The sequence below is a fragment of the Cyprinus carpio genome, chromosome A25 (assembly GCF_018340385.1).
Source record: "Cyprinus carpio isolate SPL01 chromosome A25, ASM1834038v1, whole genome shotgun sequence".
Lineage (NCBI taxonomy): Eukaryota > Metazoa > Chordata > Actinopteri > Cypriniformes > Cyprinidae > Cyprinus > Cyprinus carpio.
In genome coordinates, this window is record NC_056596.1 from 20,565,652 (window position 1) to 20,637,740 (window position 72,089).

General features: G+C 42.7%; 2 protein-coding genes across 3 annotated transcripts in view; both read right to left on the bottom strand.

The window, feature by feature from the left end:
• The window catches only part of aqp9a (aquaporin 9a), a 48,453-nt gene extending 21,360 nt beyond the window's left edge, over positions 1–27,093 (bottom strand). The window contains exons 1-5 of the mRNA XM_042715854.1: positions 26,959–27,093; positions 26,404–26,530; positions 18,582–18,719; positions 18,391–18,509; positions 11,341–11,558 (exon numbers count right to left, since the gene is read on the bottom strand). Of these exons, the coding sequence (XP_042571788.1) occupies positions 11,341–11,558; positions 18,391–18,509; positions 18,582–18,719; positions 26,404–26,530; positions 26,959–27,036 (680 nt within the window). The 5' untranslated portion in view covers positions 27,037–27,093. The remainder of the gene's footprint in view (positions 1–11,340; positions 11,559–18,390; positions 18,510–18,581; positions 18,720–26,403; positions 26,531–26,958) is intronic.
• Positions 27,094–37,653: 10,560 nt separating this feature from the next.
• Positions 37,654–58,580, bottom strand: LOC109071120 (cingulin-like protein 1). 2 transcript variants are annotated; one of them, XM_042715856.1, is made up of 19 exons: positions 58,434–58,580; positions 56,960–57,715; positions 56,776–56,870; positions 56,033–56,120; positions 55,378–55,485; positions 55,160–55,308; positions 54,906–55,041; positions 54,620–54,832; positions 54,294–54,500; positions 54,108–54,212; positions 46,032–46,184; positions 45,887–45,940; positions 45,541–45,684; positions 45,334–45,423; positions 44,504–44,587; positions 43,862–43,986; positions 43,677–43,785; positions 39,199–39,362; positions 37,654–38,063 (listed from the first exon to the last, which is right to left on the bottom strand). In XM_042715856.1, exons 2-19 carry the CDS (start codon positions 57,713–57,715, stop codon positions 37,970–37,972), a joined length of 2,874 nt encoding a protein of 957 aa, XP_042571790.1. In that variant the 5' UTR covers positions 58,434–58,580; the 3' UTR covers positions 37,654–37,969. The 2 variants fall into 2 exon arrangements, with proteins under 2 accessions (XP_042571790.1, XP_042571789.1); XM_042715855.1 differs by having other exon boundaries at positions 45,770–45,940.
• Positions 58,581–72,089: the final 13,509 nt, after the last annotated feature.

Sequence of the window (72,089 nt, forward strand, 5' to 3'; positions counted from 1 at the left end):
ATTTGTGAATCACCTGAAAACATATGGGACATTTTGAAGATCATCTTCCCACATGGAAAGAACCTATATGAGGCACATATATGTGCATGTACATATAAGTACATATAATATAGGAAAACGGCCAATTTTATATATGTCACATACAGGTGCTGGTCGTATTATTAGAATATCATCAAAAAGTTGATTTATTTCATTAATTCCATTCAAAAGTGAAACTTGTATATTATATTCATTCATTACACACAGACTGATATATTTCAAATGTTTATTTCTTTTAATTTAATTTTGATGACTATAACTGACAACTAAGGAAAATCCCAAATTCAGTATCTCAGAAAATTAGAATATTACTTAAGACCAATACAAAGAAAGGATTTTTAGAAATCTTGGCCAACTGAAAAGTATGAACATGAAAAGTATGAGCATGTACAGCACTCAGTACTTAGTTGGGGCTCCTTTTTGCCTGAATTACTGCAGCAATGCGGCGTGGCATGGATTCGATCAGTCTGTGGCACTGCTCAAGTGTTATGAGAGCCCAGGTTGCTCTGATAGTGGCCTTCAGGTCTTCTGTATTCTTGGGTCTGGCATATCGCATCTTCCTCTTCACAATACCCCATAGATTTTCTATGGGGTTAAGGTCAGGCGAGTTTGCTGGCCAATTAAGAACAGGGATACCATGGTCCTTAAACCAGGTACTGGAAGCGTTGGCACTGTGTGCAGGTGCCAAGTCCTGTTGGAAAATGAAATCTGCATCTCCATAAAGTCGTCAGCAGCAGGAAGCATGAAGTGCTCTAAAACTTCCTGGTATACAGCTACGTTGACCTTGGACCTCAGAAAACACATTGGACCAGCACCAGCAGATGACATGGCACCCCAAAACATCACTGACTGTGGAAACTTTACACTGGACCTCAAGCAACGTGGATTGTGTGCCTCTCCTCTCTTGCTCCAGACTCTGGGATCCTGATTTCCAAAGGAAATGCAAAATTTACTTTCATCAGAGAACATAACTTTGGACCACTCAGCAGCAGTCCAGTCCTTTATGAAGCAAGATGCTTCTGACGCTGTCTGTTGTTCAAGAGTGGCTTGACACAAGGAATGCGACAGCTGAAACCCATGTCTTGCATACGTCTGTGCTTAGTGGTTCTTGAAGCACTGACTCCAGCTGCAGTCCACTCTTTGTGAATCTCCCCCACATTTTTGAATGGGTTTTGTTTCACAATCCCGGTCGGTAGAGATGCAATTGTGTCCTAAGTCCACCTCCTCCTTGCGGGGTTGCTCCCTTCCCGGGCCTGTAGGCATTCATCTGGTCTAACTCTGAATCTCTAAATCTGGCTTGCAGGGAAGCTGCTTCTGCTTTACACTGCAGGTGCACCAGGCCAAGGCACTGAAGGACCTGCACGAGGGTGGTCACGATCCGGAAGTTCTGAAAGAGCTCTGAACTGCCACTGACCTCGCGCTCTGAGCGATGAAGGTCACCGTTAGTTCTCTGGGTCATGCGATGTCCATGATTGTGGTCCAGGAACACCATCTCTGACTGTGTGTGGCTGACATGAGGGACTCCGACAAGGTACGGTTCCTCAGTGGCGACGCAGTCAAGAGCTTTGCCCAGCAGTTCTTGGCTGCACAGAAGCAGATAGAGGCGATCTGACACATCCTGCCCTGGCGGGCAGCTGCTGCCTCCACCCGGCTGCCGGCCGCAGCGTCCCTGTCTGCTCTTTGCTGAAGGTGCTCCCCTGGAGGAGAATCTTTTGTTTTGTTTTACCCCGCCATCGGCCTCACGGTCGACGGTACCCAAATTCTCGACAAAAGAGCAGTTTTCACTATCTCTGGGTCCCAGGAGAGCATGGAGAGTTGTGGACGGCCCAACACCAGACCTCACTCATCCTCCTCCTTCGCCAGCCAGCAGCGGATGATTCGAGAGCATCAACAAAGGCCCTATTTACGCACCCTCTGCCAACCTGTGGAACCAGGTAAGCATTGCACTGCACACTCAGACTCCTCTCCGGTCCCCTCACAAGCCGCCAGAGTTGGGTCCCTGCGTTCCACCTCACTGCCCCACTGGTATGGCGGTGGTTCCACTGGTCCCGCTTGCATGGTATCTGGGTGCCTGGCTAGTGTTAGGACCATCTGCCTCGGCTATGTGATTTAGTTCGCCCTGCGTCCCCCCAAGTTCAGCAGCATCTGCTTCACAACAGTGAAGGAGGCCGATGCTCCTGTCTTGCAGGCGGAGATCGCAGTCCTACTGGTGAAGGATGCGATAGAGCCAGTCCCTCCAGCCGATATGAGGACGGGGTTTTACAGTCCTTACTTCATTGTACCCAAGAAAGGCGGTGGGTTACGGTCAATTTTGGACCTGTGAGTTTTAAACCGGGTCCTTCATCGGTTACCGTTCAAGATGTTGTTGCAGAAATGCATATTCGGGTGCATCCGTCCCTGAGATTGGTTTGCAGCGATCGACCTGAAGCACGCGTACTTTCATGTGTCTATCCTTTCGTGCCACAGACTTTTTCTGTGATTTGCGTTTGAAGGATGGGCATATCAGTACAAGGTTCTGCCCTTCGGGCCGTCCCTGTCTCTCTGTATCTTCACCAAAGTCGTGGAGGCGGCTCTTGTTCCCCTCAGAGAGCAGGGTGTTCGCATCCTCAACTATCTAGACAATTGGCTTATACTAGCACAATCTCGGGATCAGTTTTGCGAGCACAGGGACCTGGTGCTCTGGCACCTCAGCCTGTTGGGTCTTCAGGTCAACTGGGAAAAGATCAAACTCTCCCCGACGCAGAGGATCTCTTTTCTGGGTATGGAGTTGGATTCGGTCGAACAGACAGCATGCCTCACAGAGGAACGTGCACGGTCGGTGTTGACCTGCTTGAATACGTTCAAGGGCAGGATGGCGGTCCCACTGAACCTATTTCAGAGGATCCTTGGGCATATGGCAGCTTGCAGTGGCATTTACACCAATAGGGCTATTACATATAAAACCGCTTCAACACTTCATTGCCAAGTCCCAAGGTGGGTGTGGAAGTGTGGCACACACCAGGTCCAAGTTACACCAGCGACCATTATATACATCAACAGGCAAGGTAGTCTGCGCTCCCGTAGCATGTTGCAACTTGCCCGCCACCTCCTCCTTTGGAGTCAGAAGGTTCTGAGGTCACTTAATGACATTCACATTCCAGGCCTGCTCAACCGTATGGCCGACGAGCTGTCTCGAGCTATGCTCCTGGGAGAGTGGCAACTCTAACCCATACAGTCCAGCTTATTTGGAGATGTTTCAGAGCCACTCAGGTAGACCTGTTTGCCTCTCCAGAGACCTCTCACTGCCAGTTGTTCACTCGGCACGGACGCACTGGCACACAGCTGGCCGCGGGGTCTGCCCAAGTATGCAATTCCCCCAGTGAGCCTTCTCGCACAGACGCTGTGCAAGGTAAGGGAGGACGAGGAGCAGGTCTTGCTTGTGGCGCTGTATTGGCCCACTCGGAGGTGGAAGGATCTACCCCTGAGGAAGGATCTACTGACTCAGAGATGGGGCACCCTATGGAACCCAATCTATGCCTGATCAGGGTCGTGCTTTCCTTTTTGTAGCAAGGGCTTGGACGAAGGCTGTCTCCCTCCACCCTCAAAGTCCAGGTTGCTGCAATTGTTGTGTACCATGACCCCGTAGAAGAGAAGACGGTGGGTAAGCATGACCTGGTCATCAGGATCCTTAGAGGGGCCAGGAGGTTGAATCCTGGCCCACTGGATAATAGATGCCATCACCCTGGCTTACCAGGCACAGGGTGTGCCCTGCCAGTTCAGGTTGCAAGCTCACTCAACTAGAAATGTTGCATCCTCCTGGGCGCTGGCTCGTGGCACCTCACTTACAGATATTTGTTGAGCTGTGGGCTGGGCGACCCCCAACACATTCACTAGATTCTATAGCCTTCGTGTGGAGCCAGTATCCTCCTGTGTTCTCACCTCAAATGGGTAGTGGCACTGAGAGGCCCCGGTTAGTGTCAGCTTGCTAAAACCTCTTCAGAGAGTCCATATCATAGACCCTGATGAGCTCCTCCATCCCCTCAGCAGGCAGACATGGCGGAGTGTCTGGTGCCAGGCCTTCACTCTCTGAATCCTTGAGAACCGGCAGAAGGCTGGGTTCCGTATGTGAGACCTAAGTGGATCCCATTGTGTAAAGTCCACGGTATAGCCTCAGAGCCCATGTTTCCCCAGCAGACTTCTGCCATTTCCAAGAGGGCTACAATCACCTCCAATTTTCCATATGCACCTAAACGGATGTTCATATGTGTATTTGCTCCTGAGACCTCCTTCAGGAAGAATGGAGCTTCCACAGAATCCCTGTTCCAAGTGCAATAGGTACGTTTTCCCAGTGTTATCCAGTCTCACTTTGACAATGGTGAGTGGAACTTTTTGTTGCGAGCCCCGGCCTTCACCAAAAAGGGCTGCAGGTGGCTTGCACTGGGCACTGGAAGGGGCAGCACCTACCTCAGTATTTGAAAGAGCTCGTTACATTATATTCCTCCACGTCTGCTCCGTTCTCAAAACTCTGGCAATTTGATAATACCTAGAATACCAAAGTCAACTGCGGGTGGCAGATCCTTCTCCTATTTAGCTCCCAAACTCTGGAATAACCTACCTAACATTGTTCGTGAGGCTGACACACTCTTGCGGTTTAAATCTAGATTAAAGACCCATCTCTTTAACCTGGCTTACACATAACATACTAATACACTTCTAATATCCAAATCCGTTAAAGGATTTTTAGGCTGCATTAATTAGGTAAACCGGAACCGGGAAAACTTCCCTTAACATCAGATGTACTTGCTACATCGTTAGAAGAATGGCATCTACGCTCATATTAGTGGTACTTTCTATATTATTTCGAGGTCACTGTAGCCACCAGATCCAGTCTGTATCCAAGTCAGAGGGTCACTGCAGTCACCCGGATCCAGTATGTATCCAGCCCAGATGGTGGATTAGCACCTAGAAAGGACCTCTACAGCCCTGAAAGACAGCGGAGACCAGGACTAGAGCCCCAGATACAGATCCCCTGTAAAGACTTTGTCTCAGACGACCACCGGGACAAGACCACAGGAAACAGATGATTCTTCTGCACAATCTGACTTTGCTGCAGCCTGGAATTGAACTGCTGGTTTCGTCTGGTCAGAGGAGAACTGGTCCCCCGACTGAGCCTGGTTTCTCCCAAGGTTTTTTTCTCCATTCTGTCACTGATGGAGTTTTGGTTCCTTGCCGCTGTCGCCTCTGGCTTGCTTAGTTGGGGACACTTCATTTACAGCGATATCGTTGACTTGATTGCAAATTATTGCACAGATACTATTTAAACTGAACTGAGTTGCACGATGACATCACTGAATTAAATGATGAACTGCCTTTAACTGTCATTTTGTATTATTGACACACTGTTTTCCTAATTAATGTTGTTCAGTTGCTTTGACGCAATCTTTTTTGTTTAAAGCGCTATATAAATAAAGATGACTTGACTTGACTTGAGAGTCGTCTACTCTCAGCTCTACTCCTATTTAAATGCATTTAATATTTTGGATACATTTCAGTCTGGTTTCAGATGTTTGCACAGCACTGAATCTGCATTACTTAGGGTCAAAAACGATATCTTATTATCTATGGATTCAGGTTCGCCAGTGGTCCTAGTTTTGTTAGATCTCAGTGCTGCGTTTGATACAATTGATCATGATATTCTTCTGAAACGTTTAGAATGCATGTTGGGCATTCATGGGACAACCCTTCAGTGGTTTTCTTCCTATTTAAAAGAAAGGACTTTCTCTGTGAACATGGCCAATTTCTCTTCTGCTTCATCTCATTTAAAATGTGGTGTCCCTCAGGGGTCAATTTTGGGACCCCTGTTATTTTCATTGTACATGCTTCCCCTGAGTTCCATCTTTCAGAAGTATAGTATATCCTATCACTGCTATGCCGATGACTCCCAATTTTAGTTTCCCGTGAGTATAGACAAGAACCGTGCATCTAACAATGCATTAAATTGTTTTAAAGATATAAAACAGTGGCTGGCAAACTTTTTACAATTAAATGAGAGCAAAACGGAAGTCCTGATTCTTGGATCCTCCTTGTCCAGTCAACCTGAACTAGTCGTTGAACCAAGCCCGTTAGCATCGAACATACAAGACCCTGTGAGGAACCTTGGAGTAATTTTTGACTCCTCCCTTCTTTTCAACAAGCAGATTAGTGCCGTTGTAAAAAGCAGTTTTTACCAACTGAGACAAATTGCTAAAATTAAATCTTTGCTTTCCCCTTCTAACTTGGAAATTGTAATCCATTCATTTATTACATCTAGGTTAGATTATTGTAATTCATTATACAGTGGCTTGCCCCAAAATGCATTATCTCGTTTACAACTTGTTCAGAATGCTGCAGCCAGACTGTTACTTGGATTAAGGGAAAAGGGATCACATTACCCCAGCGCTGAGAAACTTACACTGGCTCCCGGTCAAATTTAGGGTGGATTTCAAAATTTTGATGTTTGTTTACAAAGCATTATCTGGCCTCGCTTCCAAGTACATCAGTGATCTTTTACATCCTTACTCTCCGACTAGAGCACTATGGTCCTCTGACCAACTGTTACTGATGGTTCCTCGCTGCCGCTATAAATCTAAAGGTGATCACGCTTTTTCGGTGAGGGGTCCGAAATTGTGGAATAGTCTTCCTCTCTATGTGAGGTCATCTTCATCTTAAGCCATTTTTTTTTTATCTTTAGCCATTTTTAAGTCATCCTTGAAGACATATCTGTTCTCTGTAGCCTTTGAATAGATTATAAATTATCTGTTGATGTTGATAGAATTATGTGTTGTTGTTTTTTTTAACTGTTTTTAAATTTTTTATTCATTTGTAAAGCACTTTGGCTCAACCTCTGTTGTTTTTAAATGTGCTATATAAATAAAGGTTGACTTGACTTGACTTGACTAAAGTGAACTGAGCTGCATTGATGACATCACTGAATTCAATGATGAACTGCCTTTAACTGTCATTTTGCATTATTGACACACTGTTTTCGTAATTAATGTTGTTCAGTTGCTTTGACGCAATCTTTTTTGTTTAAAGTGCTATATAAATAAAGGTTACTTGACTTGACTTGACTTGACTTGACTTGACCGACGTGACGTCTCCGTTCCCTCCTTCAGGGAACAAGGGTTAACATATGTAACCCGAGACGTTACTTTTTTGGTGAGTAACTTAATATTGTAATGCATTTTATTGTAATGCATTTTAAAACACTGGGTGTGACACTACTGCTGAGTAACATGGGATGTGAATCGTATGTGACATCGAACAGTACAGTATATTGAGATGGAGACGCCAAAACTGCAGCTGATAAAATGTGTGCTGAAGTACAATACCATGATAATTCTTCAAAAGCAGAACGTTTTAATCATCCACAATGAAAAATCATCATATTGCACACATATTGCACACCCCTAATATATATATAATATATTTACTCAGTGCAACTTATAACATCCAAGTGAAAGATAAAACACCAACATGTCAGAAAAAAATAAAAATAAAAACCAGAATCACTAAGTTGGAAAAAGGATCAACTCCTTGTGTCAGTATTTTGCTAAAGTACCTTTTGCTTTAATTACAGCCTTTAGTCTGCTGGGATTTGTCTCTACTAACTTTGCACATCTAGACTTTGCAATGTTTGCTTACTCTTCTTTGCAGAACTGCTTAAGTACAGTTCAATCTGATGGTGAGTGTTTGTGGACTGTAGTCTTCAAGTCACTCCACAGATTTTCAGTTGGGTTTAAGTCTAGGCTCTGACTAGGCCATGCAAGGACATTCAGCTTTTTCTCCTTCAACCGCTGTGTGCTCAGTTCTGCTGTGTGCTTTGGCTCATTGTCATGTTGGAATGTAAACCTTCTTTTCATTGACAGCTTTCTGGCAGAGGGCAGCAGATTTTCCTGAAGAATTTGACCGTATCTTGCCCCGCCCATGTTTCCTTCTATCCTAACAAGTCCTCCAGTCCCAGGATATTACCACCTCCATGCTTTACTGGAAAAATGCTGTTATCTGGACGCTGAGCTGGATTGGATTTCCTCCAGACATATCATTTGGTGTTGAGGCCAAATAATTCATTTTTAGTCTCATCTGCTTCAAGTTCTTCAGGGTTTGTTTTGGCAAAGCTCAGTGGTGACTGCATGTGGCCTTTCTTGAGGAGTGGCTTTTTCCTGCACTCCTCCCATTCAAGCCACATTTGTGGAGAGTTTGTGATATTGTTGTCACATGCATTCAATGACCACTCTTTGTCATGAATTCATGCAGCTGCTTCAGAGTTGCTTTCGGCAGGGCTGGATTAACATAAGGGCTAGGTGCTGCTGAAGCCCCAGGGCCTGTGGATTGGGGGGGAGGGGGGGGGGTATGAAAGACTGTGGAAGAATCAGGAAGAGTAGTCCTAGATTGATTGGCACCCAAACCATTCCTGTTGGGCTGGTCGCAGAAACCCCTCTACGCCGCCATATATTAATCGCTGTTATTAAAGCCCTAATATATTACGTTTTTCTACATGTACATTAGCGCTCGGCAGGCGCTGATACAAGTGCACAAGAAAGATTCGTCTTTGGCCAGTGTCTGTGCTATTTCTCTCCAAAAGGTATGATCGATAAAACTGTCTTTGTACTCGTTTACACTGTAGTTTAAGGGATATCATTTCGGGTTTACCCACATGCAAAACATCCTTAGGTTCTTTACAGGAAACAGAATTGATTAGTTCACCCATCAAGTCCTCGGGTACGAGTTCAAGTCCAGGGACAGCCCCATAGGCTATAATGCAGTCTGTAATGGATACAGAAATGATTAGTTCACCTCCCAAGTCTTCAGGTCAACACTACCTGATTAAACGCAAAGCCCGAGAGACCAGCTGACAACGGCTGTAGCTCAACACTTTCGCTGCTCTATGGAAGTCAAAATAACCAGCACTTCAATTCGACACACAACTGTAACATTAGGCTTATATATGAACAGGAAAGTCTCTGTGGTGAAGCTAATGGAATCCAGATTGAGGTAAAGTGTAAACTCTACAAAACTGTAAATAAGCAATTTACCAAACCTATTTACCATGCAGTTATTGACACTGCAATAATATAGCATTAATGATATATATTATTAACGTCACTAAAACTTATTATAGGCTACTTATATTAAATATTGGGTACAATAAAGGGAAAAAGTCACTTTTATAGATGTTTACTAATGCTATAGAGTTAACTCTGGATTCTAGAATTACATTTACATTTTACAATTAGTTTTTTATTAAGGCAACAAAGGAGAATTTAATAGTCCTAAAAAATGTAATTACAGCAAAATATGAATTCAATAATTAAGAGTTAAATGCATTTGAAGTATATTTAAAAATATTCGTTATTATTAGTTTCTGTCCTTTATTTATTAATAATGAATAATTTACTTATTCCAATTGCCCTAATGCCAGCAAAACATTTTTGGGGGAGTGTGTGGGCCAGAAGTCCAGCCTTGAAGATTCTCCTCCTCTAGGCCCAGAAAGAAGACCTGCTAATAATAAAACTATTTAAAGTAAACTCCTTAAGGTAGCTGTTTATGCTCAAAAGATGTTGATGCTTCTGGAAACCTGTTTGCTTCGACTTCATCTATCTGATGTTAATGTATTTATTATTTTAATGTGTTGTAGCCTGGAAGTGTGCACACTCATTGTATCTCTGTGTTGGAGATTTGAAATTTTTTTTTTTTTAATTTTTTTTTTTAAACACAGGCTACTATGAAGGAGGGCCCTTGGGTTTAAAATAGTCCCAAGGCCCCATGTGCTCTTAATCCAGGCCTGGCTGTAGGCTCTCGGTCACTTCTCTGATCAGTTTCCTCCAGCTCTTTCATCCAGTTTGGAGCGACGTCCTGAACCAAAAACCTTCCCCTTCTTAATGATAGACTTCACTGTGCTTCTGTAGGCACTGATAAAGCCTTTGAAATGTTTTTTGTATCTATCTCCTGACTTGTGCCTGTCCACAACTTTATCTTGGAGATCTTTTGACAGTTCCTTGCTGTTGATGGTTTGCTTCAGTTGCAATACCAAGGACTGAAATGCTCCAGGAAAGCTCTTTTCATGCTAAGCTGATCAAAATGATCACAGCCGATCACAGTAGAAAGTCAAATGGCTTTGTGTGCCATTGATAAGGTGATCAGCTACACCTGATTGAGTTTACAAGTCATTTCTAGGAGGGGGGTGATCCTTTTTCCAAATCAGTGATTCTTTTTGTTTGTTTGTTTTTTTCTGACATGTTGGTTTTATCTTTTACTTGGAAGTTATAAGTTGAGTAAATACAGCTGTAAATACAACTTACTAAAATAACTAAAACGTACTAAAATAACTAAAACTGAAATAAAAATATTTTGTAAAAAACATACAAATAAAAAAAACAAAAGTACTAAAACTTTAAATCAAAATAATGAAATATATCGGTGAAACTGGAAAATATAAAAATAAAACCAATTCAAAATATGATTAAAAACAACAATATTATATCAATGATAATAAACCGGATATATAAATGAATAAAAACTAAAACAAAATGCAAAAAAAAAAAAAAAAAAAAAATCACAACAAAATTACTAAAATAAAACGAAAACAGAAATAGAAAATAATATAAAATTATTTTAAATGATATACAAATAAAACAAATTCAAAGCATTAATACTATATACATGAGGTTAAAATAACACTGGTGAAAAACAGCTGATGATTACCATGCCATCGGGATCTTGTGTTGTTTTACAATTATACTACTGATTTATTCTGTTTCTCTGAGCATTTGTTTAGGGTTCAGAAATGGATAATATCATTAACCTAATCGAAAAATGATGGAAGTCAATTTGACGAGCTCACAAAATGCAGTCAAACAAACATAATGTGAAGCTGCACATTCATCACATTTACAGGTCTTGAGTGCATGTGATATTCTGTAATGAACTGATCAATAGAGTGTGTGTGTGTGTGTGTGTGTGTGTGTGTGTGTCTGTGTCTGTGTGCGTGCGTGCGTGGAGCACGTTAATTAGACTGTCAGAGCTCATTAACTCTAACTTAACTGATGCTGTGACTGAAACTCTGTCAACAAAAACACCTAAACATCTCAAACCGAGTGAGTCGCTCGCCTGGTTCTGATCAAATACTACTGTAAAATATGATGCTTGTTAGAGCAGGATATCAAACTGAATCAAGATTTAGTGACACTGTTGATTGTGTGCATCCAGACACTCCAGTGATGCACTTCTATCTCATGTCTAAGTCTGATGCGCTCGCACCTGAGCACCTGATCACACTCATACCTGAACACCTCCATGCCCCACCCGGCGGCAGCGGTGAAGAGGCGCGGGCCCAAGTCTCTGGCGGGGTTCAGAGGGTAACCGCAGTTCAACCCCATGGAGACGCTGATGCCCAGCAGGATCAGACCCACGGCCAGTGGCTCCATGCCTCGAGGAGCACCCATGTTCCTGCCGTCCACAACCGCCAGAATACAGAGGACCAGCATCCCCGTCCCCACCACCTGATGACCGATGGAGATCAGCTTAGTGAACTACCCTAACATAAACGAATCAACTTAAAGGGGTCATGAATTGAGAAATCAACTTTTATTTGAGCTTTTGACAACATATATAAGAGTACTAAAAGAATATCCTGTAAGTTTCAGAACTGAAAAAGTCTTGTTAATGAAATAAAAGCTTTTGTTGACACCAGGTCCAGCAAAGGCCAGATCGTGGAATGTGCCTGTAATAGATGGGTTAAACCCCGCCTCCACAGAAGAATATCAACGCCTAATTCTGTAGCCCCGCCCACTGATTTGCACATCACATAGTAGGGAACTAACATAAGTGGCGCTAAACCAGATCGAGCAACCAAGCAATAAACTTGCCATTGAAGATTATTGTGTGAGCTGTTTTTTGTGTGGTGGATTGTTGTGTGGTGACTGGTTGTGTGGGGAACCTTCCTTCAGATTCAAATATCAGAAATGCGTGGTTGAACTTCATTTTTAATGAAGTTTCAGCTCACGTGAGTGAAACATTGAGCATTTGTTCGCTTCATTTCACAGCGGATTCCTTTATAAACAAGACACAGATCGACACTGGATTTGCAGCAAGTCTGAGAATAAAAAGCAATGCTGTGCGTCTGTATCGGATCCGTCAGGAATGGCGCAGCACACTTATGTGAGTAAAAAATAATTGTACTATGTGTCACTATTGCTTTGTTAGAAATGGCTTGATATGTCCTGATTATATGTGTGTGTCTAAACAAAGTCACAGAAGGCTCCAGCTATGAAGTTAGTTTGTAGGTAGTTTACTTTGCAAAACTGTTTTCCAATCACAGCAGCGGGCATTTACTTCCAAGTCTTCAATGTGGCACGCCCATAAAAACCAGCGTTTCTCGAGCCGACGGCCTCAAAACCAGGGTAGAAAAAAGCCCATTACTTAGTGATTTTGATGTTTTTGAAGGTAAAAACCCCGTAAACATCATAAGTGCACCTCAGACAACACTATAAAATAATAAAAAAGCAAGTTCATGACCCCTTTAAAGTGATGCATATTTGTCAGTCATACATCAATGAAATGCATCAGATTTCTGCACTCAAATCATGGTATATTATTGGCAAATTATTAACTTTTTGAATATCTATTTTATTTAAATGTATAATCATACTTTGCATTGCATGCAATTGCATTTATTTAAAAGTGTTTAGCATAATTCTGTTCGTTGTGGAAAAAACGTCCCAGGTTACGTATGTAACCATGGTTCCCCGAAGGGAACGAGACGCTGCGTCCGAGAACGCTATGGGAACGCCCTTCAGCGTGACCGGCTCTGAATAACATGTGTAATCAGTCCCATGAATGGGCGAGACGTCATAGGCGGGTGACGTAGCGACCAGGAAGCTATAAAAGCACGTGAGTTGTAGCGAGCATCAGCTACTAGGAATGAAGCAAGCTCTGGCAGGGATGCCGGAAGTATGGCCTTGAGACGCAGCGTCTCGTTCCCTTCGGGGAACCATGGTTACATACGTAACCTGGGACGTTCCCCTTCAGGAACTCGAGCTGCGTCCGAGAACGCTATGGGAACGAGAATGCCCACGCCGCCAGACTTGCAAATCCCTGCCCTAGTGTGTATAGGAGGAGCACAGCTAAGGCGAGAGAACAGAAGAGCCTGGAGTGGCTCGCAGGTCTAGACCATAAAATCTGACAAACGTGAGGGGCGTGGACCATCCAGCTGCGTTGCAGATGTCCTGCATAGACACACCTGACAAGAAGGCCTTGGAGGCCACCATACTTTGGGTCGAGTGAGCCTTGACTCCCCAGTGGTGAGGGGAGATCAGAGGACTCAAGGTTTTAGGATAGCATCCTGATCAACCGCTTATCATAAGCTTCTTCTGCCCGGAGGCCTCAGCCTCAGCGCACCGCAGAGGAAACATGTAACAGAGGGTGTCTGCCCACTGAATGGCCACCAAGAGGGGCGCGGTAGGCCGCAATGGCCGCCACGTAGACCTTCAGGGTGGAGTGGGTCAACCCTGCAGAGAGAAGGGCCTGAAGGAGCTTCAGAACTTTACCAACTGGGCAATTAACTGGGTCAAGCTGGCAGTCTTCGCACTAGGAGGTGAAAGGTTTCCACCTCAAGGAGTAAAGTTTCCTCGTGGAGAGAGTTCTGGATTGGAGGATGGTCTCAGCAACCTCGGTTGAGAGACCAGAAGCTACGAGATATGCCGCCTCAGAGGCCACACCCGTAACTTCCATTGCTCCGGGCGGGGGTGGAATATCGTGCCCTCCGCCTTTGAGAGTAGATCAGTTCTGACGGGAATCTCCCATGGAGCGCCGTCGAGGAGAGAAATCAGATCCAAGAAACATACTCGGCCCGGCCAGAACGGGGCTACTATTAGAAGATGGACCCCGTCCCGGCGTACTCTCAGCAGAACTCCTGGGAGCAGAGCAATCGGGGAATAAGCGTACAGACAAAGCCTCGGCCAAGTCTGCACCATGGCATCTAGCCCCAGTGGAGCCGGATGAGTCAGAGAGAACCAAAGGGGACAGTGCAATATCATCTTTGAGTTGCAAACAGATCCACCTGACCAAATATTCTCCATATCTGCTTCACCACCTCGGGGGTGAAGCCTTCATTCCCCGGGGCCTCGGCCCCTGCCTCAACAGGAGGTCTGCTCCCATATTCAGATGCCCAGAAATGTGAACTGCTCTCAGCAAGAGGAGTTTGCCCTGGGACCACACAAGGATCTGGTACGCTAGTTTGTACAAACGGCGTGAGAACAGACCCCTTGGTGGTTGATATAAGAGACCACCGTTGTGTTGTCGGTGCGCACCAACACATGGTGACTGCTTAGGTCTGGGAGAAAAAGTGTTTTAATGCTTGAAGTATGGCCAGCATCTCCAGGCAGTTTATATGCCTCCATAAACCGCGGGCAGGGTGGCCACTCATGACCGCACCCCAGCCGGTGAGGGACGCATCCGTCGCTAGCATCACGCGGCAACAAGGAGCTCCAAGCACCGGGCCCTGAGACAAGAACCAAGATTTCCTCCACATGTCTAAGGCACGTAGGACCCCTGCGTGACCTTGAGTATGCGAAGCGGGTTTCCCCCCGGGGGGAGAACCCCTTGGTCTTGAGCCACCACTGTAGGGGTCTCATGTACAGCAGGCCAAGAGTTATCACGTTGGACACAGCTGCCATCAGACCCAGCAGTCTAGAACTGCTTGACAGTGAGTGACCGGCCTTCTCTAACTCTCGCGACGGTGGTGAAGATCGACTCGATCCGAACAGGAGACATCTGTGCCTGCACCGTGGTCGAATCCCACACCATGCCCAGATAAGTGGTTCTCTGTACTGGAGAAGCACACCTTTCTTGGCATTAAGTCTTAACCCCAGGTCTTTCGTGTGAGCGAGAACGACATCTCGATGCCGAACCGCCATCCAGTCTGATTGAGCTAATATCAACCAATCATCGCACCATGTGCTTGAGTCGTGAAAGTGTGGGGTGAGAATGCAAGGCCAAAGGATGAACCGGTATTAGTAGGCTTTTGCCCCCAAAAACCAACTTCCTACGATGGGGAAGGATGGAGTATGCATCTTTCTAGATCGATCGTGACACCAGTCCTCAGACTTGATCTGAGATACAGCCTGTTTGAGTGAGAGCATGCTGTTATTTGGTTCCATGAAACTTCAGTCCCCTGACTGAGCGGTTAAATGGTGCGCATTTATTTATGATTCATCGGTTCGTTGTTGTTCTGGATGTTGGAGTAGTGGATGTATACGCGAGGAGGGACCACCTCGATGGCCTCCGTCCTCTGAGAGTGTCTACTTCTGTTCCATTACCAGAGCCTGCTTCGGGGCCCACCAGGGTGAAAAAAGCCCCGTTGAATTGAGGCAAAGGAGAACCGAACTGGATTCTGTGGCCTCTCACTACAGTGTGCAGGACCCACTGAGACATGTTTGGCAGTAGTTTTTCACGCTGCGAAATAGTCTACTAAGGGAACCAGTCTCTCGAGACTGACCTCTGGTGTAATCACAGCTGCTGGCTCAGTGCCTTGATGCAGCGAACCAGCAGGGGGCAGCTGAACTAGCTGCTCAAAAGACCTCCGTGGAGGTCACGAGCCTCTAAGCACCGCTACGTTTCCGGGCAGTAACTGAGAGAAGCGCTCGCCGGAGACCGCTGCGCCCTGGAACACCGGCAGGGTTGGCAGATCGATCTCCTGAGGGCACTGAGGAGAGACGGGCACCGTGTAATGCGGTGTACACCGCTCTTCCCCAGAGGGGCCTGCCCTCCGAGGTCCTGAGCCACAGCATCAGGACTCTCATAGCTGAAGTCTCCTATTAAAAATGACGGTCCTCAGACCCGCGTCATCTGCTAGGAAGACTCGACCACAGGAAGACCCAATGAAGCACACTTGGCAGGATGCAGGATAGACACCATGTAATGCGGAGTACACCGCTCTTAGTCCTAGCCCTTAGGCATCAGGATGTTACGACGAAGGCTATCCAACGAAAATGACGTACCGCAGAACCGTTTTTCGCTAGAAGCCTTTGGCCTGGGAGCGCCACTCTGAATCTAGACTCTACGGAGTACGAGAAGTGACACCCCTAGAATGAGGAGCTTGAACACGATAGGTTGGGACTGCTCCGCCCAGCAGCACCTGCTGACCGCCTCAACCTCCTCGGAGGAAGAGAGGTAAACGTGTTTCTTACTCAAATATTTTATCTTGAGAGCTCCTGTATATCTAACTTCTCAAAGTGAGATAAATGTCATTATATTCCTCAGAATCAAATGCAATCAAACAATCAGACGAGTAAAGACGGTCTGGTGTGATACAATTCATATCGAAAGCCGAAAGTGACATATCTAACTTCTCATAGTCAGATAAATACTGAATTTAATTCCTCAAAATTAAATGCAGCTAAACACCCAGACGAGTATACATGGTCTGGTGTGGCAAGAGTCATTTCAAGAATCAAAAATTCTATATCTAACTTCTCATAGTCAGACAAATGCCTCATTTAATTCCTCATTATTAAATGGAGCCAAACAACCAAACGAGTAAACATGGTCTGGTGTGGTAAGATTACATCAAAACTGAAAATGATGTAATACACGCGTTGCCTCGGCAGCGCGCGAGCCGCTTAGTCACACAAACAATATTAATCTCCTCGGAAATAAATAGCTGCAGCAACGAGTTCACAGTCCGAGGGGGAAGAAACCGCTTTTTTTCTTTTTAGCGCGGGCTTCCGAGCCTCGAAAACGAGCTCTAGATTTTCTTAGGACCGGAATCGCAAGATTACAAGCAAGGACACACTCCTCGGAGCGTGCCCGGCAAGAGCGGAGAAACACAATCAGCCCCCTTATTTTTTACGAGAGCCGACCACGCCAGCAACGCTCCTCATTAATGCTGCTCGTTATAATATTAGGCATAATATGCTTGTGTAACTGATGTTTGTGCAACTGCGAGCTCATCGACGCCCTCCGTGTCAATCTCCTCGGAGAAAGACAGGCGGAGTGTCGCGCCCTCTCTAAGCGGGGGGAAGGACCGCAACACGGGCTTCTGAAACCCCGAGAGCGGGCGCCGCGAAAGCGAACCCCGCGAGCACAGCCACTCCTCCGCCTCGGCGAAAGCAGGACCGGCACCGCGAGAAACGCTAGTGAAGACTCCCTCCTCGAAGAGAGCCTTCTGAGAGTGAAACAAAGCAGTAACAGACGGTCGCATCGCGGGCCGTCATCTCCCTTTTTTTTGAGAGCTGATTCTGCGTGCTTCGCTCTCAAGCAGACAACACACTGCGTGTGTCCCTACCCCAATATATTTTCTCTCTCTAGGGCAGGGAAAACACACAGCCTGAACGCTGCCTGCTTTTGCCCAAAAAAACTTCCTTGACTGAAGTTTGATATAATGGAGCTTATCAGTGAACAAACAACACTAAATAAGACTCACAAACAAATAGCGACTGACACACACACAGAGCTTCGCTGAATGACAAAAAGCTGATGCTCGCTACAACTCACGTGCTTTTATAGCTTCCTGGTCGCTACGTCACCCGCCTATGACGTCTCGCCCATTCATGGGACTGATTACACATGTTATTCAGAGCCCGGTCATGCTGAAGGGCGTTCCCATAGCGTTCTCGGACGCAGCTCGAGTTCCTGAAGGGGAACTTATTTTTTTTAATATGACATTCATATGATATTTATTCAAATAGCTTACAATCAGGTAAAATATGTTCATTTTTTTAATTGTATGAAATTTTTTTTGGTTAATATTTTGAGCTTGTTTTTGTTTTTTTTAGATGTTCAGTTTGTTTCATTGTGCACGTTATAGACAAGAAATAACAATCTTCTTGGACTGAAATAAATAGGCCAAAATATATATTTTAAATGCTTTTATAAATATCTATTTATATTTGTAAAATATATTTTAAAAAATGTAGAAAAAAATGTCTAAATTATACAGGTAGAAAATATGTTTCCTTAATATTTTGAAACATATTTTAGCATTATGTATTTTTTTGGCCAGTTTTTTTTATACTTTTAGTAAATATATTTAAATATTTTTATTTGCATATGCTTCACATTAAGTTATAAATTTATGTTAAAACTGTGTAATTCAAATGCATTAATTTTAAATATAGTCTTTTGTCGAGTAATTCAAAGCATGACATGTTTATTTGGGACAAAAGGAGCTGAACTAGGTCACAGGTTCAGACTGAATTGGTGTGTTTCTGGGTAGAAGCGTTCAGTCGATCGATGTGAATTAGTCAAGCGCTCATCTGGTTACTGGCCTCAGTCTGCGGCTGTGAAACAGACTAAATGTGTGCTTTCTGTTCAGTGATGTACAGACAGACTGACCTGATCCACGAAACCGCCCAGGACCGTCAGGTGTCTGCCTGGGTATGAGGCGAAGATGTGTCCTGTGGCATTAATTCCTGTGACCGACAGGATCCCGCTGGTGAAGTCCATGAAGGCATCTGAACACACACACACACGTGCGCATTAATCAGATCCTAAACACGGGAAAACGCTGGATTCCTCAAACTCACCATAATACAATCCAAAGACTGCAGCCGCTCCGACAAACGCACCCAACATCTGCGCCGTCACGTAGACGGGAAACTTCCAGATCTTCAGCTTCCCCAGGATGACCATGGCCAGAGACACGGCGGGGTTCAGATGACCGCCTGAGCAAACCACAAACAAACAGATATCTCCAGGCTAGATATATGTGAAGTGTTGTAAACAGTGAAGCTCAATGAAATATATTGGGGGAGTGAATGTACAGAGCTCTCTTCCACCCTCAATACCACGACTGAGGTGAGACCCTTGAGCAAGAACCGGACCCCCAACTGCTCCCCGGCGCCACAGCAATACGCTGCCCCCTGCTCCAGATGTGTGTTCATGGTGTGTGTGTGTGTGTGTGTGTGTGTGTGTGTGTGTGTGTGTTCACTGTGTGTGTGCACTTGGATGGGTTAAATCCAGAGCACGAATTCTGAGTAGGTGACCATATTTGGCCACATGTCACTTCACTTTTGTGAAAGAGTGTCCACAATTGAATACATATTTAGTTTCACCCTTCATATACCAAAATATATTTCAAAATGTATTTCAGTGGCAAGCAAACACATTTCCAGTCTTACAGTAGCCTGCTGTGTGTTATAGACAAGAAAGTTTTTCTTCAAATGTGACAGTCGTGTCAATATTCATATCATCACCAATGTGAGTTATTTTAGTATCACTGAGACACTATTATAGTTTTTATTAATACTTTGAATTAGATTTTATTTTTATATTTTCTGTCTATATTTCATGTTAATTTTAAAGTTTTAGTCCTTTTGTTGTTTTGTCTTTAATTAGTTTTTTTATTTTTTTTTATTAATTTTTTATTTTAGTACATTGTTAAATTATATGAAAATGACAAATGCTGCCTTGAAAACTAGCTGAAATACATGAGTTTAAGTTTTTTTATATATTTGATTTTATTTCAGTTAGCATTCAAGTAATTTTTTTTTTATTATTTTATTTGTTTATTTCTATGGCTTTAGTTTAAATAAACCAAAATAACCCTGATGTGAATATATTTCAGAATATACAAAATGGGCAAAAAATATGCACACACACTTACTCACACTCTCAATCTCACACACACAGACATAGACAAACACACTCTAACACTCTCTCTTACACACACACACATACACACACACACAGTCACACTTCTTCCAATTCTCAAATAACTGCTATGAAGACTTTTGTTCTACCCACTTAAATGATAGAAGTACCTGTACATTATAGTCCTCCACGTGACTTGACCTGCGCTGTCCAATCTATTAAGACTGTGTATGTTCCCCGAATAGTGAGGTCAAAATATAAATTTAATGCAGGATCTAGAAAAAAATCTGATTGTGATTTAAAGTTTGGGCTCCTAAACATTAGATCACTCACACCCAAAGCAGTTATTGTAAATGAAATGATCACAGATAATAGTTTTGATGTACTCTGCTTGACTGAAACCTGGCTAAAACCAAATGATTATATTGGTCTAAATGAGTCTACTCCATCAAACTACTGTTATAAACATGAGCCCCGTCAGACTGGTCGTGTTACAACAATATATAGTGATATTCTTAGTGTTACCCAGAAAACAGGATACAGGTTTAAATCATTTGAAATACTTATGCTTAATGTTACACTGTCAGATATGCAAAAGAAATCTATCGTATCTCTTTCTCTGGCTACTGTGTACAGACCACCAGGGCCGTATACAGAATTCCTAAAAGAATTAGCAGATTTCCTCTCAGACCTGTTGGTTACCACTGATAAAGCACTAATCATCAGAGAATTATGCATTGGGACTTGCGTTTACTGACCTAATAAACTGTTTTGGAGTAAAGCAAAATGTCACCAGGCCCACTCATCGTTTTAATCATACGCTAGATTTAATTATATCGCATGGAATCGATCTTACTGATATAGATATCGTACCTCAAAGTGATGATGTTACTGACCATTTCCTTGTATCGTGCATGCTGTGTATTACTGATATTAACTACATGACTCTGCGTTATCGTCCAGGAAGAACTATTGTTAGGCCTTCCGGGAAAGAGTGAACGCTGTGTGTGTATATCTGCCGCTGCTCTCCGTTTTTTTATATATTTTTATATATTTTATATTTATATATTTTTACATGTATAAACCTTTTTTTTTTTTTTTTAGCTCATTAAGACCTTCCTATTTAATTTCGTTATATCTTCGTCGAGTGGCCTGTTTGTTTGCGCCTACTTGAAGTTACTTCTAGGACTAAACAACTCGGCCAGCGTTTCAAGATCATCACGGCACTTTGCTACATTGTGGATTGACAGACTGGATTTACGCTCTATGTCTGGTTATAAAATGCCTGATGGACTGTGTATGGATTAATATTGTGGTCCCAAGTCTTCTGAGATTTTGCTGTCGATTATCATTGGAATTGTTTCATGCTTGGCACCTGTTTGAGGGGATGATCGCAGCATCCTCTTTCATACTCTGTGAAGCTGGGAATAGGATGATAGTTCCTGCGCCTCCTCTATAAAATATCTGTTTATGGAATACGTATGGATTAACATCATAGACTATCAATTTGGATTTGTCTGCACCTGGTGAGTGTTCCCTGCGGGGCAACTGTATTAGGACAGTGTTGTTGTTTGGCGGCTGGACTTTAGTGACTGTGTTGGGGGTGTTTGTCAGTTGGTATAGTGTACGTTATCCTTTTGATGTCTTCACCATCGGCTTGTAGCAATGTGTTAGTCAACTACACTGCTTCAGAGCTCAAGCGTTTGAACTGTCGACCCGGGTCTCACCTGACGTCAAACACTTATTTACAGTGCACCGAGTTGGGAATCCTTCGTCGTTCGAGATATGTTCATCGGTGTTCTCGGTCAAGTTGTTTCAGCTTCCACTGAAAATTCAGGGTTGATACCTGTTATGTGGTCTACAAAACGGCATACCCCACATCGGAAACAATTGCAGTGTGGTGTAAATTTGGATTCTCTTCATTCTTTATCAAAGACTGTCTTTCATAACTCCTCTTTACTGAGAAAAAACACAATGCCACTTAAAATGGCTTTGATAAACGCCAGATCTGTTACAAACAAAACTTTTCTGTTGAATGATTTTTTCGCATCAAATAAGTTGGATTTTCTGTTCATCACTGAAACATGGCTTACACCAGAGGATCGTACTTCTCTATTCGAACTTTGCCTTACGAACTGCAATTATCTCAGTTGCCCTAGAACTTTTAGTAGGTTGCTTTGATTTTTAAGAACTTGTTTTCATGCAGGCCTCTTTCTATAGACGTTTACTCCAGTTTTAAGGCTTTAGTTTGTGAAGTGGATTTATCAAAACCTTTGCTTTGTGCCTTGATTTACAGAGCACCAAAATCCAATAAGGATTTTTTAATCTGATTTTTTATCTATCTTAGCCACAAAAGCTAATAATTTTCTGCTTCTAGGAGATTTCAATGTACATGTGTGCTGTCCGGAAAAGCCACTTGTAAGAGAATTCACTCAACTTTTAGACTCTTTTAACTTTACACAGTTTATTTCTGGTCCTACACACACTGGACCTTGTTATGTCATCAGGTTTTCCTATAACAAACAATGAGGTCGGTGATGCTGGTTTGTCTGGTCACCTGCCAATAACATTTGATTGTTCTATTGCTGTTTTAAAATCTGAAAGCAGGCCTTCTACATATCTGTCTAGAGTTATAAACTCTTCTACTGCTGTACAGTTTACAAAGGTTTTGCAGAACTCTCAGCAGGTGTCACAGTATTCTGATCTGGATGGTTTGGTCGATAGTTTTAATACATCATGTACTGGGATTTTAAATGAAATTGCCCCCCTCAAAATCTATATAGTCTTTAATAGAGAAGTTAATAATAATAGAGAATAATTAATAGAGAAGTTTGTGTTCTACGGAAGGAGTGTAGAAGGGCAGAAAGAAAATTGAGAAAGGACAAATTACAAGTTTCTTATCAGTTATTGCAAAATTCTTTGGTCAAATTTCAAGATGCTGTTGCCTTGCAAAGGTCTAAATATTTTTCCAATCTGATTTCTCAAAATCCCCATTGTCCAAAGCTTTTGTTCTCTACCATTTATTCTGTATTAAATCCTCTCTCTGGGATTGGTGTTGGTCATAGCCCAGATTTGTGTGAGAAGTTTTGCAGCTTCTTCATAAACAAAATTGCTTGTATTAAATCTCAGATTGTTATGAACGCATCACAGAAGGTTTGGTATTTACCTTCGTGTCCTGCTAAATTTTCACATTTTTATCCTATCTCGCACTCTGAGTTGTTGAATATAGCATCCACTTTAAGATCGATCACTTGCTCTCTTGACATTATACCAACTATGCTACTAAAGGAAGTGTTGGACGCAGTTGCACCAAATATTATTTCCGTTATCAACATTTCCTTACAGACAGGTTCAGTTCCATCCTGTTTTTAGGATGATGTGGTTGTTCATCTGCTGATGAAGGAAGATCTGGATCCTGCTGATTTTAACAACTATAGACCTATTTTTAAATTGCCATTCTTATCAGAAGTATTGGAGAAAGCTGTTTTAAATCAGTTACCACCTTACTTAATTGAAAATAATATATTGGATCCTTTTCTGTCTGGCTTTAGATCAAAGCACAGCTTTGTTAAGAGGGGTAAACAATTTATTATTTGTGGATTCTGGAAATTGTGCAGTTTTGGTACTGTTGGATTTAAGTGCAGTGTTCAATTCAGTAGATCACTGTATTCTTTTAAACAGGTTAAAAACTGATGTTGTTATTCGTGATTCGGCCTTAGATTGGTTTGAATCATATTTTACTGTGAGGAGTTTCTCTGTGGAGGTAGATCAGTCTCATTCATCACCTGCTTCTGTTACTGGTGGGGTGCCACAGGGCTCCATTTTAGGCCTAATTTTGATTGTTTTATATATGCTCCCTCTTCGTTACATTTCTGAGTCTCATAAGGTCCCATATCACATTTATGCGGATGATACCCAGTTGTATATGTCAATAAAACCTGGGTCAAAGTCCTTATCCGACTTGCTTGCTTGTGTAAACGACATCAAAAGCTGGATGGGTGATAATTTTCTCCAGTTGAATGAAAACAAGACTGAAGTCATTTTATTTGGCTCCCCTCATTTGGTTAATGGTATGTCCTCTAGTTCAGGACCCTTGAAATCAAATATCCGTACTCATGTAAAGAATCTGGGTGTTGTTTTTGATTCAGAGTTAAAATTTGACAAGCAAATAAATTCTGTTGTAAGAGCTAGTTTTTTCCAGCTTAGGGGTTTACGTAAACTGAAATCTCTGTTATCTTTTAATGATCTAGAGACAGTTATTCATGCCTTCATCTCAACAAGGCTTGATTATTGTAATTCTTTATATGCTGGTGTCAACCAGTTTTCCCTTTCTCGTTTGCAACTGGTTCAACTGCTTCTTAATGGGGAAGAAAAAGAGGGAGCATATGACCCCTATTTAAGCAAATTTACATTGGCTACTAGTTAAGTTTAGAATTGAGTACAAGGTTTTAACTTTTTTGTTTAAAGCCTTGCATGGGCTGGCTCCAGTCTACATCTCAGATCTGATTTGTCATATTGAATCAGGACAATGACCCAAAACCCCCTGCCAGTTCAGTCAAGGACTTTATCAGGGCAAAGAAATATAAAGTCTTAGACTGCCCAAATCAATCTCAAGATTTGAATCCGATTGAACATTAATTTCACCAGCTGAAGAGAAGACTGAAGACAGAAACTCCCCAAAACAAACAACAGTTGGAATTGGCTGCATTAAAGGCTGGAGAAAAGCATTTCAAAGCATAAGACCAAGAGTCTGGTGATGTCTATGGGTTGCAGACTCACTGCTCTGATTGCATGCAAGGGATCTGCTACTAAATATTGTCTTTTAATCTTTTACATCTGCCTTAAATTCAACTGTTCCAATACTTATGATCACATCAAATAGTGTGATGAACTCTAAAAGTGCTGTCCTTTTTATTTGGTAAAACATGTATGTGTCGAAAGACCTAATAATAAAATGTGACATTCTGTAGTTTTGTCTCATATTCATCTTTTAATCATATTTGCAAATGTCTTGACTCCACAGCAGAGAAAGCAACTTTGTCTTTACTGTTCCAATACTTATGGAGGGCACTGTATCTCAACGAGACCAGATGAAACTTCTAAATTATCTATCAATCGCTAACAGAGTGTGTTAAAAATGTAAAAGATTGGATGACCAATAATTTTCTCCTATTAAATTCAGATAAGACAGAGATATTACTTATTGGACCAAAAAACATTACACAGAATCTCGTAGATTACAATTTGCAATTAGACGGATGTACTGTTACTTCCTCTACTGTAAAAAATCTGGGTGTTATATTATACAGTAACTTGTCTTTTGAAAATCATATTTTCCCATGTTACAAAAACAGCATTCTTCCATCTTAGAAACATTACCAAGCTACGAAACATGTTACCTGTTTCTGATGCATGAAAAGCTAGTTCATGCATTCATGACCTCTAGACTGGACTATTGTAATGCACTGCTAGGTGGTTGTCCTGCATCATCAATAAACAAGCTACAGGTAGTCCAAAATGCAGCAGCTAGAGTCCTTACCAGGTCAAGAAAATATGATCATATTACCCCAATACTACAGTCTCTGCACTGGCTACCTATTAATTTCTGTATCAGTTACAAAATATTATTACTTACTTATAAGGCCCTTAATGGCTTAGCTCCTGCGTACCTAACTAGTCTTCTACCACGCTACAACCCATCACGCTCCCTAAGGTCACAAAACACTGGACTTTTGATAGTTCCTAGGATAGCAAAGTCCACTAAAGGAGGTAGAGCTTTTTCACATTTGGCTCCCAAACTCTGGAATAGCCTTCCTGATAATGTTCGGGGTTCAAACACACTCTCTCTGTTTAAATCTAGATTAAAAACACACCTCTTTGGCCAAGCATTCAAATAATGCATCTCATAATTTTGGACTGCAGTTATATCTGATCAAATGCACATTATTATTCTTTAGCTTGGGTTAATCTAATTAATTTTACTTGGTTGGAACAGCAGCTATGCTAATTATGTCTCTATTTGTTTCTCTGTTTTTGGTAACTAGGATTTACACACGCTCCAGTCTGGATACAAACCTAAGAGATGATGCCAACCCTGAAACAACATACAGAACTACCTAATTTTGCTATAAGTTTGATTGCATCATATAATAATTGCTGTTAATGGTGTTCATCATCTGTTTGATTACATCTTTAATTTATTTTTCTGAACATTTCTGCCATATGTACAGAAACTGACAGACACCACTGATAAGCTACTACTAAATATTGTAGAAACTTAATTTTCTGTAAAGCTGCTTTGCAATGATTTGTATAGTGAAAAGTGCTATACAAATAAACTTGAATTGAAAATTGACACTCACACACTACACACACACACTACACGCACACACACACTACATGCATGCATACACACACAACACACATTACACGCACACAGATCAATGGATCTGTCCTGACGCTCCAGGCTCTATATGACCTCAGAAAGCAGGCGAGAGCAGAGCTTGATCAAACCAAGGTCATTCCGAGATATTGATGGGTGAAGAAACATCTCAGACCATCTGAGAGAAGAAGACTTCATCTAGAAACCCACAGAGAACCAAAGCACAGCAAACTCCCAGGAACCACTGTGGAATGGGTTTATTGATCAGTTCTGGGAAGGGCAGTGATCAGACGCGTGTGGTTCCAGCTCACGTGTGAGTGTTGATGAGTTTCTCTGTGTGTGTGATGCTAATATAATATGAGTGTGTGTTTTACCCGACACGCCGCCGGCCACATAGACACCCATCATGAGTCCGGTGCTGAAGCCGATGTGGACAGTCAGCGGTTCACCAAGAGTGTTTCTGCTCAACACCGTCTGAGCCACCGACCCGCAGCCGAACAACTGACACAGACACACACACAACAGAGCAATGAGCAATCACTGACTGATCAACAAAATAACACAGAGAATTAATCATTATATATACGTTTACAGTAAAACCAAACATGAACTATATTTGTGAGTCTGTGCAGAATAAAGCAGGGTTTTCATTCCCTGCTGACAGATATTTGTTCCTGTTTTGATCATAAACTCACTTCATTTTGTTCAGTTTCTCAAAAATCAAGACTTGAATCTTGAAACTAAGTAAATGTATCTTGATTTAAGGACGTTTAGAAAAACATACTGGAAAACAAGAGAAAATACTGAGGAGAGATGCATTTAATGCCACAACTAATGCCACAACTTTAAAGTTTTTAAGGCCTGAGGAACAGTGAATAACGCTGCTGTCTGAGCTGAAACAGAGTGAAGGTAAGGATGCAGAAACTCACCACCAGCACAAAGGTCCCGAGGAACTCGGCCAGGAACTCTTTGAAGATGCCGTGTTTGATGGCGCAGTGATGCTTCATGATGCTGTGTGAGTGAGTGAGTGAGTGAGAGTGTGTGTGTCTGATGGGACTGAACACACGCTGGATGCTCTGCTGCATTAAAGCCTCTGATGGGACATCCAAACACACGCCATTGATCCGCCACATTATGGACGAATCTGAGCTCACTAACACTCACACACATCAGCTGAAACACTTTGCTGTAGGACTATTTTCACTCAGAAATAACTGGAAAATCTCACAAATAATTACAAAGAAACGGCAAGAAACACACTGAATTAAAGTGAAATTTTGAGTTAGAAAAACTAAAATAGTATTTTCTTTTTACTCCAATATTTTTTCTTTTAATTATTACTTTGCAAATCATTTTTACAGTGTACTGTACATCTACCACAAGCATCACTTGTATTATTTTTGGGGTTAAAACAGAAATAGTGAGGAAAGGCAAAAAAAAAATAAAAAAATGATAAAATAAAAAATCATCAAAAATATGCCATGGTATTATTACTATGCTTTCTGAACACATATCATGGTAAAACCAAATTATTCTTTGAAGCTACTTGAGAGACCATATAAATAGTACTTTCAGGTATGCACAACTGTTTTTGGTAAGATTTTAAGAAATGTATACTTTTATTAATCAGGGACACATTAAACTGATCAAAAGTGAGAGCAAAAACATTTCTAAAGTTACAAAATATTTTTCACATAAATTTCACAAAATCTTCTGAACTTTCTATTCATCCTTGAATCCTGAAAAATAAAATGTAACAGTTTCCACAAAAAATATTGGACAGCACAAAGTTTTCAACATTGATAATAATCAGAAATGTTTCTTGAGCAGCAAATCATCATATTAGAATGATTTCTGAAGATCATGTGACACTGAAGACTGGAGTAATGATGCTAATTGACAAAAAATATTTCACAATTTTACTGTATTTTTGATTAAATTAAAGCAGCTCCTTTTGATTGGTATACCATGGTAATTGTAGTGACACATCAGAAGGGTTTGGATCCATTAGCAGCTTAATTAGGGATAGTCAGACAATACAGGGGTCGAATACTGGCAAGACAACACAGCAGACTAGGCAAGGGACAGAGTCATCAGAAATCAGTGCAGACGGCTAGTAAACACAGTCCAGGAGAACAATCTGAGTAAGGGCAGGCAGAGAACAGTCAGGAGATCAGGAAACAGGTCGAGGTCAAACACAATGAAAGCAAACGTGGGTAGAACGCTCAGTAAAGACAGCCAGGGCAAATCAAGACTTCACGAGAGTCAGTGTGTGAGCGGCTTAAATTTGTGCATGTAATGAGGTGCAGGTGTGTGAGTGTGATCAGTCCCAGATATGAGGGATGATGGGAAATGGAGTCCAAATAAAAGATGTTTAATATTCAGGAGATGGTTCGCTCTGGTGGTGCAGAGGAGGTGGTACGGGAGCCTCCTCTGTAACAGAGCCCTCCTCCTTTGAGCGACTCCTGACGCGAGGAGCCAAGTGACGCCGGGGCCCCCTACGAGGTTTAGGGGCCGGTTTCTACGGATGTGTCCTGTGGAACTCCTCTGTGAGTGAGGGGTCAAGGATATCTCCAGCGATGACCCATAATCGCTGATGATCACATGACTGCAAAACAGTTTGGCTGCTTTAAAAGATGTGGGGAGTTTGGGCAAGGGGTGGTTAGGATTAGGCAGGCTTTGAAAAATCGGTCCATGATAGTGAGTATAATAGTGTTACCTTGGGAATTGGGCAGATCAGTGATAAAGTCGATGGCAATATGAGACTAAGGATGTTGTGGCGTGGGTAGTGGATTCAACAGGCCGGCTGAGAGCTGTCTCGGTGACTTGGAGGTGTTAAAAATTATGCAGTTCCGGATGAATCGGATTGTGTCATTTTGTAAGTTGGGGCGATTCCGGGATGACCTGAGTTGGGTGTAACATGAACCTGAGTAGTTGTTGTCGAAGGGGTTTAGGGACATAGGTGAGATTAGCAGGGCATTCAGGAGGCAGCTGTTTCTGAAGAGTTAGATGGTCTATCTCAGTCATGATATCCCACTGTACAGGTGCTATGAGAAGTTTTCAAGGGATGAAAGTGTCATTGACGGTGGAGCGGACAGTTCCTTTGGTTTGGCGAGAGAGAGCGTTGGCTTTGGCATTCTTGGTGCCCGGCCTGTATATTAAAGTGAACTGAAATTTAGGGAAGAACAATGCCTACCTGGCCTGTCTTGGATTTAGACATTTAGCTGAACGCAAGTATTCCAGATTTTTATGATCGGTGAGAACACTGAATGGGTATGTTGCTCCTTCCAGCCAGTGCTGCCCTTCCTCTAGTGCTAATTTCATGGCTAGAAGTTCGCGGATGCCAACATCGTAATTCCATTCGGTGGCTGCTAGTTTACGGGAGAAGAAAGCACACGGGTATATCTTTGCCAGTGAACCATGACGTTGAGAATGTATTGTGCCTACCTCAGTGTTAGAAGTGTCGACCTCTACAATGAGTGGGTGTTCTGGGTCTGGATGTCAGAGAATGGGTGCCATGGTGAACCGAGTTTTTCCCTTCGGCTGGATATTCAAAAACTTCGCGGAAATGTTGAAGGAATGCCTCAAAGGTGGGGAATGCTGATCCGTCCATCTTCTTGACAGCGGTAGCCCAATCCAGCGCTCTCCTGGTAAGTAATAAGCAAACTAAAGCAATGCAACTAGGGTCTGTGGGATACAGCAAGGGCTGTTGGTTGACAGAGCAAGCTGGAGTAGGAAGCCATGGCATCTGGCGGGTTCCCCATCAAATTTCTCTGGAAAGGCAAGTTGTGGGCTAACAGGGGGTGCCTGCATAGGCGGTGGGTTACTGAGGATGGGTGGTTGATCAGATGCAGAGGCCCTGCAGTGCTTTGACTAGCTCCTCGGTTAGTGTGGTGAGTCGGTTTAGCTGGTGTTGATGCATGGTGAGTTGCGTGGCTTGAGCAGATAATTCTGTTGATAGTTGCATAAGTGCTGCTGGATCGCTGTACGGCGAAGTCTTCTGTTGCGACACATCAGAAGGGTTTGGATCCATTAGCAGCTTTATTAGGGATAGTCAGACAATACGGGGGTTATTAGGGTTTGTATGAATTTGCGGGTTTTTTGGGGTTTGTGAGACAAATCACATAGGTGAGAAATCAGGGCAGGCGGCTAGCAAACACAGTCCTGGAGAACAATCTGAGTAAGGGCAGGCAGAGAACAGTCAGGAGATCAGGAAACAGGTCGAGGTCAAACACAATGAAAGCAAACGTGGGTAGAACGCTCAGTAAAGACAGCCAGGAGACAAATCAAGACTTCACGAGAGTCAGTGTGTGAGCGGCTTGAAAGTGTGTGTGTAATGAGGTGCAGGTGTGTGGGTGTGATCAGTCCCATGTATGAGGGATAATGGAAAATGGAGTCCAAATAAAAGATGGTTAATATTCAGGAGATGGTTCCCTCTTGTGGTGCAGAGGAGGTGGTACGGGAGCCTCCTCTGTAACAGTAATCATGCAGTACAATTGTGTTTGTGTGTGTGTATAAATATATATATATATATATATATATATATATATATATATAGTATATATATATATATATATATATATATATATATATATATAGTAATTAGTGCTGTCAAAATTAACGTGTTAACACAGGCGATAATTTTTTTTTCCAGTTTAACGCATTAAAAATAATTAACGCAACGTCTTTAACCAGACACAGGTTGCAAAGTTACACCGTCTGTGCCAAGTTCAAGAGGGGTGGAACTAAGGTTGGCCACCCTCCTCACAACAGAAGTATAATTTCATATCAAAGTGCGAAAGAAACGTCAAGCATACAATTGTGACAGTGGTGGCTGCCCTAGCATAAATAAACTCTATTAAGGAAAATTTTCTGGCGCCAGTCAGGTTTTAACCCTGACAAAATTTAAATTAACCCAAGATAGCAAAAAAAAAAAAAAAAAAAAAAAAACACCTGTTACAACATTATATCCTATAGACAGTCAAAAAAATATATACTGTTCAAAGGGAAGATTTTTTCCACTATTGTCCATGGCATAAGAAAAAAGAAAAATACAAATTTGAACAAAAAGAAACAAAACAAATAATAAAAAACAAAAAGACAATAAGCAGAATGAAAAAAAAAGAAAAAAAAACAACAACAGTTAATTAAGTTTCGGTTTGAGGTCCACGTGGGAATTGCGTCACACAAGTTTGCAGTAATGATGAAATCTGGAGCGGGATTTTCAGACACCAGAACAGGTGGATGAGCAGACAATACTTGTCTTCAAAACAACTTTAAGTGCAGCAGACGATCTGGCAGTGCCATGTTTAAAAGTCCTTTGGAACTTCATGCACCAGACATCACTCACAAGAAAAGCAAACTTTTGAACAAACAGCGATCACTCCCACACTACTGCAAACTGTTTGTGCATTTATTTGAAGATTGAATGTGAATATATTGCAATTTAAAAGTCATTCAAAAAATTTCAATGTTAGGTGGGATTAATCGTGATTAATTTCAGAAACAATGTGCGGTTAATAAGTTTTTTTTATTTTTTATTTCAGAAACAATGTGTGATTAATAAGTTATTATTTTTAAAATCAATTGACAGCACTAATATATATATCTGGATTTAAAGCTGAGTCACTCACACGAGCAGCACTCGCTCAAACCACAGCTGAAACATTAAGTCAGCTTCATTAAAACATATGTAACAGAGTTGTACATATATATTGTGTGTCTCCACTTGCTAAGAATGTTAAATAATCATACTAGAGATGACTGGACAGAATAAGGGTTAACAGGGCTTCCTATCGGCTGGCTGGTTCTTTGTGATGTGTGTGCCCTCTATTACACTTATCAGTTCATGTATGTAAGGCCAGCGGTAAGTTGTGTGATTGATAGCTCTGTAATTCTAGCTGTAATTGTCTCTCAATGAAATGTGCGATATATTAAAGGGGTCATATGATGCGATTCAAAGTTTTCCTTTCTCTTTGGAGTGTTACAAGCTCTTGGTGCATAAAGAAGATCTGTGAAGTTGCAAAGACTAAAGTCTCAAACCCAAAGATATATTCTTTATAAAAGTTAAGAGTCAACCACACCCTCCTAAATAGCCTCGTTCTAACACGCCCCCACATCTCTATGTCACTATGTGGGAAGATTTGCATAATGCCGCCCAGATGTTCACGCAAAGAAAGGAGGAGTAACTTTTTATTCTTGCTGCTGTTGCTGCCGCCATGTTGTGGAGACGCTGTTTCGTTGTGAAAGTGAAACTACTTTGTTTGGTCTTCCAAAAGAGGACACGACTAGAAATCAGTGGTTAAGTTGTATTTACAACACTGTTCCAGAACAGTTCAACCCAAATATTCAGATGTGTGCAGCACATTTTATGGAGGACTGTATCCAGATCCTGGGAGAGAAGACTACAATGTTCTGTTCTGACTCGCAGTCTGTAAGTATGTTTATATATGTAAAGGATTTGCCACTGATGATTCAAACGTGAGTTTTGAGCAGTGTAGAGCACCAGTTCTCAATTCCAGTCCTCACGCCCCCTGCAAGGACTGGAATTGAGAACTGCTGGTGTAGAGTAGTGCTTGTTGTTTGTCCGATCACAAATGCAGACATGGTTTTCTGTTTACGCAGCATAATTATGTCCCTGTGGAAATTGCAGTAATTTGCAAGGGACAACTTCTCACTTTGAGCACACAAATGCGTGTCTCGTTTATTTTTCAAAAGACCAAACAGAAAACTCCAACCATGGCGCTGACCGGTGTTTTACGTCATCACGCATTTTGAACATTTAAAGGGACCATGATCCCTGAACAGTTATGCAGAACACAGTGTACAGAACTACACTTAACCATGGTGAATTATGTCTGTCACATTCACTACACACGTCCCCCCCAGAATTCACCATATCAGAAAAACCCAACTGTCACGGGGGGGGGGGGGGTGGGCGTATCAACCGGCCACAGCGACTGCGCTGTACCAGAGGTCGAGGAAACCCCCACTGCAGCTGGTGTACCGTCCATTACCTGGGTGAGGGGCATGGGGTGTGGGAGGCTGGGTGGGGTAGGAGCACTGGGTGGGGGCAGAGCAGGAGGCCGTCCGCGTCGTGGGGGCTGGGCCAAGTCAACGGGCCTGGCCACGTCCAAATGAGCCGGTTTAAGGCGGTCAATGGAGAGTCGCTCCGGTTTGCCAATCCCTGTCCACCACAAAGTGTTTGTCCCCTGTCTCCAGAACCCGGAACGGGCCCTCGTAGGGCGGGTGTAGCGGTCCTCTGTGAGCATCGTGGCGAATGAAAACATAGTCGGCGTGTTTGAAGTCCAGCGGGGATGTGCGACTGAGGTGAGGCCGTGACAGGAAGGTAGGGACAGGTGCAAAAAACCTCGCATTATCCAGTAGAGTAGACCGCTGGAGAGTGGCAGACCAGGGAACCGTGGTGCTAGGGACAAAATCCCCTGGTACTCGCAGCGGCTGTCCGTAAACAAGCTCCGCGGATGAGGACTGAAGGTCTTCCTTTGGTGCAGTCCTGATACCCAGCATCACCCACGGGAGCTTGTCGACCCAGTTCCTGTCTTTGAGGCTGGCACGCAGGGCAGCCTTCATCGATCTATGAAAACGCTCACAGAGTCCGTTAGCCTGCGGGTGATATGCAGTCGTGCGGTGGAGTCTCACTCCGAGGCTCTGTGCGACGGCGTTCCAAAGCTCAGACGTGAACTGTGCACCTCGGTCAGAGGAAATGTCCGAAGGGGTGCCGAAACGGGCAATCCAGGTGCCAAGAAATGCCCGTGTCATCTCGGCAGACGCCACCGATGTCAGTGGCACAGCCTCAGGCCAGCGGGTGGTCCTGTCAACCATGGTTAACAAATATGTGAAACCTTGAGAGGAGGGCAGAGAACCAACCAGGTCCACGTTTACGTGGTCAAAACGCCTCTCAGGAACCGGGAATGTTTCTAACGGGGCTTTAGTGTGGTGGTGTACTTTGGCCCGTTGGCACTCAACACAGGTGTTAGCCCAGTCCCTAACGTCCTTCTTGAGGCCATGCCATACAAACTTTGCTGAAACAAGCCTCTGTGAAGCTTTCGCACCTGGGTGGGAGAGACCATGGATGGCATCAAAAACCTGCCGCCTCCACCCCGAGGGAACGATAGGCCGAGGACTACCTGTGGAGATGTCACACAGGAGCGTTGTGCCGGCATTGCCAAAAACCACGTCCTTGATCTGCAGCCCTGTAGTCGAGGTTTTCAGATGTTGCACGTCTGGGTCTGTGGTCTGAATTGCGGCCATGCGGTTGTAATCCAAACCAAGATGGACTGCCCCTGCCAGAGCCCGTGATAGGCAATCCGCCACGTGGTTGCTCTTACCGGCAATGTGCTGCAAGTCCGTGGTGAACTCTGAAATGTAAGACAGATGCCGTTTGCTGGCGGGCGGGACCACGGCTCAGCCACCTTGGCCATGGCAAAAGTCAGCGGCTTGTGATCCACAAAAGCAGTGAAGTGTCGGCCTTCCAGCAGGGAACGAAAGTGTCTAATGGCGAGGTAGATACCCAGCAGCTCCCGGTCGAAAGTGCTGTACTTCCGCTCACAAAGGCGCAGCTGACGGCTAAAGAAAGCCAGCGGCTGCCAGGCCCCACGTACCCACTGCTCGTAAACCGCACCGACAGCATAATCAGAGGCATCCGAGGTGATGGCAATGGGGGCTGTAGGAGAAGGATGCGCCAGCATGGTGGCGTTCGCTAATGCTGCTTTAGTGGCATTAAAAGCCTTGACTCTGCTCTCAGTCCAGTCCACAGCGTGTTTGGGTTTACCTTTTAAGGCCTCGTGCAAGGGCCCCATGAGCTGAGCGGCTCGAGGGGATGAAGCGGTGATAAAAATTCACCATGCCGAGGAACTCCTGCAGGGATTTGACAGTGAGTGGGCGTGGGAACTGTATGACTGCCTCCACCTTTGATGGGAGAGGAACTGCCCCGTCCTTAGTGACTCTGTGTCCTAGGAAGTCGATGGTGGAGAGACCGAACTGGCACTTGGCAGGGTTGACAATTAGACCATGGTGCTAAGGTGCTCAAAAAGGGTTCGGAGGTGCGCCAGGTGCTGAGACTTGGACGTGCTCGCTACCAGGATGTCATCCAAGTACACAAAAAGGAAAGGCAGGTCCCGCAAAACAGAGTCCATGAGGCGCTGGAAAGATTGGGCGGCGTTTTTAAGGCCGAACGGCATGCGCAGGAACTCAAACAGACCAAACGGCGTGATCACTGCTGTTTTGGGAATGTCAGTGGGTGGTACCGGCACCTGATGATATCCCCGGACGAGGTCCACCTTGGAAAAAATCACCTTGCCAGCCAGGTGTGCTGAAAAATCCTGTATGTTCGGGACTGGGTATCGGTCAGGTGCCGTTGCCTCATTAAGCCGCCGGTAGTCGCCACACGGGCGCCAGCCGCCGCCAGGTTTGGGTACGATGTGGAGGGGTGATGCCCACGGGCTGTCGGATCGGCGTACTATGCCCAGGCGTTCCATGTTTGCAAACTCAGCCTTTGCAACGGCAAGCTTGGTCGGGTCGAGGCGCCGAGCGCGGGCGTAGACGGGTGGACCAGTAGTGGCGAGATGGTGCTCCACACCGTGCTTCACAGTAGATGAAGAGAAAGTGGGCTGAGTGAGAGCTGGGAAACTGGCCAATAGACGTTGGAAATCATCGGAAGCTGAGAGCATGCTAGACAGTCGTATGGAGTCCGCTTCGCTGAGCGTGCATGTATAAGAACAAAACGTGACAGCATCAATCAGACGGCGGTTCTTTACATCCACCAACAGTCCATGTGCACACAAAAAATCAGCGCCAAGGAGGGGAATGGCAACCTTTGCAGTAACAAAGTCCCAACCGAAATGCTGTCCTCCGAAACACAATTCAACATACCTTGTGCCATATGTGCGGATGGGGCTACCGTTGGCAGCTTCCATAGGGGGGCCGTGGCTGTCGGTTACCATGTCCAAACGGGATGCAGGCAGGACGCTCCTTTGTGCCCCCGTGTCGCACAGAAAACGGCGTCCGGAGATGCTATCGCGGATGAAAAGCAGCCTGCCTACGCGGCCGACACTCATGGCTACTACTGAGCGCCGGCCCTGGCATTTCCCGAAACACTGAAAACTGCATGGTGGACGGCATTTGTTAGCCTTGGTTCCAAACTTTTCATGATAGAAACACAATCCTGAAGGCTGTTGGGTGCCAGCAGACTGCTGCCGACGAGAAGTGGTCGCAGCAATGAGTGTGGTGTCGTTCTGCATCACCGAAGAGATGTGCGCGGGAAAACGCGGCGCGGCCGCAAAATGTCCCTGACTCGCCAGGAAAAATGTATCAGCCTCTTCAGCTAGTCTACGACTGTCAGTGATTGTGGTGTTGGCTAATGCAGCTCTCACTTGGGAAGGCAGCTGACGCAAGAAAAGCTGGATGAAAAGAAAATCAGGTCTGTGTTCGCCCAAAAGATCCAGCATACGGTCCATGAGCTCGGACGGTTTGCTGTCACCCAGTCCTTGAAGTGAGAAAAGCCTGCTGGCTCTCTCAGCGTCTGACAGTTCAAACGTTTTCAACAGGTGGGCTTTAAGTGCCGTATACTTCTCTTTTTCGGGAGGATTCGTAAGAAGGCTCACCACTCTGGATGCTGTTGAATTTCCGAGAGCAGACACAACGTAGTAATATTTTGTTGTATCCGCGGTGATCTCACGCAATGCGAACTGCGCTTCAGTCTGGGCGAACCATGCCGATGCTGACGATTCCCAGAATTCGGGGAGTCTTGAGGGTGACAGCGTTCGCGGTCATGATCGCGTCGTGTCTCTGGATACGTCCAGCAGACTAATGTCGGGGTCACCAGTGTGGAAATTGCAGTAATTTGCAAGGGACAACTTCTCACTTTGAGCACACAAATGCGTGTCTCGTTTATTTTTCAAAAGACAAAACAGAAAACTCCAACCATGGCGCTGACCGGTGTTTTACGTCATCACGCATTTTGAACATTTAAAGGGACCATGATCCCTGAACAGTTATGCAGAACACAGTGTACAGAACTACACTTAACAATGGTGAATTATGTCTGTCACATTCACTACATCCCCACTGGATGCAACAAATGGCTCATTTGTTAAGGGATTTATTGTTTTTGTCTCGCCGGTGTTCTGACCGGGACACGCATCACAGTATGCCAAGGGGTGTAACATTTCCGTCACACACTTGAGGTATTCGGCCAATCACAAAGCACTTATAGCTGGCCAATCAGCGTACTGCTAGCTTTTCAGAACGATGAGCTTTGTAAAAATCAATGCATTTCAGAAAGGCTGGGCATAGAAGAGAAACAATAATGTACAGTATGTGGAAAATAATGTTTTTTTTTTTTACCTTAAACTGCATAATCACATTTCACTACACCAAATACATAAAATAATGTTCTTTTTAGCAACACCATATGACCCCTTTAAGAGCAACAACATATATATTCAATATCGAGAAAAGTGTTGGATGTTGGTGAAGAGTGTGAAAAATGTGTGTTTTATTATAGCGACAGCACAAGGGGTGTTGAATATGCTGGAATAGGCCTATATCAACTCATTCTTTGTTACTGTGTTTTCTCAGTGAATAAATTGATGAATGGGAGACGATTTATTGAAGCACGAGTTTTATTGACTCAACAACACAAAGAGGATAAGAGACCAGTTAAACATACAAACCAAATTTATTTTTCACAGTAACTTCTGATCAAATGGACATGAATGACATGATGAGGAAGAATTAGAGCCAAATGTTACTGAATTCATGTTGCATGGGTTTATATAAGAGCGTCCGTTCAGTCGTGATTAGCAGCTTCTTAATCCATCACTGCTCATGTAATCAACCTCATTTAGAGTGACAGCTCGTTTTACCGTAGTAACATTAGTAAATGTGGATGATTAATTACTTGAGTTACATATTCAGCAGTTATTTTGCATCTAGTGTCACGTCAGTCTCATCTTCATCCTCCTCCTCATCTTCATCAGCTGGAGTCTGTGCTTTATTGGGTCTCGTGTTGCGCCTGCAGACGTTCAGACGGGTCAGAGGTCAGTGTGTGTGTGTGTTCGAGTGAGTGTGTGTGTGAGCGAGTGAGTAAGTGTGTGTATGTGTTTTCGATTGAGTGTGTGAGTGAGTGTGTGTGTGTGAGCGAGTGAGTAAGTGTGTGTGACTGTGTGTGTGTGTGTGTGTGAGAGAGAGAGTGAGAGAGAGAGAGTGAGTGAGTGAGAGAGGGAGTGAGAGAGTGTGTGTGTGTGTGTGTGTGTGAGAGAGTAGAGAATGAGTGTGTGTGTGTGTGTGTGTGTGTGTGTGTGTGTGTTTGTTTGTGGCGCTACAAATATTGCAAAGTGTGTGTGTGTGAGTGAGTGAGTGTGTGTGTGCGCGTGCGAGGTGTGTGTGTGTGAGCGTGTGTGAGAGAGAGAGTTAGAAAATGAATGAGTGTGTGTGTGTGTGTGTGTGTGTGTGTGTGCGCGCGCGCGCAAGCGAATGAGTGAGTGTGTGAGTGAGAGTGTGTGTGTGTGTGAGAGAGAGAGAGAGAGAGTGAGTGTGTGTGTGTGAGAGTGTGTGTGTGAGAGAATGAGTAAGTGTGTGTGTGTGTGAGAGAGAGTTAGAGAATGAGTGTGTGTGTGTGTGTGTGAGAGAGAGAGAGAGAGTGAGTGAGTGAGTGAGTGTGTGTGAGTGTGTGTGAGAGAGTTAGAGAATGAGTGTGTGTGTGTGTGTGTGTGTGTGTGTGTGTGTGTGTGTGAGTGTGTGTGTGTGTGAGTGAGTGAGTGAGTGAGTGAGTGTGTGTGTGCGCGTGCGAGTAAGTGTGTGTGTGAGAGCGTGTGTGAGAGAGAGAGTTAGAGAATGATTGAGTGTGTGTGTGTGTGTGTGTGTGTTTGCGAGTGTGTGTGTAGCGAATGAGTGTGTGTGACTGTGTGTGTGTGTGTGAGTGTGTGTGAGAGGTTGAGTGAGTGTGTGAGTGAGTGAGTGTGTGTGTGTGAGAGTGTGTGAGTGAGTGAATGAGTAAGTGTGTGAGTGTGTGTGAGAGAGTTAGAGAATGAGTGTGTGTGTGTGTGTGAGAGAGAGAGAGAGAGAGAGAGAGAGTGAGTGTGAGTGTGTGTGTGCGCGTGTGAGTAAGTGTGTGTGTGAGTGAGAGAGAGTGAGTGTGTGTGTGTCACCTGATGTGGTTGCGGAGGCCACAGATCTCCGTCTTCAGCTGATCATTGAGCTCTTGCTGCTCCTCCACGTCTCTCTGCAGCTTCTTCCTGCTGTTCTCCAGTCTCTCGATCTCCTCCTCGGCCTCATCCAGCTGACGCTTCAGGGTTTTCAGACGCAGAGCCAGCTGCAGACACACGGGACGAGTGTGAGATGTGTGTGGATGATAGGAGTCGCTCCCGTCTGAGAGCAGATCTCTCTCTCGTTTGAGTGGAAATGAAAACTAGACAGAAGAACGGGACGACTGCTGACACACACACTCACACTGAAATACACACACACACGTCTGGTACACTATCACTGTAGGGACTCTCCATAAGTGTACTGGTTTTTATACTGTATAAACTGTATTTTCTATCACCCTACACCTAAACCTATCCCTTACAGGAAACTTTCTGCATTTTTACAATCTCAAAAACCTCATTCTGTATGATTTATAAGCTTCTGTATCCATGGCGACCTCAATTTAGGTCCCACAGTGACCCATGAGATGGTGTTTATTCAGGTTTAAGTCCCCGACAGTGTAGAAAAAAAAAACAACCTGTACACACACACACACACTCATACACAGTTAGTCAGCAGGCCTGTAGGTTCATAGATACGTTTTGGTGGTTTTTGTGTTTGAATGAGAAAAGAGTTCATGTCATTGAAAGATATTTTCATTCATTTTGTGCCAAAGCAATGATAAATGATCCAGTTTACTGTGCTTCACTGGGAGAAGACTTTGGAAAAATGGGTCCTAGTGATTGGACAAAACTGTATTTCTGTCATGACAGCTCTCAGGGGGATTGGCATGGTAATGTACAAAACAAGAACAAAACAGACTATGTGAGACTGGGCTACCACGCCGACCGGCTTAACAATAGCGGCCTATGACTATGTGAGCCTGGTCTACCACACCGACTGGCCTAACAATAGCGGCCTATGACTATGTGAGCCTGGGCTACCACGCTGACTGCCTTAACAATAGTGGCCTATGACTATGTGAGCCTGGTCTACCACACTGACTGGCTTAACAATAGCGGCCTATGACTATGTGAGCCTGGGCTACCACACCGACTGGGCTTAACAATAGCGGCCTATGACTATGTGAGCCTGGGCTACCACGCTGACCAGCTTAACAATAGCGGCCTATGACTATGTGAGCCCTGGTCTACCACACTGACTGGCTTAACAATAGCGGCCTATGACTATGTGAGCCTGGGCTACCACGCTGACTGCCTTAACAATAGTGGCCTATGACTATGTGAGCCTGGGCTACCACGCTGACTGCCTTAACAATAGTGGGCTATGACTATGTAGCCTGGTCTACCACACCGACTGGCTTAACAATAGCGGCCTATGACTATGTGAGCCTGGGCTACCACGCTGACCAGCTTAACAATAGCGGCCTATGACTATGTGAGCCTGGTCTACCACACCGACTGGCTTAAACAATAGTGGCCTATGACTATGTGAGCCTGGGCTACCACACCCGACTGGCTTAACAATAGCGGCCTATGACTATGTGAGCCTGGGCTACCACGCTGACCAGCTTTACAATAATGGCCTATGACTATGGGAGCCTTTGCTACCACGCCGACGGGGGTTTGACACTAGTGGCCTATGACAATGTGATCCTGGGCTACCACGCCAACCGGCTTAACAATATTGGCCTATGACTATGTGAGCCTGGGCTACCACGCTGACTGCCTTAACAATAGTGGGCTATGACTATGTGAGCCTGGGCTACCACGCCGACTGGCTTAACAATAGTGGGCTATGACTATGTGAGCCTGGGCTACCACACTGACTGCCTTAACAATAGTGGCCTATGACTATGTGAGCCTGGGCTACCACGCTGACCAGCTTAACAATAGTGGCCTATGACTATGTGAGCCTGGTCTACCACACCGACTGGCTTAAACAATAGCGGCCTATGACTATGTGAGCCTGGGCTACCACGCCGACCAGCTTAAACACTAATGGCCTATGACTATGTGAGCCTTTGCTACCACGCCGACCGGTTTGACACTAGTGGCCTATGACAATGTGATCCTGGGCTACCACGCCAACCGGCTTAACAATAGTGGCCTATGACTATGTGAGCCTGGGCTACCACGCCAACTGGCTTAACAATAGTGACCTATGACAATGTGAGCCTGGTCTACCACACTGACTGGCTTAACAATAGCGGCCTATGACTATGTGAGCCTGGTTCTACCACACCGACTGGCTTAACAATAGCGGCCTATGACTATGTGAGCCTGGGCTACCACACCGACTGGCTTAACAATAGCGGCCTATGACTATGTGAGCCTGGGCTACCACGCTGACCAGCTTTACAATAATGGCCTATGACTATGTGAGCCTTTGCTACCACGCCGACCCGGTTTGACACTAGTGGCCTATGACAATGTGATCCTGGGCTACCACGCCAACCGGCTTAACAATAGTGGGCTATGACTATGTGAGCCTGGGCTACCACACTGACTGCCTTAACAATAGTGGGCTATGACTATGTGAGCCTGGGCTACCACGCCGACTGGCTTAACAATAGTGGCCTATGACTATGTGAGCCTGGTCTACCACACCGACTGGCTTAACAATAGCGGCCTATGACTATGTGAGCCTGGGCTACCACGCTGACCAGCTTAACAATAGTGGCCTATGACTATGTAAGCCTGGTCTACCACACTGACTGGCTTAACAATAGCGGCCTATGACTATGTGAGCCTGGTCTACCACACCGACTGGCTTAACAATAGCGGCCTATGACTATGTGAGCCTGGGCTACCACGCTGACCAGCTTAACAATAGTGGGCTATGACTTTGTGAGCCTGGTCTACCACACCGACTGGCTTAACAATAGCGGCCTATGACTATGTGAGCCTGGGCTACCACGCTGACCATCTTAACAATAATGGCCTATGACTATGTGAGCCTTTGCTACCACGCCGACCGGTTTGACACTAGTGGCCTATAACAATGTGATCCTGGGCTACCACGCCAACCGGCTTAACAATAGTGGGCTATGACTATGTGAGCCTGGGCTACCACGCCGACTGGCTTAACAATAGTTGGCTATGACTATGTGAGCCTGGGCTACCATGCTGACCGGCTTAACAATAGTGGGTTATGACTATGTGAGCCTGGGCTACCACGCCAACCAGCTTAACAATACTGGCCTATGACTATGTGAGCCTGGTCTACCACGCTGACCGGCTTAACTCTAATTAGAAGCGCACTATGTGGGATGTTTAATGAACAAAATGGATATTTGCTGTAATCCGATAGATAAGACACCAGCATCCACCTGAGCAAATATCATAATTTAGTAATCTGATAACTGCTGTTACTTTCTAAACTCCACCTGTTCCAGTGGCAGCATAACAGCTTGTTAATTCATATTTGTGCAATGATGAGATGGACAAAGTTATCTGATGCATGCCATTTTACTCTATCATGCAGATAAAAGTTGTCGAAGTTACAGTTCGCAAAAAAACCCTGGGTGGACTGACCTGAATGATGTTCTTTCTCCATTTCTGAATTACACAGCACAGCAAGTGCACATGTCGCACGAGCACATTTCTCAGAACTACATTACCTGTAATGCATTTCACTCAGAACTAACTATTTCAGCAGCCATAGATTAGGGCTGCATGATTAGACATATTTTAATCTTGATAACAATATCCACCCTTCTTGATTAATTACAACAATAATCACGATATTGGCCGGCTCGTTATTTTTTTTTAAGCCAGTTGCGTTATATTGCATTGCTAACAAGTCTTCGCTACAATAGCATTCATGCTTGTATCATGGTTGTATATGGTGAGCCCCCGTTTAAATGCATACACGAGAATGCTTATTTAATTGAACCTGTTTCATGTCATCGGTGTGTCCTCAGGGCGATTACATATGCTCTAAACTGCGTTTTGCTCCAGCTCTATGAGCACAGATACTAAATGCTGCTGCTAACATGCTTAATATTCGCTCCTGCACACAATGCAAACTGCTATCATGACACTTAGTTAAACTTGATTATGGTTGCTCATTTTTGAAATCAATTAGGCAGACCACGCAATATACACAGCGATATGGATTAAAAGAGCATTCACTAATCTTAGATGTTGAATTCGCTGAAACAAGCTGCTCTGCTACGGCAAGCTCTAGTCATATATTTGAATGTTGAGCAGCGAGCTCATTGGCTACCAATACAGACGAGAACCAATCAGCTGTGCCATGTGATAATGATGTCATTATGTCAGATAGATTAAGACCTATCAGACTGCTCCATCAGAGTTTCATGACAGAACTCTGTATGAATGTGGAAAGCAAGACTAAAATCCTGAAGAAGGGTGTCATTTGCAGTAGTTTAAGGGTCTGGGAGGGGAAAGAGCGGCTCTGATGTTCAGCGGGAGCACTGAATCTGCAGCACAGGACAGACGGTGATGGTCACCTGGTCTCTCTGGTCCTGCAGCGACAGCTTCTCCTCCTCCAGATGCAGCGTCAGCTCCTTCATGCGGCGCTCCAGTCTGCGGCTCATCTGCTGCAGCTCGCTCTTCTCTCTGAGCGCAGACAGAGAACAGAACGTCAGAGCAGAGGAGACGCTGTGAATCAGGAGCGTCTGCTGCGTCTCCTCACCTCTCCTCTCCCAGCAGCCTCTCCTCCAGCTCCTGCAGGTGCTGCTGCAGTTTGGAGACGACAGCGTCCTGACCAATGCGCTGAGACCCCTCCAGCTGTGCCACGCGGCCCCGCAGATCCTTATTCTACAGGACAGCAGATCCAGGAGCTCAAAACAAACTCAGTCAGTCGAACCCTGACACCTAAAATATTCACCTCAAGTCCCCTGAGATTTATGTTAATATTTCAATCATTTATTGACACATTCAGATGCACACTTCTTTTTTGTAAAATGCAAGATGAATATTTGATGATAATTATAATAATAACTTTATTTTACATTACAAAATTACTTAAATTCTTAATTTCAAAGTTTAAAACCTTTAAAAGGCTTTAACTTTGGCAGAATATTGGTGAAATGCTGTAAACATCTGTTCAGAAAGAAGCTGAATATCAAGTTGAATGTGAAAATAAAGTGAATTAAGCACACCTTGTGTTCCTGCATGCATGTAACTCTCACAACAAAGATATACATTTGACTTTTTTTTTTAAAAAATTGACATTCAATTTAATTATTAAATCATAAAGGCCTGTTTGGAAAACTGAGATATGTACATGTACTAAATGATGTTTGCATTCATATATGTGCGTGAAGAGGTTCACCTGTCGCTCCAGGCGGATCTTGTCACATTCCAGCTCGTGTCGAGCGGCTCGTTCCTGCAGCACTTCAGCTCTCACCTGCTCCATCTGACATATACACATATATATATCACACACATACATACACACACAGGTCATGTGTGACTGATTGTACAGACAGTATTGGAAGAGAGCTGAACTGGAGGATGACATCACTGAATCATCAATGAACTGACTTCAGTTGTTGTCTTCTTGCATTATTGATAAACTATTTTCCGGTTTAACTCTGTAAAGCTGCTTTGACTCAACCATTACTGTATAAACCATTATACAAATAAAGGTGACTTGACTTGACACACACACACACACACATATACAACACACTGATTTCTGTGGATTGAGCATTCATCATGTTCTCTCTACAGTATTCATGTATAATAACTGTGCTTGTCATTATTCATGTGAATGCATTAATCTGTGGCCTTATGAAACTGTTCATGATGTGTGTGTGTGTGTGTGTGTGTGTGTGTGTGTGTGTGTGTGTGTGTGTGTGTTATTCTGAGCGTTTCTGTGCTATCTTTGTGTTTGACTTGAACAAAACTGAGCGACTCCAATTAATGAGAAATGGCTGAATGAAGCCCAGAAATAGAGAACCAGACAACCAGAGAACTGGAGCGCTTTAACCCGGGTCAGAAACACACACAGTCCATCAGACACTGACCACAATCACGACCTACTTACACACACACAAAGTTTCTGCCATGACCTGCAGACATTAAACACACACACACTCAAGCTGAGAGATGTCGTCTGTCCAGTGTGTGTGTGTGTGTGTGTGTGTGTGTGTGTGAGACCTGCTCTCGTCCTCGTTCCAGTCTCTTCATGAGCGCGTCTGAGCTGCTGCGCTCCTCTAACACACTCCGCTCCAGCTCACACACTCGCACCTTTAAACACACACACACACACTTTAAACACATGATCTTCTGAAATTAACTGAAGATTAAAGTTCAGAATACTGTGTGTGTGTGTGTGTGTGTGTGTGTGTGTGTGTGTGTGTGTACCTCCATGAGTTTGCTGTGTCTGTCGTCGTGTGTTTGTTGTTTCTCCTCCAGCTCTTTTATTCTCTTCTGCAGCTGCTGAGTTTTCAGATCCGCCTCGTTCAGATCAAACTCACAGCGAGAGAGTTTCTCCTCCAACACACACCGCTGAACACACACACACACCAAATATGATGACAGGAACACCAAACAGAGCCAGTGTGTATGTGTGTATGTGTGTGTGTGTGCGAACCTCTCTCTGATACTCCTGTGTGGCATGTGTGTGTGTCTGTAGTTGTGTGTGTGTGTCGTGTAGCTGTGTGTGTAGCGTGTCCAGTTCTCTCTGGCTCTGATCTCTGAGTGCGTCCACCTCCTCCTGCAGCCTCAGCGTCTCCTGCTCCGACCCCGTCACCGCCGCGCTCATCTACACACACACACACACACACACACACACAGAATGAGTGCGATCAGAGTGACTCCTCGGTCAGACGGGGGGGGCGCGCGCCTCCTCTCACCTCCTCCTGCAGCCGCTCTAACACTCGGTCCTGGCTCCTCCTCTGCTCCTCTAACTCACCGCGTCTCCTCTGCAGCTCCTCCGTCTGACGGCGCTCCTCCTCAAACCTCTCCTTCAGCTCACGATGAGCTCGAGTCAACCTGCTCAGCTCACTCTGAGACACAGACAAGTCAAGTCAGCTTTATTTCTATTGCACTTTATACAATACAGACTCTAGCAAGTCAGCTTTACAGTATTAAACAGGAAATGGTGACGATAATGCAAGCACAGTTCAGAGTGGATGAGAGTAAACAGTCAATATTTCAGTTAAAGGCAGCTCATCGTTGATTCAGTTCAGTTTAATAATTGTGCTAAATTCATCAATTATGAAATGAGTTTATGGCTGCAACAAGCAATTATTTTGATAATCGATTAATCTAACGATTATTAGAACAACTAAATCGCCATTTATTTCACCGATTAATCAGTAGGTTTGATCGATTATTCAGCTTTTACAATGAGTTCAAATATTGAGTTACACATATTCTAACTAATAAAGTAATCACTTCAGATTTTGAAAACATCAAACAATTGTATTATTATTGTACATTTACAATTATTATAGTTTTTTTATAATACAAATAAATATATTTGGCATACAAAATGAGATGAGACTTTCTCATTCACCATTTAAACTGTATGACAAAGTAACTCATCATTCTGTCTAACATCTCTTTTTGTAAGTCATACGTATATAGAACAAAATAATGGTAACTGATAAGACATTTAAGTTTTGAATAAATTATTATTATCTTCTTCTTTGCATTCACTAATAAAGAGATTCACACTGGAGAGCTGCTTTATAACAGAAAATCAAGTTGCAATTGTAAATCAATATATTGTATAAAGTGCTATATAAATAAACGTGACTTAACCGATTGCAGAGCTGGTGCAAACATCACATCGCAATGATCAGATGCTTTCTGAACTGCTGTTTTCCCATCGCTGTCATTTTAGTAGTTTAGTGTAGTTCATTTAGTGTAACTGTAATTCACTGCTGCAACAAAGACTATATGATGCCTTTAAAAGCAACAGGTGAACAAATGATGAAGATTCATTTAAAGAGCAGCTTGTTTAGTGACAGTATGTGAGCACACAGACCCACCTGAGCAGCAGATATGCTAAGATGCTTTGTTTACTTTGCTGTGTTGCTCAGGGGAGCCTGCAGCATTTTCTTGGTCAAAAACAGTACTTAAATGTCAATTCAATTCAGTATCTTGAGTATGTAACTATGTCACATGTTTTAAACCTTTTAAAAATGGTACGAAAACAGCAAAAATCACCAAAAGGATCAAATACATCCAACAGCATGTTCAAAGCTGTTATACAACAACAGAGAACAAAACAATGCTGAAGAAGTGGATATTTACAATTGAAAGAAAGAAAGTTAAAATAGACTACTGTCTGTGAATGACCGCTTATTCATGACACAGCTTAATTTTCTCAAAGTTAGCCTCAGTAAGTAGAGTTTGTTTTAGTTATTTGTAGATATTGTGACAGAGAGGAAGAGAAAGAGCGTGTTTTTTATTTTAGTCGCTTACGTGTAAATGTCTTGTGTGCGAGCAGTGCTGGGAAGGTTACTCTGGAAATGTAATAGGTTACAGATTACAAGTTACCCTATTTAAAATGTAATATTATGGTAACTTTTTCAATTACTTTATTAAAGTAATGTAACTGATTACTTTTGATTACTTTTTGATTTATTTTGCTAAATTTCTAATGAATGTTTATTTGCAACTGTTAATGATTTTGAAACATTTACACCACGCAGGGTTAACCTTACAGTGGTGCTCAACACTGTCACACTTTCACAATCCTTCATCACTTGAATTAAGATGATCAGATTTGAACACATCCACCACAAGATCAGACTTTAGTACCACCTTTTACTTTGAGATTGAGCTGAAGTTCAATGCTGATTTAAAATCATAAGAAATAGTTTACTGATACTGTTTTTGAAACCAAATGTTTGCATAACTACACTGCATCTAACAATGGTTTGAAAAAAAATAGTTAATTAAAAAATAATAATAAATAAAAGTGTTCCTGTGGTTCCTCCTCAGTGTGGGTTCGATTCCCAGGGAAGCACATGTTAGGTTAAAAAAAAATGTATAGCCTGAATGCACTGTAATTTGCCAAAGCATCTGATAAATGTAAATGTAAATGTCCAGGGAACCCCAGAAGGCCTCAAGGCTGTGGCTCACTGGTAGAGCATTGCATTAGCAGCGCAAAAGGTTGTGGGTTCGATTCCCAGGGAACACATTAGGTAAAAAACTAAAAAATAAATTTTAGCCCGATTGCACTGTAAGTTGCTTTGGATAAAAGCGTCTGCTAAATGCATAAATGTAAATGTAAAAGCATATACATCAGCTCAAATATGGTTATCTAATAAGCATATGTCATATTCTGTGTACTAAACTCCTGAAACATTGCTGTCTCTTTGAAACATCTTTGTATATGATGTGACGATAGTTTTCTCAAAATAAGTGAAATGCTCATGAAGTGACTCAGAGCAGTTCTAGAGATTATGTTTATGTGTTCATGTACTCATATATTGAGGCTGAAAACACTGCTAGCATCAGTAGGCCTATGTGTAGTAAATGAAACCACATGTCTGCACCATTAATTTCCATGAGGGGCGGACTGGGAAATAATTTCACACCGGAAAATTTCAAACTCATACAAACAAATTCTGGAACATGGCCCTGACATAAAAAAGGTTTAAATCTTTAGGTTGGGGACATGCAAAATAATTAAAAGTTCTCTCCTGAACTGCACCTTCACTTCCATTGTTCTTTTTAGTCTCTTTGTTTTGATATCCATCTCTCTCATGACTTTAATACTCAAGATTTAACAAAACTATACTTTCTAAACTGCCTACGTAAAAATTAGTACATCACTACAAAATCTTTATAGAAAAATCCTAATACTGAATATGAGTCATGTTTTTCCCTTACAAAAATTAACCATGCTTTTATTATAGTAAAAGTACAGCAACCATGTTTTTTTTTTCTTCTGTATTTATTTTTACTACAAATTCCATGGTTAAACTATGGTTAGTGTAGCAAAAACCATGGCTAATTTGTGGTAACCATGCCATACTGTACCATACATTAATTTTCGTAAGGGTTGTGTTGTTTTCTGCTCAAACCTATTATAAAATATGATTATTTTTCCGCTAAATTACTACTGTAACATTACACTAGATAATAATGATGTCCTTTATACAGTATTTTGAGTGATGGTTGATAGGCTGCTGCTGCTTAACTAAGTAAACAAAGACAAAACTACAATAGCATCTTAACAGATGAAACTGACCTGCACTTAAAACCCTGAACAGAAGTTTTTCTTCTCTGCTCCAGCTGTGCGCTACAGTCCACTCATTCTCTCTCTCGCATTGATTACTCTGAGTCTGATCCAAACCGTTTAGCGGAGAGCACGCGAGCCGAAGCATTGCAGTCACGACTAACCGATTCATGATTTATTAGAGATTTAATTATTGAATGCCGAATTCGGAAATAATCGCTTTAGTACATTCGGCAGGCAATTATACAAAAAGAATATTAAAATAGCGTCCAAATCGGCTTCCAGGCCACCGGGAATTGTCCCGGTTCTCCCGATGGCCACTCAAAGCCTTATTTCCACAGACACGCAGAACGTGTAGGATTCATATATAGTCTTTTTGAGGCTTAATATTCTCATACACTAGTCCATATCACATTTTGATTCAAGTGTACTGGCCTACTTTTGATTTATTCATCCAAAATGTGGCATATTCCGTCCGCGTTAGGCTATAGGAATTCCTCTTTTATCACTGGATTCTACGAACAGATTCATTGTGGAAGTATGTCTCAGAGTAGTCAGTGCAATTTGGGAAAGAAATCAGTTAAATCTGTATGTGGATGTGTGTAAATATTCAAATGTAATCACCCCTTTGTAATCATTAACATTTTCATAAGTAACTGTAATTTAATTACACCTTTTTTTTAGTAACTGTAACTTATTACAGTAACATTTATTTTGTAATTAAATTACGTAACGCCGTTATATGTAACTAGTTACTCCTCAACACTGTGTGTGAGACAGACAGAACACACTGTCCACTGTTTGATGCAAAAGACCTACAATTTCCTTCAGGTCTGGTTTTACGGAGGTGTTAACGATGAAGCTGTAATACTAACGTTGGCGAAACAGATCTGGCAAGCTACCCAGTGCGTATTTGTGTTTGCGCTCTAGAGAGCGTTAAAGGTTTCTATTTACAATGTGTTTTATTGCATTTAGAGTTAAATCTACTCCATCCATCTCTATTTGTTATATGTGTTCTTAAGTATCTCAATACTGTTTGTTTTACTGATGGAGGAACACTTCATATGATTCATATGACTCAAAATAATGATTAATCCATAATTAGTGGCATGGTTAGTTCACGCGACAGAAATACGGAACACTCATCATAACTGCTGAAATATTTGCAGGACAGACGAACAGGTCAGGTCAGCTGAAGTGCTCATGGTACACAGTGCGTACAGCCCTACACCTGCAGGTTAATTTATATGGACTCTGAATGAGCCAAGTGGAATGGATTTGAGGAAGCAGCAGCCTGGAAGTCAAAGCTGTCTCTAAAATGAGGAATTAGAGACAGTAATAATAAGTGGGTCCAATATCACTGGTCTTAAAAAGTGGGTGGGTCTTGTCCCACAAATGTAGAATGGTTCCAATGCCTATATTTACATATTCATCTAAAGGCCACTCTCATCAGCGTCTGGTTGCTTCCCACATGAAAGCCGCGTGTGTCTTCTTTTATTGGATTGCATGAGGGCTGAATTACAGTCTTGCACTACAGCACCACACTGGTTAAACCACATTATTGCAGGGCCTACATGGGAGCTCAAACAACTATGAGATCATATGAGATCGAACAACTACAAAAAAAATCAGTAAATCAATCAACGACAACAAAAATATTTGCAGACAGTTTTTCTATTGTCAACATTGTTGATAATGTCAAATAATCATTTCAGCCCTAAATGAGTTCAACTAATCTATAAAGCAGCTCTGGAGGAAGCTCAGAGATGGATGGACAAACAGACAGATGGACAGACAGACAGACAAACAGACAGATGGAGGAAGCTCAGAGATGGATGGACAGATGGGACATACAGACAGACAGAGAGACAGAGACAGACATACAGGAGACAGACAGACAGACAAACAGACAGATGAAGAGACTGAAGGACGGACAGATGGACAGATGGACAAATGAACAGAGACTGAAGGACGGACAGACAAATGAACAGAGATGGATGGATGGATGGAGAAAGGAAGGAAGGAGGGAAGGATGGAAGGAGGTTTGTAAGATGTATGTATTTTGTATTTATTTTGTGTTGATTGGCCTATCCTACAGAAAAGCATTAAAAACTGCTACATCTGATTACTTTTCATCTTTTTTATATGAAATGAAACATTTGAGTTTGTATTTATTAAATACAGTGGCTAAATTAATGAAATATAAAGCATCAACAGGTGTTGACATTTCTCAACAGCACAGAAGTAATGACTTTATGAACTACTTTACTTCCAAGATCTATACTATTAGAGATAAAATTGTAACCACGCAGTTACAATAATAATGACTTATACTGTATTTTTACACGTTGCATTGCATCACGCCACGTAAACAAAACCCTGTCTGCATTTTTGATCGGAGAAACGACAAACAACAAGCTCTACTGTACACCGGCGGTTCTCAATTCCAGTTCTCACTCCCCCAGCTCTGCATATTTTGCACGTCTCTTGTTAACACACCTGATTCAGATAATCAGCTCGTTAGAAGTGAGCTCCATGCATGAGCAGGGGAACATTCATTCATGGACTTGCACTGTGCAACGTCTTCACACACGGACAAGTGTGATATAATTTACCTCTGTAAATAAATAAAAATTTAATTCACATCTCGCTCACTTCAGTGCACTTTGAATGGAACATATACATTCGCTTCGAACTGGAATCATGGCAGAATATCCTGTGATGTCCACTCCGCAGGGCACTTACCTTCAAATAGAACAAACGTCTGAAGCAATAAGAGAAACATATAAAATGTGCAGAGCAGGGGGCGTGAGGACTGGAATTGAGAACCGCTGCTCTACACTGCTCAAAACTCACGTTTTAATCATCAGCGGCAAATCCTTTACATACAGGCTGTGAGTCAGAACATTGTAGTCTTATCTCCCAGGATCAGGAAACAGTCCTCCATAAAATGTGCTGCACACATCTGAATATTTGGGTTGAACTGTTCTGGAACAGTGTTGTAAATACAACTTAAAGGGTTAGTTCACCCAAAAATGAAAATTCAGTCATTAATTACTAATGTATTACTAACGTATATGTTTCATTCAAAGTGCATTGAAGTGAGCGAGATGTGAATTTAAATTTTATTTATGTTTATATAACATTTGGGTGGCGTTATGCAAATCTTCCCACATCATGATGAGACTTGTGGGGGCATGTTAGAATCAGCCATTTTAGGGGGGGGGGGTGTCTTTTATAAAGAATATCTTTGGGTTTGAGACTTTAGTCTTTGCAACTTTACAGATCTTCTTTCTGCACCAAGAGCTTGTAACACTCCAAAGAGAAAGGAAAACTTGAAATCACATCATATGACCCCTTTAAACTGAACTGAGCTGGATGATGACATCACTGAATTCAATGATGAACTGCCTTTAACTGAAAACTGTTTACTATTGTCATGTTGCATTATTGACACACTATTTTTCTATTTATTACTGTAAAGTGCTTTGACACAATCTGTATCGTTAAAACGGCTATATAAATAAAGGTGACTTGACTTGACTTGACAGACAGACAGATGGACAGACAGACAGAGAAATGAACAGACAGAGACAGACAGACAGAGGACAGACAGACAGAGGACAGACAGACAGACAGACGAATGGACAGACAGACAGAGGACAGACAGACAGACAGACAGACGAATGGACAGACAGATGGACAGACAGACGGAGGACAGACAGACGAATGGACAGACAGATGGACAAACAAGACAGACGGAGGACAGACAGACAGACAGACAGACAGACAGATGGACAGATGGACAGACAGACGAATGGACAGACAGATGGACGGACAGACAGACAGACAGACGGACAGAGATGGACAGACAGACAAAGACAGATGGACAGACAGACAGATGAATGGACAGACAGATGGACAGAAAGACAGACAGACAGACAGACAGACAAATGGACAGACAGATGGACGGCAGACAGACACAGACAGACAGACAGACAGATAGACAGACGGACAGACGGACAGACAGACAGATGAATGGACAGACAGATGGACGGACAGACAGACGGATAGACGGACAGACAGATGGACGGACAGACAGATGGATGGACAGACAGACAGATGGACGGAAAGACAGATGGACAGACAGACAGATGAATGGACAGACAGATGGACAGAAAGACAGACAGAGGACAGACAGACAGACAGACAGACAGACGAATGAACAGACAGACAGAGGACAGACAGACAGACAGGACAGACGATGGGACAATGAGACAGACGGAGGATAGGCAGACAGACAGACAGACAGATGGACAGACAGATTGACAGACAGACAGACGAATGGACAGACAGATGGACGGACAGACAGACAGAGGACAGACAGACAGACGAATGAACAGACAGACAGACGAATGGGCAGACAGACAGGCAAATGGACAGACAGACGACTAGACAGACAGATGGACAGACAGACAGAGGACAGACAGACAGAGGACAGACGAAGGGACAGACAGACAGACGAATGGACAGACAGATGGACAGAAAGACGGAGGACAGACAGACAGACAGACGAATGGACAGACAGATGGACAGACAGACGGAGGACAGACAGACGGAGGACAGACAGACAGACGGATTTATGGACAGACAGACAGAAAGACAGATGGATGGATGGACAGACAGGTTACCTGCGTGTCAGACAGACAGACAGAGACAGACAGATGGTTACCTGCGTGTCCTCCAGGTGTCTCATCAGGGCTCGGTTGGCTCCACACATGTCCTCCTCCTGCTGTCTGACCTCCTGCAACTCTTCCTCCAGATTCTGTTTCTCCATCTGAACATCAAGAAAAAAACTGGTACTGAAACTGGTACTGTTCATACTGCAGCTTTAACAGGGGATCATGCTGATTCTCACCATCAGCTGCTCCACGCGCTCTGTGAGGAGCTTCTCATGCTCCTGTTTCTGCTGGATGAGGTGGTGGAGGGAGGAGATCTGCTCCTCCAGAGTGCAAATCTTCTGCTGGAGCTCTACTTTAGTCTGCTTCAGCTCTGAGATCAGCGCCTGACCGACTCCTTTCTCTGCAGCCACCTCCAGAACCTTCTGACCCAGCAGAGCCACACTCTGGAGCAGAGGAAGAGGACGGAGGAACGTCAAGTCAGCTTTAATTCTATAGAGCTACATATAATAGACTGTTTATGAAATAAAAGTGAACTGAAATGAAACACAATATAGAAACGTGCCTCTTTGGCCTCCTGTGTGGCTTCCAGGAGTCTGTTGATCTCCTCCTGGTGCTCCTCCTGCAGCGCCTCCACATCTCTGGCGTGAGCTGAGATCTCCTCCTCTAGCGCCCCCCGCAGGGCTTTCAGCTCCCTGTCCCGCCGGTGTAGCGCCTCCTCCTGCTCCTCCTGCACCCGCTGCAGGGCCATGAACTCCCCGCGCAACTGAGACAGATCCTGAGAGATGGACATAGAGGTTTTCACCTCAAACAAATCATTCCATGGAAAATGAAGGGGTCAGAGGTCGTACCTGCAGCAGCCTGTCTCTCTCTCCGGCCTCGCAGCTCTTAGTGCTGTCTAACTCATCATGGATGTCAGACAGCTGCTGCTGCAGATCCCTCATATCAGACCGACACTGATCACGAGCTCTTCTGGCCTGCAGGAGTCTGAACACACACATCACACACACACACACACACACACACACACACACACACACACACACACACACATATATAAGTGTGTGTGTGTGTGTGTGTGTGTGAGAGAGAGATCTCTACTCACTGGTCCAGTGAGGTCTGCAGCTCTTTCTCCATGTCCGTGAGTTTGTGACGGATGATGATCTGCTCCTGTTCGCTCCTCTCTAGCGCCTCCTGCAGTCTCCTCAGCTCAGCATTTCTCTCCTCTTTCTGCTCAGACAAACTCTCCTTGTCCTGCAGAGACACGGATGATGTCAGATGGGACACAAACTGACTGATTGTACTCATATCTGATCCAATCACCTGCTGGGCTTCCTGCAGCTGCTGCTGTAAGTGAGTGACGTGTCTCTCCAGCGCTGCCCTTCTGTCTTTAAGATCATTTATCTCCTCCAGAGGAGCTGCAAACTCCAACTATTCAACACGCACAAACCAATCAAACACTGGAACAACTCACAAAACGGTAACTCACAAGCATATGGAGAGATTTAACACACTAGACTAAATAAATATATATTATAAAACTTTAAAATATGTTTATGGAATGATGAAATAAAGTACAATGAAATGCAAATATATTTAATTATGCTTATATTTACTGATTGCCACATTTTATTATGTCTAGATTTCTTTCAGGTCCTTTTTCAGAATAAATAAATACACAGCTTTTTTTAATTCATGCTTACATTTAATCATACTTATTGCAATATGCCATCATGTTTTAATGATTTTAATATATATTTTATTAAAAGTAGTCTGTTAAATGCCTCCATACATGTGTCCAAGTACCAGCAGTTATAGTTACTACAATCAAACTGTGGAAAGTTCGTTTTTCAAAACAAAACAAAACAAAACAAACACAGTTCGCCGCAGAGCTTGAATTCAGTAAGAACAGCTGCAGTTTAATGTACCGCGGTATTTTGATGGAAGCTCAGGGTTACCGTGGTGAATGTCCTCTCACCTCCTCCAGGGTCATGAACTTCAGCATGTGGATCTTGTCAAACATCAGCTCCACCTTCTGCCTGATAATGGCTTCACCCTCACAGGACCTGAGGGAAACCAGCCGCAGAGACACAGCTAAAGTCAGATTCTGATCTGCATCAGTCAGTCACTTACACCAGTATTTACTCACGCGTCGCTCCAAACCGGCTGAATAATAACTTCATTTGGGTGACAGAAAGCTCGTATGACTTTGGAAGCGCTGCAGTGACACTTTTTCTGGAGCTTCAGCACATCTGTGTTTATTTCTTCTGAGGCAGAACAAATAAAGTCATGCAGGTTTGGAGCGACATGAGGGCGAGTAAATAATGACGATTCAGCTGAACTACCGGTTTTAGTTCAAAACCATCACTCTGGTTCCTCAGGATCAGGAATAAACTCAATTCTCCTTCAGGTTCATCTGATGTGCTGAGACGGAAGACAAACAAGAGTCAGCATTCAGCTGAACAAACACGTCACTATCAGAAGAAAGAGGAGCAGCCGTGCTTGGGACGTTCGTCAACAGATTCCAGAAAAGCATGAGAATTTTTTATCATAACATCTAATATATGGCATGTAGCATAATGCTGAATGATTACCATATTCATATTCTACAGTATTTTATTCCAGAGAATCCCATGTGTTTCTCATGAACATATAACACACTCACACACTGTCATTCTCCCTAAAGCAGCTGAATGAACAGGTTCTACAGTTCGTTCTCACCCATCTTTTAGGTAGTTAACCATCACCAGTTTAGCGGTGTCCTCATCGGGCTGATCCGGAAGCTCCCGCTGTCCTTTCAGAAGATCAGGTGTGGCCTGAGAGACACGTGACATGATGACTCATGAATCAGTTCAGATGAATCCAACACATTCAAATGACTCGTGTGTGTGTGTGTCGTCCCTACCTGTCCACTGCCAGTCTCTTCTTTGACCTCTGACCTCTCCTGCTGCCCTGCAGATGTGGCTCTGACCCCTGTGACCTCTGACACATCTGTCTGTGTGAAGCTGCCGACTTGCATTCCGATCTCTGTCCCATCCGATCTGGACTCCAGACTTCTGGAGCGCCTCTTCTCCTCGGGTCCGAATCTTCTGCGGTGAGCGCCTTGGCCGGTCTGAGGGGATCCTGCGCTCGTCCTGGTGTGCTGTATCTCTGAGGCAGGTTCAGACCTCCTGCAGATGATATGAGACGGCTGGTAGGGAACGCTCTCCACCGCCGGCTCCTGGACTCGGTCCCAACCCGCTCCCGGCACGGGGATCCTGGCTCTCTTCACCATCACGGGCGAGGAAGGGCTGCTGCACCAGCCGCGGTGGTTTCTGGGATCGTAGGCTCTCAGGATCTCAGGGTTCCTCTGGTAGTTCAGCAGCTGGGCCGGCGGGTTCTTGAAGGCTCTCAGAGATCTGTAATGATCCGGTCGAGGAGTTTGAGTGCTTGAAGCGCTGCCGCTCATATTGGACACAAACTCCGGCCGCTGATGGTCGGTGAGAAAGACGTCGGGATACTCCGGAGAACACCTCCCCTGAGTGTTCAGGACCACGTACGGCCGGCCGGCGATGCCCTGGACCTGGACTTTCACCCCAAAAGATCCTGAATCATCATCAGCCTGAGACGCTTGAACAGGGTCAGACTGAGATCGTCCATCATGAGCGCCAGACAGCTCCATCTAGAAAACAATCACTGACTCTCAGTCCAGACTGAAGGAGACTCCTGACAGCGAATGACAGACTAATACTGACATCAGCGAGAGAAACAATGAGTGTTTAGAGTATACACAGAGGATGATGACGCTCACTCAGCCGCTGCATACACTGCTATTGTTCTTATATACAGCTGGTTATAAAAACTACAACCTCAGCCTAGCAGAAAACCTTCTGCATTTTTACAATTAAAAAATAAAAAACTTTATTTACCTAATTTTACAAATGAGGGCATTCCATAAGGAGGTTTTATCAGGTTTAGTACACATTCTCTGAAATATGATTAAGTAGGTACACACACACATATACACATACATGCATTAAATGCATACAATCATTCTTCAAACTAAACTGATTAACTTATAAACAAACTTGTTTAGAATAAAAATGATGTCATAAAATGACATATTCAGGATCTTTATATTCCATAAATAATTTTTGAATTCATGTCACATCTTTCTCTCTCTGATCAGACTCCTGATGATCCAATAGGACTTTTCATGAAACTCTATCGTTTCAGCTATGGATAGAAAATATTCCTCATATTGTCAGTCAATTTATCAGAAGATTTCAGATACTGGATACAGCTGTAATAAAAGCTGGTTGAAATGGTCCGTTTATACTGTTAATAGATCAGTTCTTGTAATGGAAAGAGGTAGAGTAAGTGGACAGAAGTGATCTTACCGCTCAGTCTTCAGTCACAGACGCAGAACTCCAGCACAGAAACTCAGTGAGGACAGCAGATGTAGACACGCCCCTCCTCTCTGACTGGACAAAAGTCAGAGGAGTCCGCCTCTCAAACTCCGCCCCCAACCCTCTGGGGACCCACCCACACCCTGAACACACACACGCACAGACACACTCCAGATGACTTTAATCAAGGACAGTTTTCAACCCAGAAAAGTTTTTAGATAATAATCCAATAACTTCTTTTCTTTATAAATCAGATACTGCAGTTCAATTATCCAATAAACTTTATTTGAAACCTATGAAAGGAACATTTACATCTGATGAATGTATTGGTAATAAAGCAAGACTTAAAAACAGTCTTCCAGCAGAAGAGAGAGATCAGGGTGTGTTTCTGTACAAACTGAGCAACTGCTTGACATATTGTGCTAAATAACCATACACTGAGCAAAAGATGAAGAGAGCGAACGACAGCGAGAACAGAAGACAAAGCAAACATTTCACTCGATGCAGATGAGTTGCTCTTCTGAAACAGTGTGAAGATCAACAGATCCTGCGAGCGAAAGCGCTGACAGACAGGCCGCGTGATGATGAACAGGTTATTCAGGCTGTTTGAGTGCAAATAAACAGTTCAGCAGAAACTTAGACCACGACCATTCAGCTGCTGCTCTCCCTCTCTCGCACACACACACACACACACACACACACACACACACACACACACACACACACACAAACACACACACACACAAACACACACTGAGATGTTTAGCTCAGTCTCAGACACCGGTGATGTTCATATGAAAAAGCAGTGAACATCACTGAGGATGAGATGCCCTCTTTGTGCTCCACTAAAGACAGAAAGTCATGCAGGCTTGATAAAATGATGACAGAATTGTCATTTCTTGACGAACTGTTCATTTAAAGGACATGAGTGAGATCTCAGTATGTACTGCTGCCAAACATCAGAAAGAAAATAACAATCCACCAAATGAGACACAGGATGGGACGACACTTACTTCGACTTTTCTTTGATTTCTTACTAAATCTCTAATGTTTCTTCATGTTCATTTAAATGCTTTTTGAAGTTTTGTAACATTTTTTATATTTTTTATTATGCAAACAGACTATTACAATATTTACAAAAAACAAATGAAATGCAAAAAACAAATTCAGAGACCAACATAACATACATATCAGTACGATTTGTGTGTGTGTGTATGTGTGTGCGTGTGTGTTAGTGTAACTGGGTGAGGGAGTAGAAATATATGAGTAAAGGGGCTGTAGGGAAGTACAACAGACTTAACCAGAGAAAAAAAAAAAAAAAAAAAAAGATCAATACACATACATATATACACACATAACAATAGCAATAGTACTAATAATAATAATGATAATAATAATAATAATAATGATGATGATGAATCCAATTAATAAGAAAAGACAAATGGTAATAATAGTATTAGCAGTCGTAGTAATGATAAACATATATTAACAAATATTTCTTCCAGAATGAGGGGGAGGTTAAAGGATCAGGAAAAGGACAAATAAAATAGTAGTAGTAGTAGTAGAAATAATAATAATAATAATAATAATAATAATAATAATAATAATAATAATAATAATAATAATAATAATAATATTGACACAGCCATTGAAAGTAATGATAATAGTAGTAGCTGCAATAATAATAATAATAATAATAATAATAATAATAATAATATTGATACAACTATTAATGATAAGATATTGTAAAGCTGCCTCTGACATCCCTCATGGCCATGGCATATGATAGATAGTTGCAAAGGGGTTATCAAGGTGAGGTGCTTCGGGGCCCAGGGTCACCAAATCCAAACTCATTCCCAGCCGTTCCAGACATGCCACGCTTACCCTGTCTTGTGTTTTTTTTGTTTTTTTTTTTTTTAAATATGGCTGTTTTCATTGTTATACTCATGATATGTTTGTCAACTAGTGTGTGATGCATTTAAAAAGTATGGCGTGTAACATGGAGCAGCCCAGTACAAAGCCCAAGCTGCCACGCCCACACCACACTTACCCTATGTGTTTTATTTGGGGGGGGCTTGTTTTATGGTCCAAATGACTGTGTGTGCACTTCATCTAACATGTGATGTATTAAAACAGCGAGGCAAGTGCTGGTCCAGCCGGAGACGAGAAATCCCAGGTTAAAAAGTACAAGCTGGAGGGCGAAAGCCCAAGGACCCCGGCCCCACAACACACCCACAGCTAATCAAAACCATACATGGTAGGGACCAGTATGCTACAGCCAGCCCGGGTCCAGAAGCAGCAAGAGAGAGAGAGCGCGCGAGAGAGAGAGAGCGAGAGAAGAGAGAGAGAGAGAGAAAGAGAAATTTCAATATAATCTTATGAGTATTTTTTATATATTTTATATATATATATATATTCTTATGAGTATTTTTTTTATATATATTATATATATATATATATATACACATACATATTTAATAGTTGGTGTTGTTACCTCTTCCTGACCTTGCTCCCCCCAATCATGTGTGAATATTGATGGTGTATAATTGAAGATGGCTCCAGACAAAGAAGGTCAGTGGATTCATGACTGTTAGGAGATAAGGAGAGATAACCAAGAAGGGTGTAGTTCTAGTATACTATTTTGAGTGGAGGTAGACAAGTTTTCCATGGATATGTACTCTATTAATAAATTTTTCCAAGTTGTAATGTGTATGGTGTTCCTTGACTTCCAGTTCATGAGGATAGTTTTCTTGGCGATAGTTAGAGCTACTAGGAGTAATTGACTGTTTGTACTGTTTAGATTGATTATGGATATGTCACCTAATATACAAAGGGAGGTGGACAGCGGGATGTGACATCCCATAAATTTGGATAGTGAGTTAGTAACATTTTACCAGAATTTTTTAACTGAGGTGCAATCCCAAATAGCGTGTATATAGGTGTCTGGAGTGTTTTGTGTGCAATGTGAGCATGTTTCTGCAGTAAAACCCATTTTAAATAATTTCTGCCCAGTAAGGTGAGATCTATGAAGTACTTTATATTGTATAAGTTGTAAGTTGGCGTTTTTTGTCATGAAGGTGATATTTTTACACATTTGTGTCCAGAAAGCAGCATTGGGAGCAATGGATAAGTCCGATTCCCATTTAGCACTGGGTAAGCTTAATGTATTGTCTGATTTGGATATTATTTTATATATTTTGGAGAGTAGTTTTTTTTGGGGAGGTTATATTAATTAGCTCTGAGATTGGAGGGGGAAGGTCTAGATTAATTGTCTGAGTGTCAATTTTTGATTGAATAGATGATTTGATTTGTAAGTATTCCAAAAAACAATTACTCCCAATGCCGTATTTCTGGACCAAGTGAGAAAATGGTGCCAAGTTATTATTAAGGAGGATGTGTTGAAGTTGTGTGATGCCCTTATCTACCCATGTGCGCAAGTTGAGTGGCTTCTTGTTAAATTTCCACCAGGCTGTCAGAGCTGCGGCTATTGTTGGTGTTTTAAAACAGTTATGCTTTTTGATTGTCTGATTATAGAAGGGTAAATCTGAAATGTTAATGTCCTTACAAACTGACTGTTCCACATCTAGCCATGTGCTTTCTGATGGGTTAGGATGAATCCATTTGTATATATTTTGGAGCTGATTGGCCAAAAAGTAGTGGTATAAATGTGGAGCTTCAAGTCCTCCTTGTGTTTTTGGTTTCTGTAGTGTAGATTCCTTTAATGTAGCTGTTTTGTCGGATGGCTGCTGCTAATGGCTCAATGAAAATGGTAAATAATGAAGGGGAGAGTGGGCATCCTTGTCTAGTCCCCCGTTGTAGTGTGAAGATATGTGATGTTAGTCCATTGGTGATGACAGTAGCTGAAGGTGATGTATACAGAATTTTGATCCAATTAATGAATGACTCCCCAAAACCAAACCTCTCTAATGTGGAAAACAGGAATTTCCAACTGACCCTAGCAAAAGCTTTTTCTGCATCGAGAGTAACTATGATGGTTTTGGTTTTTTGAGTTGATGAATAATGCATTAGGTTAAAAAGTCTGCGTGTGTTATTGGACGAGAGTCTACCTTTGATGAAACCGGTTTGATCTGGATGGATTATAGATGGTGTGACTTTTTCTATTCTATGTGCTAGTGCTTTGGCGATGATTTTAATGTCTACATTGATTAGGGAGATCGGACGATAACTTGACGGTGATGTTGGGTCTTTATTTGGTTTAAGAAGGAGTGAAATAGTGGCTGTGTTCATATTATCTGGGAGTTTTGATTTTTGTTTTGATTCAGTAATCATACGGATGAAAAGTGGCGATAAAATGGACCAAAATGTTTGTAGAATTCAGCAGGGAATCCATCGGGGCCTGGTGCTTTATTGTTTGGCATAAGTTTGAGGGCATTAAAAAGTTCATGTTCTGATAAGGGAGATTCAAGAGTATTTATTTGATGTTTACTGAGTTGTGGTAGGTTGATATTATTGAGAAATGAATCAATGTCTTTCTGATCTGGGTCTTTTTCAGAGGAATATAATTTACTGTAAAATATTTCAAAGGTCTGATTTATTTCTTCTAGTGAGTTGGTGGATTTCCATGCTCTGTCTATAATCACTGGTATTGTAGCTTTTTCTTTATTTTGTTTGATTTGATTTGCCAAATATTTACCAGATTTGTTACTATGATGGAAGTTTTCTTGTCTTAGCCTATGAATTAGGAATTGTGTATGTTTATTGATTAATTCGTTCAATTTGAGTTTATATTTCCTTAATGAATTCTGTGTTTCTTCTGTTGGGTTATTTATGTTAATGTCTTCTAGTAATTTGATCTTTTGTTCCAGTTCTGCTTGTTGATCTTTTTCTTTTCTTTTTTTGTAAACTGAGAATGAAATTATTTTTCCTCTTAATACTGCTTTCCCTGTTTCCCACAGAAGAGATGGAGATGTTTCTGGGGAGTCATTCAACTCCAGAAAGCATGCCCATTCTCTTTTGAGATAACTGTCAAAATCATGGTCTTTCAGAAGAGATGTGTTAAATCGCCATCTGGTAGTGGGTTTATGTTGACTAGTTGTGTTCCATTGTAATGTTACCGGAGCATGATCACTAATGGCTATTGGATGGATCTTTGGTTTAGAAATATTTGATATAATAGAATTACTGGTAAGAAAGAAGTCAATGCGGGAATATGAGTGGTGTACCGGTGAGAAAAATGTGTATTCCTTACTGTTAGGATGCTGTAGACGCCAACTATCGCCAAGACCGAAATCACTCATGAACTGTTTTATGGTTTCTGCAGATTTCCAAATGCGTTTAATGCCTAAACTATTACATCTATCTATTGTTGGATCTAGAACTGTATTGAAATCACCTGCAATTATGACTGGACAATTAGAAAAAAATTTGAAATTGAGGAGAAAAAGGTTTGGAAAAAGGATGGGTCATCTGTGTTTGGGCCATACAAGCTGCCAATTGTGACTGGGCTATTATTAATGGAGATGTTTATGATAATGAAACGTCCTTCAGGGTCTGTAATGGTGGTATTATGAACAAAAGAGATTTTTTTATTTATTAGAATGCATACTCCTCTTTGTTTTGAGTTGTAGTGAGCTGAGAATAAATGTCTGTAATTTGATAATTTAATTTTGTTATAATCTGATTCGGATAGATGTGTTTCTTGTAGGAGACATATGTCGGCTTGTAGTTTATTTAAATGATTAAAAACTTTGACCTTCTTTGTCTGAGAACCAAATCCACAAACGTTCCAGGTTACAAAAGTGATAGATGACATGTTTTAGAGAAAAATAGACATAAATGTATATTAATGTATGGGCCTGTTAGTACTATATATGTATACATGTGAGTGCATGTATTTCAGTGGGTGTAGAAGTGTTTATGTGTGTGTGCATAGTGATGCAATGTTGTTGGTAGACTAACAAAAATACATAAACACAACTGGACAGAATATACACAGCAGAACAGCAACAACAAAACAAAAACCATTAGATACAAACATATGGTGGAACATAGGAAGGGGGACACGAGACCTAGGTGCAAAAGAGGAACCATCTAATAGATTAAAGGAGGGGAGGAGAGAAAAAATAAAAAAAATAAAAAATTGTGTTTAGTTCAGAAAATGAGTGTTTAGTCAATTTATGATTATGGCAGTTATTAACTTAGGAATGGAAGTGAAGTGTTCAGAAAAGCCAGGGGGTAATGTCCTTATCGCGATATAGTTGTCCATCTATGTATAATTTGTCCACTGTAATGACTGCTTTTCTTCCTTCATTTATTTCTGTTTTCGGATTGGGAAGAGTTGTTTCCGGCGTTCGAGAATGTCCCTAGGATATTGTTCATTGAGTCCATAGTTTGTGCCTTTGAGTTGTCTGCCTTGTCTCTGAACCAGTTCTTTATGTTTATAGTGTTCGAATTTTGCGATGATTGCTCGTGGTCGGTTGTTGTTGTTTTTGGATCTGATACGGTGAACACGGTGAAAGGTGATGTTCTGTACTGTTTCCGCTGGTAATTTGAGTTGTTTTATCATGAAGTCCTTGACTGATTTTTCGGGGTCGTCTGGAGTTTGTTCCGGGATGCCTGTGAAAACTAAATTGTCCCTCATACCTGCGCGATTGTAAGTCCAACATGTTTTCTTTCATGGTTTTATTTTCGGCGACAACGGAAGTGAGTTGAATGGTCAGTGCATGGACGGAGTCCTTTAAGAAGTTATTTTCTTTAGTGAGAGTGTCTATCTGTTCTTGGCTGAATTCTAAGCTGTGCCGCAATTCCTGAAATTCCTTGTGTATGACTTCTATTAGTGCAATCCTGGTATCAAGTCCGGTAAGTTTTTTTTAGGTTGGGTGTGTTGTGTCGCTTACCTCAGTGCAGCACGGTGGTTTTGGTGATGTGGATGGTGTTGTACTTGGGCTAAAAGGTGAATCGGGACGAGGCCTCTTGGAGTTTGGAGTCAGGTTACCTTTACTTTTTTTGTTTTGATCTGGTTTGTCCTTGTTCATGGTGCTGCAGAATGTGCTGTAGTGCGCGTCGATATATTCTTCGAGATGATCCAGGTTTGATAATATTAAAATCCGGTTTTGGAATGAGAAGAAAAAAAAAAATATTAATAATAATAATAAAACGAAATGAGAGAAGGGGAAAGAAAAAAAAAAAAAAAAAAAGTAGGTATTTTCAACTGGAGTTGTTTTTAATCTAGCAGACGGGACCCGCCATCTTAGAAGTTTTGTAACATTTAATACAATTATTTAATAAATACAAAGCAATCTTAGCCATCAAAATATTGATTTTATTTGCACTCAGTCTTGTGCATTCAGCCAGACTAGATTAGACTTTCAATAAAACATTCTGATCGGTTTGTAAAAGCTGTTTTTATGCATATTTCCCATGGTCTCTCCCGTTGTGTCGCTAACGCTTGTAAGGAAACTCCTGTTTACTCTGTTCCTGAAGCTTGATTTGTTTGTGTAGCTGCACAAACCAATGGTGTTCAAGCAAGCCAGAAGGGGAGGAGCCGATCGCTATATAAGTTGGCTCAGAGCGCCATTTCATCTGTATTTTCTGGATCTTGACTGGATCATCTCTTTGCTGAGCCTGCTTCATGCTGTCCCTCTGAGAGTACTTCCACTGCTCTAACAACTGTTGACAGTGCTGAAGACAGAGAAAAAGAAGAAGCTGTTGCTGCCCACCTGTGCCCACCATCAGCCCTTGGATTAAAGGCCCATGCAGCGCACCCATCTAAGCCCTGCAGGACGTCATCAGCCTTGGCCAACAGGGCTTATGCAGCGGCCGGGCCGGGCCCTAACACCTTCAAGGAGCTGCACACAGTGACTGACCTGGCTCTGTGCACTACAGAGGCAACAGCTCAGCCAACTGGCAAGGCCATGGCCAATTTAGTGGTGCTGGAGCGCCACCTTTCACTGAATCTTACAAAGATCAGAGATGCTGAGAAGATGCTGCAGAAGACGCTGCCTTCCTCATCTTGCCAGTCTCGCCCAAGGGACTGTTCGGCTCTGCTGTGGACGGGTTTGCTGACGCTTCACTGAGGCACAGAAAAAGTCACAGGCTCTGTGTCACTTCATGCCCAAGTGCTCCAGTGCTGCGGCTGCTTCAAGTCACCAGAAGAGCCCTTCCACTCAGCAGCCTGCAAACCCGGCGCCGTCTCAGCTCCAGGAAAAATCTGAGCCTGGGACAGCAAGACAGTATCCCTACCTGAAGCTCCAATGTCCCCGCTCCTGAGTGGTGCTGGACCCGGAGCCTCAGAAGCCGTCCTGATCTGTGCGCAGAGAGGAAGGGGAGAGGGTCAGTTCTCGCCGAGGCCGAAACTCCCTCAAAGAAGCTTACGCTCATTCTCCACCCCTCTGTTTCTGAGCACTGGAGATTTTATTCTTGCTGGGCACGTCCTTCAAGTTCAGCGCGTACCCAAGCAAATTACCACTGTGCTTGCAGACCCACATACTCAAAAGAAAATTCCTCCTCTCCTCATATCCATGAATGTCAGTTCTCCAGCCCCATGCACTGAACTACCATTCATAAAAACAGAACTACTTACCATCCGGCTCCAGGCTTGGGAGGCCATCCCCATTGTATCAAGCTGGGTCCTCAATATTATAAAATGAGGTTACTCACTCCAGTTCGCTCACTGGCCACCTCGTTTCAGAGGTATTACTCAGACTTTGATACAGGAAAAAGATGGCCACGTTCTCCGGTCCGAAGTACAAACACTGCTTGCTAAAGGTACCGTGAAGAGGGTTCCTCCAGTGAACAGAACCAGTCTCAGTCTCAGGCATCGGAATCACTCACTTATGAGACCGTCGTTCAGGTTTCAGGATGGTCCCGGACATGTGGCAGCCTGTCACAGCAGCTCTGAATGTTTTTAACTTTTTATGAATGTTTGGGGAGTGTGTTTACGATGAGATTTAAGTTTGAGAGTAACAAGAAGCACTGGATTATGATTCTACTTATTTTGCTGTTCCAAACTCTGGCTCAATTATTTATTCCAAAGACCCACTACTGGCACTTCAGGACACAGCGATGCCATTTATACCAAGAACGGAGATTCCTGCGGAACTGCAGAGGAAGAGGAGGGGATGTGGAGCTGGAGTAAAGTGTCGACTAAAGAAAAGACGTCACAAACCATCTTTACCTGTGATCATTATGGGAAATGTTTGGACACTGGGGAAAAAGATGGAGGACGCAATGGGAGTACCATGATTGCAGTTCTATGTGCTGTGAGGGGGACTAGCACTGTGTATCAGTGAGCACTGGTGTAATCCAGGGCATTTTACAATTAAAGAAAAACTGTGTAACAAGGACATTGAATTTCTTGCAGTAGCAAACTCGACACAATGATGACAAAAAAAAATAAAAATGAGTGGAAGCGGCAACGAAAGTGAAAGTAACTTTGAGTTATTATCCAAAGATGATGAAATTGTGGACAAAGAATGTAGCATGAATTGCGTTATATGGAAGTGGTTTGGCTGAAATGTGACGAGGCGCAGATTAAAACGATCTGTAAAATATGTCGTCAGTTTGTAAAAACCAAGACTGGCAACACAACCAACCTATTCCTCACCTAAAGAAGTATCACCCAAACGACCACCGAGAGCATGAAAATGCTCTCTAGCGAAAGATATGATGCCCCTAAGCACAGCGGAACAAGACAGGTTTAGGAAAGTACTCCCGGTACGAACTCCCTGGCAGAAAATACTTTTCCAAAACCACACTGCCTCAGCTATATGAAGAGTGCCACGAAAAGCTGTAAAATAAACTAAGGAACGTGAAATTTTTTGCCACTTCTTCCGACCTATGGTCAAACCGGACATCCGAGCCATATATGAGCCTCACCATTCATTACATTGACGAGGAGTGGGGTCTGCAATCAAGATGCTTGCAAACTGCATATTTTCCGGACAACCATAAATACTTTCTGCAGGTCAGGAGGATGCATCTTGGGGCCTTAGCGAGGACCACCAGGTGTGCATCACAACGGACAGTGGCATCTAAAAAAGGTAAAGTCTTAAGTGCTAAAAACAGCATATGAGGATTTATAAAATATCCTAATTGATTTCACAGCATTTAAGGCTATCATGTTTGACTGCATGATTTAGAAAATGCTGTCGTATTCACACTGCCCTAACAAACACCAACTTGTGTGTGGTTGTGTGCTGTAAAGGCAGGGATAAATAAATAAATAAATAAATGGTCGTCTAGCCCTGCTTGACGCGATTTGATAAATATGCATATATATTAAGCATGTTAAATGCTGTTAGTGTTTTAAAACAGGGGTTCCCAAACTTTTTAGCCCGCGAGCCCCCCCCACCCCATGAAAAATGCAATGCCAAAGATTTGCCCTCTCGGGTGTTCAGCTGCAGTCTTCGCACCATCAACCGGCCTCACCGGGGGCACGTGCGACTTTTCTCAGCCTCTCGGTTTTTCTGTTGTGGATATTAACCACCGTTTCATTTTAAAGCAGTGTTATTTGTTTGTCAGTGTTATTTGTTTGTAGCCTCCAAACACCTTTAACTTTAGCAAACAGCGGGTTACGTTGTGTTGCTGCCGCTGCGCGTGATGTACGTGCGTAACTTGATTGTGATTGACGCTGACGTAATCTCGTAATGTCTGGGACAAAATTACAAATTGAATTATATATATATATATATATATATATATATATATATTTTTTTTTTTTTTTTTGTATCAGACTTTTCTGAAAACACCATTTAACAAGTATTGAATTAACCCTTTCACACGTAAGTTTAAAATATTCTGGCTGACCCCCCAGCGTGAGTTTTTCAAGGCGACCGTTATTAGATGTGTCACTTTAAGGTTTCCATGGTGACGCGTCATTGCTTGTCACGTGACACACCGCAGAAACAACAGAGCTGAATGAATGATGATCTGCTTTTATGTCATTTTTCCTTTTTATTCAAAATATTCACAAATTTGTTAGATATGGCATGAAATAGCTGATATTCCGATTGCCAAATATATGCAAGTGGAAGTGTTTTGCTGTTTAAACACCTTTTTTTCTGCCGGAGACGCAGTTCAGAGAATCGGATCTGTTGGATTTACAACGCGTGAATTCATCCACTTCTCCCGAAATACATAAAAGTAAGTGGCTGGTGAACTGGGAGAATAATTCAGTAAAGTTTAAAGTTACTTACACAATGTGTATCTGATATGAATAAAACGTGTCTAATTATAATGGAAAGGATTATTATTGCCTCTTCCTTTGACATCAGTGTGTATTTTACAAACTCTAAATGTATTGATTTTAGTACTTATATGTCTGAAACCTAAAATAAACATTATGTGGTTGAAAACACTGAAGAGTTGTGATGACAGCTCAGCGCCAGCCAACGCGCGAGAGCACATGTGAGTTTCACGTCATGCACTGACCGTACACTCCAGGGACCAGCCTAGACTGATCACACCGGGGGGATCGTACGTGCGAAAGGGTTAAATTAATTGCAACAAAAATATGTAGGGCCTATATATTTTTTACACCTTTTTTTTATAGAAATCATCTCGCGACCCCCACTTGGGAACCACAGTTTTAAAATGTAAGTAATGCATCTATTCCACAATAATAACGTGATAATTTCTCATAATTCGTTCGGTTTTGATTCAGTTACGTTTCTGTTGGCATTGAAGTTGTCATAGCCATTATGTCAGTTTATTGGGGCAGTGTGAACTAGCCTTTATTTAAGATTTGTGGGATAAAAAGAAAGCCCTAGTGTGTGTGGTCTAAATGTAGTTTCTTGTCGATTGAAAATCTCATAACATTGTAATTTATCATCACAAAATACTTTTAATCATCACAAACCAGGTAATTTTAATAATCATCTTTGCCTTTATAGATTCTAAACATGTGCCGATATTGTTTTCTTCATCATCGGAGGGGAGTATGAGAGACCAGAGAATCCGCAGAGCCATGGGTGTGTGCAAAACAGTGGCCAGTGCTTTTTCCTTCTCATGGAAAAGAAACGAGAACTGGGGTGGGGTCACGCCATGCCATGATAGAGCAGGAGAAGGCCATTGCAAACGTTTTATCAGCTGATAAAAAACAAGGCAGTTGGCTCCCTCGTGGCAGGACATTGACGTTCTGGAGTCTGTGTGCAAGGCTCTGAATCCTCTTGCTGATTTCACTGATGCGCTTTCTGGTGAAGAGGTCTTGAAACCTGTAGCTGATGACTCGGACTCACCAACACCATCAAGGCTTTTGTCCTCACCTATCTGAATGAGAGATATAACAACGCTGCCACTGATGATCTTCTGAGCATAGCATCCCTTGTTGATCCTTGTTATCAAAGATGACAAGGTTGAGGCTGTGAAATCCAGAGCTGTGGCTCAGATTCTGGATGAATGTCAGAGCACATCGCAAGCTACTTCTGCATTCCCATCCACTGCACTGGGAGGAGGCAAAGGTGATGGTGCTGCTGCTACACCAGCCAAACTGCAGAAGAAGACACTGGGCAGCTTTTTCAAGAAGTCCTACACTAAGTCTGCTGCAACATCTGATCTCACAGAACAGCAGGCTACTGAAGCTGAACTAAACCGCTACCTGCAAGCTCCTGATGCAGACAGCGAGACCAAGCCCCTGGCATGGTGGAAGATTAATTCAGCAACATACCCCAGAGTGAGCCTCCTGGCAAAAGGTTACCCGTGTATCCCTGCCACCAGCTCACCCTCAGAGTGTGCTTTCAGCACAGGTGGTAATATAGTGTCCTGCAACAGGGCAGCTTAAAAGCTAGACACAGTGGACAGACTAGTCTTTCTGGCAAAAAACCTGTAAAAGTTTTACAAATTGTGTGCACTACACTGTAAAAAATGTGGAGTAGGATTTACTTAACTCAGAAAAGGCTAGTAAATTTACAAACATTTGCCAAGTAAAAGCCTTAACATAATTATTAGTAGGTTTAATTAGACATATTTAAGTTAAGTTTACTTGGAAATTCCCAGTTAATTTTGTTGGCTCTTTGTTTGTAAATTTTACATTATGTAATGCTTATCACTGTAAAAAAATGTACAAATTTTTCCTTCTTTTGCACTCATATATTTTAAGTAAAACTCAAACATTGAATTAAATAAAATCTGCAAGTTTATACAATTGAATTTAACAAGGCAACACTTGAAAACCACCATTCTATTACAGCATGTGATTCACTTGCAAACATGCAAGTAAGCATGTAGACAGAATGTTATCATTTTAAGATAATATGCCTACTCAATAAAATGAATAGTCACATGAACACAGAGACCTCAATACTTGGTACACCACACACAATGACGGTAACAATCAGTGAATAGTGTTTGAGTATGAATGCGTCATTTTGAGTAGAAAATGAACTCCATGTGTCACAAAACAGTATGTTACTAAAAAAAACAAACAACAACTAACAACTAAACTAAACAACTAACAACAAAAGCAACCATAAAACAGTGTACATTTTTAATTATTCATGCCTCACTGCATGATGGGAAATATGGTTGTAAACATCCTTGTAAACATAACAAACGGTTCTAAATAAAATATACTTATGAGTTTTTTAACTTTCATTTCTACTTAGGCAGTTCCATTTGAATTTAATTATGTATTTAAGTAAAATAAATAAAAACGAAACCTCAAGTAGCTTATTGAATTAAATGTGATAT

Bases quoted from the DNA above. Each gene is read 5' to 3' on its own strand.
- LOC109071120 (XM_042715855.1), bottom strand. From the start codon at position 57,715: ATGGAGCTGTCTGGCGCTCATGATGGACGATCTCAGTCTGACCCTGTT. The intron at 45,424-45,540 runs GTACACACACAC...GTGTGTTTAAAG, and splicing joins GACACAGCAAACTCATGGAG to GTGCGAGTGTGTGAGCTGGA. The intron at 43,987-44,503 runs GTGAACCTCTTC...GCTGTCCTGTAG, and splicing joins AGATCCGCCTGGAGCGACAG to AATAAGGATCTGCGGGGCCG.